A 72,089-nucleotide genomic window follows, 5' to 3' on the forward strand; every position below is an offset into this window, starting at 1 on the left:
GGGCCTGCTTTGATACCAATGCTGATGCAGGACGGAGCTAGGGAAGGAGAGGCAGAGGGGAAGAGGAGAAGAGGAGAAGAGAGAAGAGGAAGAAGAAATAAGATTAATATTTATTCATCGTTCATTAATTCTAAACAAATGCATGCCCTATATATATAGGGCCACAAAATAACAAATAGGTCCCTACGAAGAAAACAATTCGAAAAAAGGTCCTCAAATGACAATATGCAAATTAATCCTACCCACATAAAATAAAAAAATAACATAAATCAATCCAGCCACAACGAAAGTGGCTGGACCGTCCTCCTGCGACGACCGTGATCCCGCAAAATAATCAGTCCAGTACTCGTGTCCGCACCATGCAGTCACTGAATTTGGCTCGCCATATACTTATCAACCCTCTAGCGTGGGTCCTCAAGCTCGCCCTAATTACCTCACCAGACTATAGCCATCAACAGACATAATAGTCTCTAGTTGGGTTAACTGTTTGGTGAGCATCTTGGCGTCAAGATCGTTAGTTTAATCATTCTTTAACAAGAATAACACAATGTATCAATGTCCATTAGACCTAATGGAGTGAATCATGGTCTAGCCCATGGTTTGGAGTAGAGGTCAAAACGGCCGACCTAATGGTGTGGACCAGAGCACTAAATGATTGTCCTAGTGTCATTTTCACTGTTTTTTCCGCCCATAGTTTCGTTTTATTGTCCTTGGGATCATAACCATTGTTGCCATAACACCCAGCTGAAGCATAATTCGAGATTATTCAACTAATATGAACCTTTTCCACACACACACACACAAATATATAGTCAGTTTATGAAGATTTATCCTGCTCTATATTTCTTTTTAAATGTAGATAAGAACAATTATTTTGAGAAAAGGGCACAAAACAATTCATTTTTGCCTCTTTTTTTTCTCTTTTCATAGGGGCAATTAGTTTTTGTTTAAGGTTAAAAATTTGATAAATAAATCAGCTGAATCTCGAAGAGACTGGATCCAGAACGAACACAACATTGTTGATATGCCATGCATCCCATTTCAAATCTAACCCTATCAATTTTAATTATTCTACTAAGTAATTAGTGAGTGGAGCGCTAAACCTGCGCTAACTCCAACAACTACTAAATCACAAACAACAACATTTAGTTTTCTAGAGAAAAGGAAATCTTGTATTTGTATTTTCAATTGAAAACAAGTGTAACTCTCAAGATTTCAAATCTTGGGTGTTGCACAAAAGGAAAAAAAGTGTAACTCATTAAAGTAGTTAGTTTATGTTTTGCCATGTAACTATTTAGAATTTGTCATAAATTTCTAGCAACTACTTTAATTATTTGTTCTGAAATTCTGAAGTTATAAATACTAATTTTAAATTAATTAACTAATGATTTATTATTCTATGAAGTTTTTTTTTTTTTTTTTGAGATAGAGAAAAACTTGAAGAAAACAAAAGAACCCAACAATAGGTGAGGATTATATTTATTTTTGCATGGCGTGGTTGAGCCATTGACCTTGCTCAATTTTATGAATACCCTGACCACACCAATCACCAAAGGTTATAGACATTAAATTAAAAATTTGTAATAAATTCAAGTTAGATAAAAGCAAGAGTTTGTCAAACATCTTAGACCAACATGGGTTTGGGATTGATTTTGAATCGAAGTCCAACTCAAACCCAATTGAGACCAAATCTCTCCACCTCAACTGAAATCATTCGATCAAATTATTACCTCACCATTCAACAACGAGAATCAGAAAAACACCAAATATAAAGATGCTTGGGGTTGTATCTTTGACTCAAAAGAAGAATTCGTCTTCCTTCATGCAAATCCACTATTGGATCACCCACTAGTCAGCTCTGAGATCTATTTAAACAGATGAATGATAGTGTTTGGAGTGCTTTAATATTTGTGTGTTGAGTGATCTAATGGTGGATTCTCCTGAAGGAGGGTGAATTGTTTAAGATACAGCCCCTTGGAGAAGAACCAACATTGGCATAAAAAGAAAAACCGAATATTTTTCTACAGATTCCTTCTCGTTTCCACCGCTAATAGGGTGGTATCTTTAGCTTCACCCTCTGGTAAATCACACTTAAAAAAAGAAACTAACCGTTACCACCTCGGGCAAATAGCCAGATGCTAAAAATTCCAACCCCAAAGCTTAACGGAAACCAGTTGTTTGTTTTCCCAATCAGATTCAGCGGCGGAGTACGGAATCCTCGCCCCCCCACCCTATATAACCACTCCAAACTTGGCAAGATTCCCACACACCACAAGATCCTCCCAATTCTTGTTCCCACTTATTTCTGGAGCTCTCTCTTCTCTCCTCTCGTCTTACCACCCCAAAACCATCCAATTCCTTCTCCCCATGTTCCCCAAATTCATTTCAGTACTTAGCTCCCTTTCTTCTTCCTTCAATCTTGAGACAAATTTCAGATGGGTTTCATGAGATCCATCCTCCCTCGCCGGAACAAATCCAAGCCGCCACCGCCGATGCCAACATTGGCCGCCGAGACATCAACCAAGCAACTCGAGAGGGTCTTCAACAAATTCGACTCCAATGGCGATGGCAGGATATCTTCCTCCGAGCTCGCCGCCATCTTCCGATGCCTCGGCCACCCCGCCACCGACGAGGAGCTCGAGATCATGATGGGGGAGGCTGACTTCAACGGGGATGGCTACATTAGCCTCGAAGAGTTCTTGGAGCTCAACACCAAGACAGTCGATGCTAAGGCTGCTCTTGAGGACCTCCGGCATGCGTTCTCGGTGTTCGACATAGATCGCAATGGCTCGATATCGGTCGACGAGCTCGAGAAGGTGCTGCGGAGCATCGGCGAGGAGGAGACGCTTGCGCAGTGCAAGAAGATGATCGATGGAGTTGATCAGGATGGGGATGGGCTCATTAGTTTTGAGGAGTTCAAGGACATGATGATGGCTCCCTCCTTTGCCGTTGCTTCGACGGATAAGGTGGGGTGAATTGAAGCCTTCTAATTCTATGTGGACATGAACGATGTGTTATTTTTTGAATCTGCTTCTCTTGAAAACAATTAACTCATATTAGATTATGAATAGTTTGTACAAAAACTCACTGACTATAGTGGATTTGATAGACATAATTTTACAGTGTTAGTTTGTGTGTTCTTGTTCTTCCTCTTTCTGAATCAATTATCAAAGGATATAGCAACCATTCTGTTAGATTTTTGTGTTAAATGTATTAGATTTTCTGAGGTCTTTAACATGCATCATTTGTATTTGTTTTTTATAATTAATCCATAAGTGATATGCTCATCTTGTCATGATGGTTCACAATTTGGATTTTAAGACGGTGATCATCAGATTACATTGGCAATTTGGTTCACAATTTGGATTTCCACTTGATTCGAGCTGCGTTGCTTCCGGCTTCCAGTGTTTTCTGACTCAGAGCCAGTTTAAGTCCACTTTTGTTGGGTAACTCAGCCAATATGACATAATCCTTGAAATAAATCTTAGAGGAATCCAAGAATCAGCACCAATTATAATTATTCATAATGTACTGCCATCCCACGAACGAGTCTCACAGCCAAGGTGCAGTGAATTGGGTCCCTCCTGTGAACATATGACCACTTGCTTTTCTTTTCTTGGCTTCTTTTTTCTCTTCAATACAGTTAACAAGTAAATAATTTGTACATTGTTTGATCATCTCCTCTTCATGCTAATGAAACCATTTTCTTTCCATTACTTAATAATTATAAATTTATTCTTCTATGTTTCATGTTTCTCTTCAATCTCCAAGATCGAGAGATTGAGATCAGTACCTGGTCAGTTAACAGAGTAGCAACCTACCAATGACTACCAATGAAGTTTATCAAAATGGAATGATCATCATTACGAGAATGTTAAATTCCAAGATAAGTTTGTGTCCTGTTTGGTTAAAGGTTATTGAATTGCAATCCTCTCTAATTCATAGTTAAATTGGAGAGTTCCGGTCCTTAATCACCAGCTTTCCTTGCATCACATTGATTCAACAAGTCAGTCCCATCTAAGGGTGCAAATGGGTCGGGTAGGACTGGATCATAAGTGACCTTGACTCAACCAGATTTTTTGTTCGGATCCTAATGTTGGACCAAGACTCAACCTAATAGACGATCGGACCGGGTCAGGTTGGGTCCATGGCTACAATTTTTGACTCAACAGAGTATTCGGGTTGGGTCAGATTCATGCATAATCCGGTTCCAACCCAAAAAATTTGAGTTCAGGATAGTCCGGGTCAGGTCCAGATTTCTGCTCTCTCTTCAAACTGCTCCCTCTTCTCTAAGCTAATAGTAGAACCCCAAGATGACTTGCTACTGTTATTGTGCATCTTCCTCTTCCAAATTACAATTGATGCTTCAATCCAGTTTTTAAGGTCAAGGATCTTGTGCTCCGTCGGCAAGTCCATTGATGCCAGAAACTCTTTAGGGTCAAGCACTTCAATAGTAATGCTCTTGTAGAATGCATCTCTAAGGCTTGACCTCCCATTATTTCATAAGGAGAAAAAAGCCCAACTCAGGAAATAGATATTATTAACAGATAATCAGAGTGAGCGTGCTTCTTTTTCTTCTAATAGTAATGAGGATCAGAAAAACTAAATAATACTATCTCATAGGCAGGTTCAAAATTGAACACATACTATCAGAAAGGAAAAAAGATTGATTTTTTACTAGTTAGATGTTTGATTATCTGGTATGTTGACTGATGGATCTCTAGAAAACTTCACCGAAAAAGATAGGGGGCCAACCATAGCATTGAAAGATGTAATTTGCTATCGAAATAATTTGCAAATCATTGAGCATGATAAGCAGAATAGTCTTTTTCATTATTTATATATGATTAAAGTGATAATTGGACTGAAATGTCGGAGTCAAAAGAACAGGCACAAGGATCACTCAGGGAAGAAGCATGTATCTGTAACAACCTAGGATCTCACTCAAAATGGCTAGCCGGAAGGTATTGTTTGGGTTCCTTGATCCTGTATAAATACCTAAGATCTATCCAGCGAATAACTGATGTGGGACTAAATACACGCCCACACGGGTCCTCACATACTCCTTCATTCAAGCCCTGACGTCCTCGTCAGGCTAGGGGTTCAAATCCGTGCTGCAGTGTCCCCTAGTCCACATAAGTTATGGGCCAGGTCTGCTCTGACACCATTTGTAACAACCTAGGATCTCACCCAGAATGGCTAGCCGGAAGGTATTGTTTGGGTTCCTTGATCCTGTATAAGTACCCAAGATCTACTCAGCGAATAACCGATGTGGGACTAAATACACGCTCGCACGGGTCCTCATAGTATCAATATCAGTTGCCACCCTAAAAGGTTGGGAGGGGAAATATATAAAATTCTCACAAAAAAATTCTTGCACAAACAAAATAAAAGGTTGTATTCAAACTTATAGTATATAAAATTAACCAAGGTAGCAGAAGAAAAATATAATTTCATAGTAAATTTTAATTACACAAATGGTTCGTGGGTCCAAATGGTTTACCGAGTTCAGATCAGGTCAAGTCGAGTCGAATCATAGGGTTGGAAACCCAAAATTGCTCAAATTTAAAAGAGATCGGGTCGGGTCAAGTTAGAATGCAGAAAACCCAAACACGGTCCCGAAAATAAAACTGGTCGAATTTTAGAACCCGACTCGACCCCACAGATCCTTCAAAATAGGTCAAATCGGATCTAAGCAGGTCGGATCAGGTCGGGTCATGGGTCAACCCGACCCATTTGCAGCCTTAGTCCTATCCTGTATAGGTTGGATTATACATTGATGGCTGGTGGTTGTGAATCAAGCCAATATTGGATTGACTTTTGCAAGCATACTGTTGTCTGGTTAATTTATGACGCTTTTGAGAGATGGGTGTCAATTATGTGCCGAGACAGGCTAGGATCAGGCTCAATCTAAGGCAAGCATTCACTGTTGAAATCTAAAGATCAAATCTTGCATACTAGAAGCTAAAGATCAAGTATAGGCTTCTTGTTGGTGGAGACGAACTAAGAATTGGGTTTTTTGAATTCATTTGGACTTTAATTTTTCAAGCATTCACTATTGGATTCAACTCGGTGTTTAGGGCAGGGATCATACTACTTACTCAGTATTCATGCTAGAAGAGTGTTACGCTAGTTGACTCGAAGATTTCAGCCTTACCCTAGGAGCCTATTTTTACCTAAGAGGAAAGATCAAAACCTGAAAGACATCTAATTAGTGAGACAACAAACTAAAATTGTGATGCTTGGACACATGGAGGATGAAAAAGTTTGCATGCATGCAACTGGTAATTCTAATTTCCATTGGCAGGATGATGGAGTTAAAGACCTAATCTTGAGGGTGCTCTATGGGCCTTCTCCATGAAGATCTATAGACAATCCAGCTCTTCGAGCTAGTGATCAGGGAAATGCTTTTCTTACTGATGCTCAGCTCTTTTATGGATAATGAGCCTTCAGTGATCTACTTGTTCTAGAAATTCTTAGGGAGTGATGCATTGTTGTGGTTTCACAGCCTCCAAAGACTATAAGCTCCATAGACACTTCTCTATTGCATATGCTTTCAAGAAACATTACAGCCATCAAATCCTTTACCGACCGTCCATGTCTGTTCTAACAAATGAGAAGACCAGGGAAAATGAGGACTTTGTTACCTCCATCAATTGGTAGTATCTCATGGCGGCACGGTCACACCTAAAGATTGATGAGTATGACCCGATTAAAATGATCATCAACAACTCCTACTTAGTCGTAGCCTAGAGTTGTACGCCCTGGCCGTTGAGGTAAAGGCATACGTAAGAGAAGACTGCCTATTGAACCTTTTTGAGTACGTGTGTCCAAATTATAGAAAATATAGGATTGGTGGAACCTCTACTATTACAATTGAGGTTCCAGATACTATATAAAATTAAATAAAATTACAAATATAATTAGATATTTACTAATATCTATAAATATATATATATATATATAAAATTAGATATTTATCTATATATATATATATATATATTTACTAATATCGGTAGGGATGTTAGTCGAATGCTCAAATTTCTATGTATATTTTAATAGTTTCGAATACGAAAATAGATTCATACTAATTTATTTTTACTTCTATGGCAGCAGAAGTTCAGGACAGCGTCAAGCACCTAAGATCTCCAATATATTCGTTTCTCGTTAGGACCGAAAACGGGCTCGAGCTGGCTCAAGGCTGGTCAGGTAGGCCGCGGCCTGGCCGCCGCCGAGAGCCGAAAGCTAAGTCGTCCATATCCTCTTTTTTTTGGTAAATACAACAGTTTATATAGCTCTAACTTGAGTACATCCTGCCCAGTCACGAGAAAGTAAAGAGTACAAAGGAGAGGGAATCTCTCCTGCAAATGTCCATAAGAAGTCTCCGATGTGCCTAGCGATGTAGGAGGCGACCCAGTCTGCTGCCTTGTTCGCCTCCCGAAATACATGAACAGCCAACCCACCCATCTCTATAACTATTCTGCGAGTCTTTCTAATAAGAGGATGGTCATTCCTGTATCTATCCACATCTTGGATTCAGTCAACCACCACAGAAGATCCATATCCTTTTCTCCTCCATCGCTGACCCATACTTGTTTTTTTTTATTTTTTATTTTTTTCCCATTCTTCGGCGAGCGGCGGAGGCGCCGACGTTTTCAGTTATATTGCTGCCTCCTTTGTCCCATCCCCCGCGACTGACTTCCGATTACGTCGGATCCTACTCTCCCTTATCCCTTCCCCCTTTCTCGCTTATCCTCTCCTCTCTGTCTCTCTCTCTCTCTCTCTCTCTCTCTCTCTCTCCCACGATCCCCGGAGCCATCTCATCTCCTGCAATTATAGCAATTCCTCGATCCAAGATTGAAAACATTTTACCGAGCACAGAGAATATAAAGAAGCAGCTCCTTCCTCTTCCTAACAATCTATTCCAATTTCGGCAATGGATATCACCAATGAAGCGAGCGTGGACGCGTTCGCCATCGGTCCGTCGTCGATCGTCGGCCGGACGATCGCCTTCCGAATACTCTTCTGCAGCTCGATTTCCAGCCTCCGGAAGCAAATCTTGCTCTTCCTCCGCGCCGCCTTTCGCCGGCTGCGGGACGCCGTCCTCGCGGCGATCTCCTGGTTTCACCCAAAGAATCCGCAGGGGATTCTCGTGATGGTGACCGCGATGGCCTTCCTGTTGAGAAGGTGCACCAACGTGCGGTCGCGGGCGGAGTCGGCGTACCGCCGGAAGTTCTGGCGGAACATGATGCGCAGCGCGCTGACCTACGAGGAGTGGGCGCACGCGGCCAAGATGCTCGACAAGGAGACGCCGAGGATGAACGAGGCCGATCTGTACGACGAGGAGTTGGTGAGGAACAAGCTGCAGGAACTCCGGCACCGGCGGCAGGAGGGATCGTTGAGGGACATAGTGTTCTGTATGCGTGCAGATTTACTCAGGAATTTGGGCAACATGTGCAACCCTGCGCTCCATAAGGGCAGACTTCAGGTAGTAATCCTTTGAGTAACCACTTGATCTGCAAACGAATTGGAATTACTTTTATATCTTGCTTTCGATCTCCGATGGATATGACAAATTGATGTAACTTGTTGCGGAAATGCCTTGCCGGAAATCTGCTGTTGATCGCATGTCTTTGCTGGAAATTTGCTGCCAGCAGTAAATTTCAGAACCATCCACATTGACAGCTAGATCCATCGAGATGCTAGTCTATAGAATGTTAAACCCTAGAGTGGATATTTCGGTCCTTTCTGATCTTATTCATTGGTTGTCGTAACCAGAAATTATATCTGGCTATATATGTGTTTGGCTAAACTCTGCTCTCAGATCATCTACATCTCCCATCTCAACTTTGATACCTCTAATTCCTATCTTGATTGATACAACATGTTAAGAGGTCTGAAAACCATTAAAAGCCTTTTGATTTAGGGTGGCGTACTGATATTCTGTATGCCAAAAAAAAATCTATACCATACTGTACCAACACTAGGCTAGTGCAGCACCGGTACGAGTCCGGTACTGAGACGGCAAATCTTGGGTATAAGGCAAAAAATTTTCCCAGTTCCTTACTCTCCATGCTATGGTTTCAATTTTTGCACAATTTGTGAAGTGGTAGCATTTTAAATCACATTGATGGGAATTGTTGCCCTGTTCTCTCAGCATGTCGCTAATTTATAATATATAATATCGTTACTCATAGCTCTATTTTGATGCTCTCAAGAACCTTTCTTTCTCTTTTTCACCCTCTCAAAATTCCCTTGGCACCTCTTCCATAAAAAATCTTTAACATAGTCTTTTGGCATCCTCCCTTTAACTTCCCTCCCACATATTTGCTCCAAAAATAAAATCTCCGACATACGTCGTCTTTTCTCTTAGTTAGAATAAATTCACCCCCCCAATTCATCCCACTTTTGTCTTCTCCTTGAAAACATTATTTTTTTCAAGCAATATAGCGATAATGTGCCACCACCAAAGTTTGAACCATAGACCTGTGCCAAGAGCAAGCCCTCAGGAGAAATGAGCCAACCAGCTGAGATAGGACTGTTTGGCTCCTTGCTAATATAAGTAACCCCTTTTCTAAACCAACTCTTTTGTTCTGTTCTTCTATGACCAAACACCTTTTGTTCCATACTCTTCTTGTACCTTCGACGCCTTTTGCAAAAGCAAGGAGCTTTTTTAGACAAGGAGGCACAGTTCTGACTTCGGTAGCTCCTCACTGAACTGCTCAACATACTCCATTGATGGAGCTCCAAACATTCAATAATTGAATGAACTACTAAGTGATGACAACCCATCATATAAAGTAAAAACCATTTTATATTCTTACTAGAAAGTAAAAACCATTTTCAAGGTATACATAACATTTTTTTAGTGAAATAGAAGTAACAAAATGAATTTTGTGACATTTCATGTAGACTTAAATTTGGGACCTAGTGTGGTAAGATCAAGAATATAGGCTCTGGTGCCCTGGGTGTCCCATCTACCAGCCAGTGCAGCACATCCCATGCCATGACAGAAAAAAAGAATAAAAAGGGGTTTCCTTTTAATTAAATTATTAAAAAGAAGAGAATTAATAGGTCATGCAGATCATGCTGACATTGGCCTAGCATGGTACCTTCTAGCTGCCTTGGATCAACTTGGGCTGGCACTTGAAACCTTGAATAAGTTATGTATTTATGCTGTAACCATAAACATCTACACACCTTGGACTAGTGGAATATGTGAACTATATCTAATTTTATATACAAATCTAAGTACAATACCCGCATCGCTGTTTGTTTTCTTGATATCTTACATTTATCAACCTTCTAGAAAAGTAATGAGGCTTATCCTGTATTTCCAAAGGATCGTCCCTGCCCTTGTTGGCATCTGGATGCCTATGCCTTCTCTAAACATTATATTGCGTGAGTCTCTGCTTGCTTCCAAGTATTTGCAATTGTATCTGCATGTGTATTTCTGTGTCTCTTTGCCTTATGCATGCATGTGCATGTGTGCAAATGTGTGCATGCATGTGTATCTAAGTAGTGCCGTTCAAATTTTTTACTGCCTTATTTACATAGTTGGAAAATTTCCTAGCATCTGTCTGATTCTTTACTTTGTTGAATATGGTCATATCATCAGGTGCCAAAACTCATTAAGGAGTACATTGATGAGGTCTCAACTCAACTAAAAATGGTATGTGACTCTGATTCCGATGAGCTGCTCTTGGAAGAGAAGCTTGCATTCATGCATGAGACAAGGCATGCCTTTGGTAGGACAGCGCTACTCTTAAGTGGGGGTGCTTCATTAGGAGCTTTCCATGTGGGCATGGTGAAAACTTTAGTAGAACATAAGCTTCTTCCTCGGATAATTTCAGGATCTAGTGTAGGTTCCATCATGTGTGCAATTGTGGCAACACGATCATGGCCTGAGCTGGAGAGCTTCTTTGAGGATTCTTGGCATTCATTACAGTTTTTTGACCAGATGGGTGGGATCTTTGCAGTGGTTAAGAGGGTTATGATACATGGGGCAGTTCACGAGATTAGGCAATTGCAAAGGATGTTGAGGCATCTTACAAGCAATCTAACATTTCAAGAGGCTTACGACTTGACTGGTCGTATTCTTGGTATCACTGTTTGTTCTTCTAGAAAGCATGAGCCACCACGATGCCTTAACTATTTGACATCACCTCATGTTGTTATATGGAGTGCTGTGACTGCTTCCTGTGCATTTCCTGGCCTTTTTGAGGCTCAAGAGCTGATGGCAAAGGATAGATTTGGAGAAATTGTCCCTTTCCATGCACCCTTTTTACTGGGCCCAGAGCAGGTGCCAGGAGATTCAGCTCGCCGATGGAGAGATGGAAGCTTGGAGAGTGATTTGCCCATGATGCAACTGAAGGAGTTGTTTAATGTCAATCATTTCATTGTCAGCCAAGCCAATCCACACATTGTCCCACTGCTGAGGCTAAAGGAACTTGTGAGAGCTTCTGGGGGTAACTTTGCTGCCAAGGTAGTATCTCATGGACTTCAAGCCCTTTTCTAATTGTCCTTTCTACGTTTATCTTGACGATCACTTAGTGAAGCCTTGCTTCTTCTTTAAAATTCAGTTGTAATATGTTGTACATAAACTAGTAAATGTAATAATAGAAACCTTTCAAATAAGCTGCCCCTAATAAACCCTTTTTCACTTAATACTCTAAGGATGATGACCACATCTGATTACAACAAACACAAGATGTAAGCGAATTCTCATCCTGCATATTATGGGGTAACAACTTTGTTATAACTGCTGCATCTTCTTAAGCTCCTCCATCTATGCATCATACCTTCCAGACATGGGGATATTATTATTTTTTCCTTTTGTTGTTTTAATCATTGAACTAATTTGCTTTTTAATTCTAGCTCGCTCATCTTGCTGAGATGGAGGTTAAACATCGATGCAATCAAATCCTTGAACTTGGATTTCCGCTGGGAGGAATAGCTAAGTTATTTGCTCAAGATTGGGAGGGTGATGTCACTGTGGTTATGCCTGCCACACTTGCTCAGGTACCTATCATCTTCCATTTCCTATTGATGTTATGTTGAAGCTCCAAAATGCAGACTGTTATGTTAATGTTGACCCAATTTAGTTTTTTCTTCTTTGTTATCAGTATTCAAAAATTATTCAAAATCCATCTTATGTGGAACTCCAAAAGGCTGCCAACCAAGGTAGGAGATGCACCTGGGAAAAACTTTCTGCTATCAAGGCAAATTGTGCTATTGAACTTGCATTGGATGAGTGTGTTGCCCTTCTTAACCACATGCGTAGACTAAAGAGAAGTGCTGAGAGAGCAGCTGCTTCCCAAGGGCACACAAACACCTTCAGATTTAATGCTTCGAGGAGGATCCCTTCATGGAACTGCATTGCAAGAGAGAACTCAGCAGGGTCTCTTGAAGAAGATGGTCTTGTAGATGCCGCTGCTTCAGTCCACCAAGGAACTGGCCTCATAGGGGGACAACTGAACAGAGACAGTCGTGACCAACGAAGTGTGCATGATGGAAGTGATAGTGAATCAGATAATATGGACCTAAATTACCTAAATTCTTGGACGAGATGTGGTGGACCTCTGATGAGGACAGCCTCCGCAAACAAATTCATCAACTTTGTGCAAAGCCTTGAGCTTGAGGCAGAATTCAACAGGCCTTTGTCAAGGGAGGATGAGGCGGATGCTTTAACAGCCCACTCCAACTCCTTGGTGACTCAGATGGTTGGCAGGGATGCTTACCATGGCAACTCTAGAGTAACAACCCCTGATAGAAGCTCAGAGAACACAGACTCTGAGCTAGGTAGCAAAAGAGTTCCTGTGGCTGCTTCCACCAGCATTATGGTTTCTGAAGGAGATATGTTACAGGCAGAAAGGATTAATAATGGAATTATGTTTAATGTTGTGAAGAAGGAAGTTCTACTTGCGCAGTTGAGCAGCGACTCGGAACAGCACCGAGGGTCATCACCAGATGATGTTGATGTTGAAAATGTACATATGGAAAGTTGTGATGCCAGTTCTGATTCTGACAGTGTTGATGATGATGAAGTTCAATCGGTCAGGGAATCAGCTTCCTGCTGTGACCTGATTACTTCTGATCAACCCATAACTGAAGGTTGAAAGATGAGAATTTATATTTCTTTGTTAAACTTCACACTGACCTGTGCAAAATCAGGTTACATTTTACATTTGGTTGCAGCATCTCCTTTTAGAAGTGCTGACATTGGCTTATTAACAAGAAGGCATCCTGCAACATTGTATCTTCCAACCATTCTGCATTTTCTTTTGAATGTGAAGCTTCTGATGTTGTATATTGTTACCTTGCTTCCTTCATCAGAAGAATAATTACTTACAGCTGACGTATTGTTGAAAGTTCCACATTCTAGAACATAGAAACCTCATTTTGTGGACTACCACATTAGTGAAATTGAAGTCACTGTGTAGGGCATCAGGCTTTCTGGCTTTTGATTCAGTTGACTTTTCCTGTATGACAATGCGTTCCTGATTACAGGCAATGTGCTCCAATGCCAACGGAGGAGGCCGTGCCACTTTGAATCTTGAATCAAAGCTCACAGCTGCCACTCCAAGCTATGAAATTGATGCTTTTCGGGTTCCAGGACATAAAACAGATGGCTTGGTCTGAATGCCAAGGCAATTCTGCAGCAGTCAGACTTCAACACAAGAAATCGGCCATTCTTTCATGAAAAAAATGTTGTCCAGTAAACACTAAGGTGATGTTTGGTGACCCAAATGGGATCACCAAGGTGATCTTAGATCACTAATAAGTTTTATCCTAATGATCTAATCTTCGATTATTTAAGATTACTGCATTTGATATATTATGTTCCACTAATTAGATATCCTCGTCTATCTACAAGTACTTTGTTTGGTATTCCATGAGAGTATTCCATGAGAATTCAAGATCGCTAACTATATAATACCAAAACTACCCCCGATATATTTCATAAAAAAATATTTATTAATCATATAAAATATATTATGATAAATATTAATATATTTATTAATATATTTATTAATATATTGCATAAAAGTATATTCATTAATCCTATAAATTATTAATCAGATAAAGATATATTAATTTTTATTATAGAATTAATATTTTTGTTTATACTCATAATATATTATTTTTTATATTTTTTCTCAGAAAAATAAGGCAAATAGAAGTAATAAATTAAATGATTTCAGCATAATAATATATTTAATTATCATTTAAATTTATCTTTAAATAATAATATGACAATAATATGATTAGTAATATATTATAATATAATATATATCATAAATATTAATATAATATATAATATTGATATAGTATATTAATGTTATGTCAATATATCAATTTTTTCGCTAGATTGAAGGGCATTTTTGTTTTTAAATTTCAGCCCAAGATCATTGCTCTGGGGTGATGTTGGATACCCGGCCGCAAGAACAGGTATCCCATCATTGGGTTGAGCGAGAAGTGGGGGTGATTTGAGATCACTACCATATAGGATCACCGTGGAGCAACAATGCCAAAAATGATGATGAGCCTCCACCCCATCACCCTTGATCTTGGGATGATCATCCCATACCAAATGCCCCCTAAGGTGGTTATATGGTACCACAGGGCATTGAATCCAGTTATTCGCGCTTCCAGATGCATGGCAGAGAGGACCTTTGTTTGGCGCTGTGTTGATTAGGGTTCATACAGCTTTGAGTGACATTGGTGAAGCTAGTTTAGGCCCAAAAAGCAAACATGCTGTACGGCAAAATTATCTGGATATGTCCTTTAGGATGCTCATACAAGGAAATGTTATTCTTGTCTCTTGGAATGAAATTTTTTGGTTTAATCTTAAAGACGTTTAAGAGCATAGCGAAACTCTCACTTGTCCATCTTCTTCATGGATCATTTGGTTGAGATAGAGCAACATATTTCTTTATTGTTTCTTGTATCTAAACTCTTTAATTGCTCTGATAATTCATCTCGCAAAATAACTCCTTAAAACTCAAAACGAAGGAACACAATTACAATCTAGGGATACGTTTATCAATTTCCATGTATTGGATGTCATTTGAATTGACTTTTAACACCCGTTTGGGAAGGAAATCTATCTGTATTTGGTTCTCTTTGCCTTTGAGGTAAAACAGTCGTGGTTGTTTCTGCAATTCTGCTGCGGCAAGTGAAGTCAGAACTTCACTCTGAAGAGTCCATCTTTCTGGAAACTAAGCCACTAACTTGAGCTAAGATTTAAATAACAGTGTTATTCTAATAATCGATCCCCATTGAGACTGTTATGGACCACAGTAATGCATATCAAGGCTGGAACCGGCACGCCCCTTCCGGGGAAAAACAGGTACAAACTCTTTCGAAAGCAAGACACCTTCCTTCCTAAATTGCATCAGTCTTCAACAGCTAAAAGTTGGGTTCAGCCATTGATGTTTTCCAGGCCTGCGTCCCTAGGTTAAGTTACAATGGGTTTATGACTGCTGGAGAGTTTCAGGTGATTTCATATCTTTGCCTATGGATCCAAGGTCGTAACTTGGAAAGAATTCAAACCAGATGAAAAAGAGGCATCATAAAACTTATAACAGGAAGTCAGGAAGCTTTAATCATCAGGAAGCCATCGTCACAAAATGGAGATAAGACTCCCTTGATGGAATTTTACTTCAACATAAACTGGAAGGACTTTTGTAAGGTGATAGCTTCCCGGCATCACTCCATTCCCTACTGAGAGACTAGTGCAGCGAGGACTGGTCTCTTATGGGGGACAAGATGTCCCTCGGTAGCATCCCACCATCATGGGAATTGGAGGGATGGGAGTGGTGCAGTGAAGCATTTTTTTTAACAAAGACGATAGCATGAATGAGACAGACAACTTACACTAAAATTACCAGGTTCAAAACAAACCACATCATAAGAATGCAAAAAGGATTTAGATCAGAATCAAAAACCTTAATTAGCAAACAACCAGGTTAACCCTAAATATCTTAATTTCAAGAATCCAAAGAAAACCAACCCATTTAAAACAGTCAGGCCAGTTGAAGGTTAACGTTTGAGGCCATTACCCAGGTCAAAGCAACAGCCTGACTGATCTCAGCAACTGCCAGCAGCACCATTTCTCAAATAAGAACAGACCAACATTCTTTCTTGCAATGGATTTTAAGAACATAATGTAAATGGCTCATAAAATGTTTTGTCTGAATTTATTATATTATGCATCCACAGCAGGGCAATCAATCATTTATGCTATAGATGAAGCCTGCCACATTAAAGTGAAATGTCCGAAAGAGGAATGCACTACCCAACTATCCTCAATCAAATGGTTGAAGTGAGTGATTCACACAAGTAAACCCCCCATCAACCATTAGATTTCTTGCGTCGCATGCTGCAACTGTAAGCAACCAACTCAAGTTTCCCGAATTCTGGGAAAGCTTTTCAGGAATCCACAGCACAGTGACAGTAATATTCAAGAAATAAATAGATGAGCTTTCAAGTCCTCATCCGATCTGTGAAGATTGTCAATTAACTGTTCAAGTTCACCATTTGCATTCTCATTTGAACTTTCAGGCTAAATGGTATTTCGTAAGAATCGATGACTGCAAATTAACATTTAAGGAATAGAATGACATGATCTCAGCAACTGCCTGCAGCACCATTTCTCAAATAAGAACAGACCAACATTCTTTCTTGCAATGGATTTTAAGAACATAATGTAAATGGCTCATAAAATGTTTTGTCTGAATTTATTATATTATGCATCCACAGCAGGGCAATCAATCATTTATGCTATAGATGAAGCCTGCTACATTAAAGTGAAATGTCCGAAAGAGGAATGCACTACCCAACTATCCTCAATCAAATGGTTGAAGTGAGTGATTCACACAAGTAAACCCCCCATCAACCATTAGATTTCTTGCGTTGCATGCTGCAACTGTAAGCAACCAACTCAAGTTTCCCGAATTCTGGGAAAGCTTTTCAGGAATCCACAGCGCAGTGACAGTAATATTCAAGAAATAAATAGATGAGCTTTCAAGTCCTCATCCGATCTGTGAAGATTGTCAATTAACCGTTCAAGTTCACCATTTGCATTCTCATTTGAACTTTCAGGCTAAAAGGTATTTTGTAAGAATCGATGACTGCAAATTAACATTTAAGGAATAGAATGACATGATCTCAGCAACTGCCTGCAGCACCATTTCTCAAATAAGAACAGACCAACATTCTTTCTTGCAATGGATTTTAAGAACATAATGTAAATGGCTCATAAAATGTTTTGTCTGAATTTATTATATTATGCATCCACAGCAGGGCAATCAATCATTTATGCTATAGATGAAGCCTGCTACATTAAAGTGAAATGTCCGAAAGAGGAATGCACTACCCAACTATCCTCAATCAAATGGTTGAAGTGAGTGATTCACACAAGTAAACCCCCCATCAACCATTAGATTTCTTGCGTTGCATGCTGCAACTGTAAGCAACCAACTCAAGTTTCCCGAATTCTGGGAAAGCTTTTCAGGAATCCACAGCGCAGTGACAGTAATATTCAAGAAATAAATAGATGAGCTTTCAAGTCCTCATCCGATCTGTGAAGATTGTCAATTAACCGTTCAAGTTCACCATTTGCATTCTCATTTGAACTTTCAGGCTAAAAGGTATTTTGTAAGAATCGATGACTGCAAATTAACATTTAAGGAATAGAATGACATGATCTCAGCAACTGCCTGCAGCACCATTTCTCAAATAAGAACAGACCAACATTCTTTCTTGCAATGGATTTTAAGAACATAATGTAAATGGCTCATAAAATGTTTTGTCTGAATTTATTATATTATGCATCCACAGCAGGGCAATCAATCATTTATGCTATAGATGAAGCCTGCTACATTAAAGTGAAATGTCCGAAAGAGGAATGCACTACCCAACTATCATCCTCAATCAAATGGTTGAAGTGAGTGATTCACACAAGTAAACCCCCCATCAACCATTAGATTGAGTCCACTGATGTACTTGGCTTCGTCGCTTGCCAAGTAGAGCACAGCCTGTGCTACATCATCTACCATCAGTTCTGCGCCTTTCAAGTTGGCATGGCTACCAGCAAAGGACAGAAACCCCTTCAGTGCAGCCTCCCGCCTTTCATTCTCAGGCAAATGAGGCATAGAGAGGCTTGTGGGGGTCGCATATGGTGAGACACAATTCACACGTATCCCATGCCTCCCCAGTTCTGCTGCCACATTTCTAGTGAGCCCCAGCACAGCATGCTTGGATCCTGTGTATCCATGCGGACCCATCCCTCCAATTACACTTGCTACACTGGCCAGCGAAATAATGGAGCCCTTGCTTTTGGGAATCATGACACGGCTTGCATGCTTCATCCCAAGAAACACACCATTCACGTTCACATCAAACACCTTCTTGAATTCTTTAAGGTCAACATTGCGGATATCCACCACCTTGCTGCCAGTGATACCAGCATTATTGACCAAGATATCGATGGTACCATACTTACGAACTGTGAAGTCAACAGCACGGTGAACATCATCTTCGATGGTAACATCGCAGTGGAAGAAGACAACATACGGATCACCACCAAGTGACTTGCAGAGTTGCTGGCCAAGGTTGTCTTGGATATCAACAACACAAATCTTTGCACCATGCTCCCTGAAGAGCCTGACAATGCTTTCACCGATACCCATAGCTCCACCGGTTACAAGAGCTACCTTCCCTTCCAGTCTTCAAATTCAAATATTAAGACATTTCTTTGAGAATTGAAGGGGAATATTTCTCTATGATTCAGATAAAGATATTGGCTTTAAGAGAAAAACAATTAATATACAACTTAATAGACAACATAAGAGAGCAAGTACATGGAGAAATATATTATTAGAACTCTTTCAACCCCCTCGTAGTACAACAAAATCTAGGTACAAATAAACTTCCATACATAGGCTTGTAGAAAAGAAGTTGGTGCAAGATACATTCAATTTTGAGGAAGACTAAGAAGAGAGACAAGAAAGAAATAACATGATGCGCTAACTTTATCAGTTCTCATGGTTAGGACAGTTGGAAAAGAGAAGGGATGACAGCTTGGTTCTCTATAACATGGAGCAATGAAACAAATGAAGAAAGGAAATGAAAGCTTCAAGAGAGTCCCAAATTTCAGAGTTAAATAATTTTGTCCTTCCAGATGGAAAGGATAGCAATCTTTCATTTCCAATTCCATGTACATCTAGAAAGTAGCAAAACAAGCTTAACAAAATGTTTCATAGAGTAGGAAAGATAATTTTTTCAAAATTTCCTCTTATGGGGCATGTAATTCAAAAAGTTAATTTCAAATATAAGTCCACTCATCAACATAATTAGACAACACTCTAGATACGATGTGTTAAATGGTGAAATCTTGTATACCAAATATATAAATTCACAACAAAATATCTTTTTCTTTTTACTCTTTTTACAACAAACATAGTCCATAATACATCAAGCGAGGCCAACACGATCTTGCTTGCAGGAGTTTAAACAGTGACATTCCAAAAATTTTTCCTATATACAATATAAATGGGCACACATATAAGTACACATGCATAAACAAACATACTGCAATATTTTAAGAATTTCTTATTTCCCACTTCCATGTGTTCTGTGCTTTTAGCAAAGCTCTTAGTCACCGGAGAAGCCCACTATTTGTTGAGCACATTATGGGTCCTAGAGGATCCTTGTACAAGGCCAAAGTTCGTCGTCTCGGTACCAGACCCCGTACCGGTGCAACATTAGCACAGTGTCGGTACGGTACGGAGTTTTTTTGGCATACCGAGTGTCGGTACGCTATTCGTACTGGTACCAAACAGGTATGGTACGCCCTGTACTGCTCGATTCGGGCCAATACGGCGTACCTTGTACAAGGCAATTCAACAATCTATTCTACAAGGATAAGAACCCATTCCACTCATCCAATCATTCCATGTCTATTTGCAAGACATCTATGGATTCAAGGATTGCATCAAAGCCTTCAACATTTTTCTAATATATAGGGAAGATAATAAGCCAACTGACTGGCTAACTAATTACTCTAGCCGGCCAAAGGACCGCTAGTGCGGAAATCTCAATTCCCTTGAGACTTACTAGATCTACCCTTAGTGGATTCTTTCAGTCATATTTTTGAGATGCAATTCCAGGTTCCCCTTGTTGAATAAGTCTTGAGTTTACCGACCCTAGAAAGTCAAAAATGTACATTTTTCCTGGAGAAAGAGCAAGTGAAGTGAGTGGAGCGCAGCACAATGAGCAAAAATCAAATTTGCATTTTTTTTCTACAAATTCAATTTATCACCCATGAGCAAGATCAAATTAAAAACATAAGAGGAACCTCCAATAAGGCTTTTAGCCTTGTCTGTGTTGGTTTTGCCTTTAATTGATCAGTTTTGAATATAGGTGACTGAAACTATTGAAACTCTAAAAACTGCCGTCAGTCTGAAACCAAATCCAGACACAACCAAAACTTGAAAACTTTGTCCAAAACTTAAATTTTGGGCTGTATTTTGCTTAAGAACTATTTAGAAAATTTACCAGTTGAAAATTTCATTTTTCAAAAAAAAAATCAGGTAGCTATATTCCCATGAGCAGTAATTCTCTACTTTGCAGTTTAACAGCAATATTCATACTTAGGCTTTCGGTGTCTCTCTCTTTCCCCCTTTCTTCCCGCAGATGTGTTTGACGAGGTAGGGGGTTGTTCTACTTTTGAGATAAGATTTTTGCCTCATTATTGTTTCATACCATTCTAAAATGCTTCAAATTACTAACTCAAATAATTAGAAATTACATGTTTCCTGAGTACTTGTAAAATAGTGGAAGATACTGTGTGAAAAGTTCTGTAACTAGTTTGAAACAGAAGAAAATTATGGAGTCGCAGTCACTTGATTGTAGCAGGCTCCTTTTGAAACATTTAGTTGAATTTTAAAATGTAAGAGATGCTTTTCTTCTTAGTAATTTTCCCTTTACAAAAGTTGCATACTCTACTATATATAGTTACCAACTACAAAATCCACTCATAGATGACATCAACACTACAGGGATTTCCAATTCAAGGAAACAGTTGAATAGGACAATGGAAGGAAGTAAGCTGCACGAAATCCTAGAATGCAAGTCTCCAAAATTATCCAAAAAATTATCATTGAAACATTGGAAGTACTATTGTTAAACAGATTTTTTGCAAATTCTGAGTTGTTTATTAAATTTATTAGTCATTCCAGATTTCTATCTCATATATTATGAATTTGCCATTTCTGCATACATTTCTCATAAATATAACTTCTACCATGACTATCAAGCCTTATCCAGGTCATCTTTATGAATCCGTCATCTCCAGTTCTCGTTAATTTTTGTCAAGCTAATCAGTGTCTCTGCAACTTATTGCAAATCATTTCTCGCAACATGAACCATGTTATCTCTTGGTTTCTGCTCCTTTGGGAAACTTCCAGAGTCCCAGACACATATGAGTTAATCTTCTCACAAGAAACTGTTCAAAATTACTGAACATGTCCATATGATTTGTCAGCCCTGCTTCCGTTAACCAAATTATTCCCCACCTTAGCCTTCCTAGGTCTACCATGCTACACATCTTGTGTGCTTGGCTCTTTTTCTTATTCACCATTGCAAATCATTAAAAATTGTAAAGTATAAAGTGTGATGTTCATTCTAGGACTAGATAAAAATGGTAAAGAATTGATTCCAGGATGATAATTAGTTGCGCAAAAGAAGAGCTCTTCATAAGTTTGTCATATTCCTTTTTAATGCTTCTCTATTTATCCTTAAATTGTTGTGTATTTCCAATACCAGGTCAAAAGACAAAAACTAAAAGTAAAAAACATCAAACAAACCAGACTAAACCATGAAAGAGAAAGAAAAAGACAAATGAAGAAAGAGAAGAAAGCTAAAATTCAAATCTTCTCCCTAATATTTTCAAGTCCTGCTTAGTGGATTCTCTAGCATTAGAAAGACCACAAAATGGAATGGATGCTTAGCTGCACAAGAAGGAGATCTATCATCATCCAATCCACATTTTTTTCAAGAGGCCTCTCCATGCAACACAAGAATTATGTATGGAGAAATCAGTAACATATGAAGGAAAGAAAGAAAAGAAGAAAAGAAGATAAAGGAAGAACGGTGAAGGTGTCTAATACAATGGTCCTCTCTCAAATAGGATAATTCTTATGTGGCTTTTGAGTTACAATGGTTTGATTTTGGATAGAGGAAAAAGTTTCATCCATACATGATTGGTTAATAACTAATAGGCTCGGACTTTTCAGCAACAATAAAAGAATAAACTTCGAGGAACTAAATGATCAACTTTTCAGCTCATGTAATGAGGCATGGGAAAGGAAGCATGGCACGAAGCAAGAAAGGTTCAAGGAAAATTAGACCTGCCACTACACTCTCTGCAATGTAGGAGTATCTTCAATTAGCCAACAATGAGAGAGCCATGTTCGTGGGTTACTTCTTTCGGGTGTTTTCATCAAGAAAAGAACCATGCAACTTCCTCTCTTCTAGAAAGTCATAAATCTTAAGAATGTCAAAACACATGCTTCGAATAATGTTATCTCTATAATTAAAGTACATGATCATGGTATTCATAGTACATTTGAAACCCAAAGTTTTTACCGAGAAAAGATCTTTTACCAGGACAATTTATACGAGACAATATGTATAATATTGAATATTTGGCAATCAAATACAAAACAAATACCATGATTATACAGTTCCTCGAGAAAAATGAAACCGTTGTTGGGCGTACAAATATAGCACACATCTTGGAATGCTAGAACAGAATCTTTCCAGAATAAAATAAAAGTGGCAGTTTTTTCAATTGTTAAATATTTGTAGAACAAGAAAAAACAATAAGAGAAAAAGAGAAAAAAAGAAGTGATTTTATTTTTTTATTCCATCACATTCGATACATCTCAGGAGTTATATATACTTGTATATAGACTCCATATAAGAAAAATAATATAGGCCGATACATGATCACACTAATAAACGAAAATATTATGGGTGATATAAGTTGTTATGTGATCCATAAAATCACTCTAACAAGATCATGCTAACAAAGAAAAATAATATAGGTTAATACAGGATCACGCTAATAAAGAAAAATATTATGGGTGATGCAGCTTGTTACGTGATCCCAAAAATTATGCTAATATCTCTCCTCAAACTTAAGATGGTACTGTAGGTGCCAATTTAAATTTGAAAATTAGATCACAAATGTACCCAGAACCTGATGTATTACATCAATAGTTGAAGTAGCAGCTCAGAAGTTGATGTAATTGATTAAGAGCTGACATAGCAGCTCAGAGGTTGATGTGGTGGTAGATCAAGAGCTGACGCAGCAGCATAGAGCCCGATGTGGCCGAACACGAGTTGTTAAAGCAGCTCAGAAATCGATGTAGTAAATTAGAAGTTGATATAATAACTCAGAAGCCGATATGACAGACTGATGTATCAAACTGATGTGACAATACAGAATTTGATATGTCAAAATATAAACTAATATAGCAGCTTAGAAACTGATGTGGCAGATCAAGAAACTAACGCAGCAAACTAATATATTTGGCAATGCTGATGTAGTTAACTAACACGATAGACTAATGCGTCTACTGATATAACTAGCTAACATAGCAAACTGGTGTGTCTATTGATGGGTTCGACTAATGTGACAGATTGACAAGTCTGCCGTAATGACTGATTGACTTGTCTGATGATGTGGCAGCGAGAAGACACATAAAAGATGACAGTTTTAGCGAGGACAGAGCTTAGAGAGAAGGCAACTGAAGGTCAATGATCCTCGTAGATGAAGAACCATGAAAGAGGAACAAGAGACCTTGAACTAGATGGTAATGAAGTCGGAGGCATCAAATAAAACCAAAGATGGAGAGAAAGGAGCCGAGCAACGGTGAGAAGAGACGACCGAAGATCTGAAGCTGAGAAGAAAAGTAGGGGAGAGCAGCTGCAGATTCATTAAAAAATAAAGAATCTTCGAGTATTAATCCACCGAAAAATGGAAGATATGTAGATCTGCTAAGGAGTATGAGATCTTTGAATGTTAATTCACTAGAAAATAGAGGATCTGTGGAAAAATAGAAGATCTATAGATCCATCGAAAAATAGAGGATCTTCGAGTGTTAATTCACCCAAGAACAGAGATCAATAGATCGGCAATGGGGGTCTTCAAAACTTTTAGATATGGCAACGACGACCACAGCAAAGGCCGAAGAGATGGTGGCAGCATATTAGATGATCGGTGGCTCTGATATCATATTAAAATATTTGCAGAAGAAGAAAAAACAAAAAAAAAGAGAAAAATAATTTTATTTTTCTGTTCCGTCACATTCGATACATCTCAGGAGTTATATATACTCGTGTACAGACTCCATATAAAAAAAATAATATAGGTTAATATATGATCACGCTAACGAAGAAAAATATTATGTGTGATATAGGTTGTTATGTGATCCTTAAAATCACTCTAATAAGATAATGCTAACAAAAAAAAAATAATATAGGTTGATATAAGATCATGCTAATAAAAAAAAATATTATAGGTGATACAAGTTGTTACATGATCTCTAAAATTGTGCTAACATGTATAAATAAAAACATTCGTGAAGAGTTTCACAAAAACATTGCCTAAATTTGCTGGCATAGTGGATTTTAGACCCTCCTACAAAAAGTTGTGTGGCAAATGGCACCTAAAATAATCCTCCAACTATCGCTAACTCTAAGGATGTCAACAATCATTGCAACCATCGATTTTGTGACATTAGTGTCACAAGGTTGTTCTCCTTTGTAGCAGTTGTATTGCCTCATAAAGTTACTTGTTTTGTTGCATAAACAACAAGAACTCCTTTTCTTTCTGTTTTCCCTCTTTCCTTAAATCCTTGTTGGACTTAGACTAATCTCACCCATTGTAAAGATTAAGAGTTGGAAGATTGATGTTTCAACACTCTCAAAAAATTTTTGATTCTTAGGCAAAACTATATTGTGATCTTGATTTTTAATCTGGTTATCTTTCTAAACTTTTGGTAAACTTCTCAGTTTTCTATATAATGCCTGAAACTTGGAATCCTTTTATAAAAAAAAACTACACATGATAGGTTGAACCAAGATAGCCACCACATTTTTCCTTTTCTCTTTTTTTCTTTTTCTACTTTCTATTTCTCATAGTTTTCTCAACAACTATAGTTGGATGGATAGACAGACATATCTCTGATTTCCTGCCTGTGCATAAAAAGTTACAGTGATTCCTCCTTAAAATCATAAGCTGATACCAAATAATCGGCACAAGGCGTGATGGTTATTGTTATGGATTTCTCATTATAGATGTCAATAGGCTCCTAGAAAGTCTTATCTCTAAGATACAATACCTAATACTTTCATGAGACCCAAAAAGGCTATAATCCTCGGTGGTCTTGGAACTAAAAGACAGCCATCCCAACGTAATGAAGACAAGGAAAATGTTTTTCAATTAACAAACAAGATGGCTTTAGTTGAGAGATCTTGCTAAGCATCAGCTCTAAATGGGGTCCTCATTGTTAACAAACCACTAGATCTCAAAAGCTTAAGTTCTTAGGAAAGGGGTCAACAATGTATATCAAGCCTTAAAACCTCTTTCAAGGGGTCAACAATGTATATTAGGCCTTAAAACCTCTTTCATGTGCGACATGGATCATGCACATAAAGGCATAAACAAGTGATAAACTACTCAAGATAATGAGTTGGTACCAACTAGGAACAAGTCGGATAAGAAAAAAGACTCAAGATAATAAATGGGAGGTATGAAGAAAAATTGGCGTGACTGGAGATTTCAGCCCTAACTTACAATCGCTTTGATACCATGTTACCATGGAAGTAGTCAACAATGTACTTGTATATAGTAAGATTATTTGACATCCATTTGAGCTAAATAGTTGCACATCTTTACTTTTTGTTTATATTCTCTTACTGCAATTTCTAAGACATACAACTTAATGGCCATCAAGCCAAGAAGCTCAAGAAAAATGAACCAATGCGTACTTTGGCCTAAATCAGTTTATTGGAACATAAAATGCATAGAAAAAATAGAATTACTTCTAACAAGATTTTTGAGAAATTAGAAGTTGACAAACCATCTCTCATGGCTTCTTTTCACATAGAAAGGTCTCCTTTAAATAGGGAGGTCACAAGGTCCAATAACCTTGTGGACTAACCAACACATTTAGGGACCATCTCCCATAGTTTCACCTCACATGGAAAGGCTTCTTTATACAAGGAGGCCTTGTGTACCTATTATCTAGCCATGTGGACAAGACCTCCAACAAGACATGCAAGACCTATAAATTGAAGTTAAAATTGATGATAATTTTTGAGATCATAAACTAAGACGTGTAGGAAGAAACTATAGGTGGAATGATTTTGCAAAGATTTTGTCGAAAGACCTTCACCAATATTGTGTTGTAGCTATTGCTTGATAGCACTTAGCTATCAAAGTCGTGTATGATGACTAAAATTTTTTACAACAATGCTTGAACCTTGAAAAACTTTCCTCCTGATGACAAATTATATATTACAGGTGAGCCTGCATAATAAAGTTTAAACCTAATGGAGCCGTATAAGAAAATATAAGGTTAGTAGCCAAAGGTTACAATGAAGGTTTTATGTATTGAGGCATACTAGGGATAGATATTGTACTGGTAGAGAACTAGTATAGTACGGGAGATTAATACAATACAACACTACTTAGGGTTCACCAAACTAGTACCAGAGAACGTACCAGCCAGCGACCCGTTTGGCATGGTACATGTCTGTACCATGCCATTCCAGAATGTACGGAAACTGGGAGAGCCAGAGAGGGAGGAAAGAGATGAAAAGAGAGAGAGGGAGGGGAAGAGAGAGGTCGAGAGAGAGAAGGCCCAAAAGCCCTCGTCAATCATTGTCCAATGTGGGAGGGAATAGGGAGAGGCAGCGGGGGAGGGAGGGAGAGGGAGAGGGAGGAAGGGGTAGGCCCTCGGCCAACCCTAATCCTAGCGGAGAGAAAGAGAGGGAGAGGGAAGGGGCACTTGCCGGTCATGCCCGAAGGGGGGCGGTGTGGGGAGGGTATAATTGAAAGGCCAAGTTGGATCGGCTTTAAATCAAGCCATGAGGGTTTAATCAAAATAGAGTTAGTTTGACCTATTTACCAAGCCGACAAGGCGAACCGACTTGTTCCTCGTCGGTTTGGTTCAGTATGCTCCAAACTGGATGGTTCAAGATGACATGACCAACAATGGCACCAATACATGGTATACGTTGTTTCAACTTAAGATCTTTAGCATGAACTAGTATGGAGATGTACTATGCCATGTTGTGTCCCACCATGCTAGTAATGCACCATTACAATGCTCAGTATCGAGACATAAAACCTTAGTTACAATCAACAACGATGAATTTATCATCTTCAAACACTAACGTTTAACTAGATTTAATTCTACAAGAATCACGTATGCAATAAATTAAATAAATAAGACTCGGCATGTTGCTGAAAACTGCAATTTAAAGTTGACAATTCGAAGAAGAAATCTATATGTAACAATCAAATGACTATGTGCAAGAAGGTCAAAGGGTCCAAAAGAAATTGTTAAAAGGAATTCAAACAAGAGACTAAGGATATGTTTGGATGTAACGGAATTCCATGGTTTTCCATGGGATAAGCTTATTCCAAGGAAATCCTAAGCCTCATGGAAATCCAATCCTCAAACCTGTTTGGACAAGATTTTAAAGTTTGAAAATTTTATGGAAAATTGCAGTTTCCATGGGAAAAAACAAATCTACTCATCTTAGTTTTTATTTTTCCCACATCTTGCACAAGCAGTGGGACTCCATGCTTCTCAAAACAAAACAATGCCTTCTCTAAAAAACAAAAAACAACACCCCTTCTTCCTCTTCACTTCTCTAAGCCCATCCTTATCTAACCCATCTTATATCCCTTCTATACTCCAAGACCACCTTCCAGCTTCTGCCATCGAATCGCAGAGCCTACCATTATCATATTTATGGTTTCTATGGATAAGACTCTCTCTCTCTCTCTCTCTCTCTCTCTCACACACACACACACACACACACATGGAGTTCTTTCTTTGGTTGAGTTGGGATTAACATTAGGAACAGGATTTGAGAAGAAGGCAGATGAAAAAGAGAAATGGTTTGAAATAGTATTAAAGAATGGAGGCAGCAAGCTGTCCCTATGGAGTTTTTCCAGCATGGAGAAAAGCTGACTTTTTCCTTTCCTATCAAACAGTATCCAGAAGCTTATGGGATAGCTGATAATCTATGGTGGGTTTCCCCTATTCTGATCTTGGTTAGTATCTTGCAAGTATCTTACAGGTCAACGCATCTAGTTCTTGCTTGGTCGTTAGCAGTTTTGTAACTTTTGAGACTTTGTTTTGTTTCTAAATCCTCCATATTGTCCTGCTTGTTAAACAGTAAACATAGTTGAGTAATGTCAATGTCAATGTTGCTTAAAAAATGCAGAGCATATGTTATATAGCAATGGACATGGAAGTCTAAATGGTTTCCAATGCAAACTTTCTATGTATTCACTAGAAATGAAAATAATTTGTTAAAATGTCTTAGAAATGGCATGAAACAATTAAAATTGGTCTAGGTCATAAGAAAAAACAAAAAAATAGAGAATGAAAAATAGTATCTTGGTGTCAGCTACAAATTGTTTGACAGACTTGTGTACTTTTGCTATACTAGTGTGTGCCAACTGCAAAGTATTGATAGAGTATGCATGTTGGATCTATACAGCACAAGATGTATGAAATTCATCTCTGATGTGAAGTATTACAACTAGTATGGTTGGAAAAGTCATTGGGTTGTGGCACCGAATGGCCTAGGTTCGAATCCCGCCTACACCTAGTTGGCTGGGTGGGGGGTTACCCCCCTCCTTCTCTCAACAAAAATAAAAATGACTTAAAGTATCAAAAATTTATGTACTTTGTAATAATAATCTATTTCTCTGAGGATATTTTGATTGATGAGCAAGCTAACTTCAAACCAAGGATGATCTAGAAGATGCAATTATCTTTATGAACCAGTGAGTTACTAATTAAAGAGAGTATCCTTGGAAACGTCTTTAACAACAAAATATAGATAAATGAATGCATACTTGCATAGTGTTGGCATTCTCTATGATAAAATAAATGCTTATGGATAAGGAATATGTTTGTTCAGGTGGTTCAAAGGAAATCGTAAGTCAAAACATTTTATAGGTAAGTAAAAATAGGCTTTTGATCCTATCAATTAACAATAGCTTGCAAATGAACCACAACGACAAGTTTTGCTAAGGTTTGAGAAGGTTGATTAATCAAGGAAATATATATAAAAAAAATTTGGTATGCAATGATCCCAATATAAATGGTTGGATCGAGCATTTAGTACAGCTTAATAGGTCAAAATGAAGTTAAATTGATATATGAGAAAAATATGTTATGCAGCCTCCCTATACTTAATCATGCTTAATTAAGGTTGGAATTGGGCCCGGCCCAGCTCGACACCCATCGGGCCAGGCCAACTTCGGGTTGGGCTGCGGATTAGGCTTGAAAAATTTTGGACTAGGTTTGACGTTAAATATAGAGCCCATATGTTTTTCAGGCCGGGCTTGGATATATCACTGGCCCAGCCCGAGCCCAGACGAGGCGCCAAACATAGCCCGAACTCAGGCCCAAATCTAGCCCGAACTCCAGCCCAAAATGGAGCCCGAACTTACATGCTTGTTTATGAACTGCTTAGAACATAGGAATGCCATTTCCAATTGTGTTATTAATTAGTTTTTCTAGTAAACTTGTTTCTGACCATCAGATAGTTGCTAACGTGAAGCTATAGTATTTCACCAAAAAAATATGAGGCTACAGTATGAACGATAGAAAGATTAAGCTTCAATCGAGTTCGGACCAGCCGAATTTTTAGTCCTAATGGATAATTTGTGCTGGCCCAACTGGGTTTGGGCAGGGCTCAGGTCGGGATTTTTCAAATTTTTCGGGCCTAAGCCCGGCTTGAAGCCCAAAAAAAAATTTCAGGCCGGGCTTGGGTAGGGGAGTGGCCTGGCCCAACCCGGCCTGTTTCTAGCCCTATGCTTAATTATAGCATATTTATGGAATGATCGTGTGGGGGTGGAGTGATCTTGAACTTCCGATCCCAACGTTTTATTCCACTACAGTTCTCTTAGGGGCATGCTGCTTTTATCAAGGCCCTATCTTCTTTAATCTTTCCCAAATTACAAACAAAAGAAAAGAACCATATATATCTCAACAATCTAATTTCAAGTAAAAACCATGTATAATTCTTTGTTGATAAAAAGGTTAGAATTGAATGTGGAAACACTATGGATATTTATTTTTTTTGGAGCTTCAACTCATATTACAATACTAATTTTATCAACTCCTTTTCTAGATCCACGTACATGCAAGTCAATCTAGTGATACAACAACGGGTTACCAGATCCATCTGTCAACTTTCACGGACCAAGAAGCACAAATCAAAAGAAACATAAAAGAGAAAACAGACATCTCCGGACAATAGCAATCTTTTGTCGGAAATATCAAAGCAGGGCAGGCTCGAGATGGATCGAAAGGTTGGTGTTCGGTTCGCGTACCGTCGAGGGGAAAGAGGTGGAACGGAGCCGGCGCTGGTGGACATGGTGGCCTCCTGATCCCGCCCAGCTCACCTTAGCAAGCACTGATGGGCGGCACCGAGGAGCCCTTGGGTGCCTTAAAAGATTTTTTTTTTAGTTTTTTGAGTGCCTTTAATAAGGTCAATGGAGGGCGGTGAGTGCTTTAAGATCATCATCCTTCACAGAGCCTTCAATAATGTAAACAGTGGGTGGCGAGGGCTTCGAAAGGAACCCTAGGGAACAAAAGAGCCGGTGAGCGGTTGTGTGGTTCACGTGACCTGGTGGACCAGATTCATCCTAGACGTCACTAAATGAATTTATTAAAATTTATTTTATTTTAAAATTACACTAATAATTTTTTATTTATCGAGAGGGTTGGATTAGGCCACATTCCGTTTTCCAATTGAAGATATTTAGTTGGGTTACCAACTTTGATTGGATTCAATTTTGAACCCTTTGCAACTAATCAATAAGCTACTTTTTTTTTTCCAATTATTCTCACCATCATTTCAGTCTTTATTGTAAGTAACGAACCTCGCCAAAATATTTACTAACGATTATAGCATCTGTGAATAGATACTATCTAGAATAGCATTTCAAAATTTTACATTGAAATAGCTATTACTGTACTGGCTACTATAATGGTAGTGTAATGGGCAATAATGAAAAATTAGGATGAGAAAAATTTAATGAAAATTTAAATTTTATAAAATTAATGTTGTATTTAGAGAAAGTTACAAGCGATAATAGTATCTGTTATTTATATTATAAGTGACTGCTATCAAACTAAATAATGTAATGTAAATAACTTGTTATGATGGTTGTTAACTTTTTCTTCCATTAAATAAAAAAGAGAAGAGGGAAAGATTTTGGGAAAAAACCTAATTCATGAAGAGAGAAAATGGAGGGACTTTTATTTTATTTTCCAAAAATTATTATAATCTAAATGAAAAAGAAAAAATATTTTATGATTTGAAAAACTATATATTGTTTCGTTTAGAAGAATTTGTATAAAAAAATAAAGAATGGATCATAGTTCCTTCCCCTTTTGGGCTCACATCTAGCACCATCCTCTCTCCTCTTTTATGGTCTATGATTTTTTGTGAAATATGCGCTCCTTACAACTTGCTTTTATTCTATAATACTCGTATCAACCCCATCTTACATAAATTCACAAAAAGAGAGGAAAAATATATCAAATCTACAATTGTGGCTTCTTTCACTTTCTTTTGAAACTATTAATAGTGTGTGAAAAACTTGCCTCTAATGAGAGAGAGTATGCCTAGCTGTATAGAAGACAAGAAAAGAGGAAAACTTTGGGTGGGAAAGCTAGCAAGGAGTGTAGAAGAATATTAAGGGATGACGACATGTGTAGGAAAACCACTACCTCACTTGGTGAGATCACAAAATTAACCAAATATGGCCAACTAAGTGTAAGTTTATCAATACAAAATCTATGAAAGCTAGTCACCACAAATACTAATACTAGGCAAGTAAAATATATGGCATGAATTCTAAGTGGCAAAATATCAAACAAATCAAATGTATACACAAGAGATACAAGATTTAATGTAGTTCGACATAAAGCTTATATCCATAGGTCATGTTTCGATCAAACTTTCACTATCATAAACAAATTATAATGGTTTCTATTCAAGTATCAACATACATCACTTGAGCTAACACAACAAAAAGGAGAAAAACAAGGGTTACCTCATGAGCTTAAACAAGCCAACTCTAACACCAAATCTTTCAAACAACTTGTTGGAAGAAACTCCAATACACCCTTAAAAACATAAGCTTCAATGAGTATCAATGGACATTGAAGTAGGACAAACAAGCTCACACCAAACCCTAGCCCTTTTCTCTCACAAAGAGCTCTCTCTATCTTTTTTCTTTTCTGTTTTTGTGCTTCTCTTTCTTACTCAAAATTCCAGCACAAAGGCTCGTTTAAGTCCGCTAAAGTTGGGCTTTAAATGGCTTAAAAAGCCATCGTGGGCTTGGACCAAAAGAAAAAAGCCAAAACCACATAACAATCTCCCCCTCTAAGCCCATAAGGGAGGAGAACCAACCATTGACTACTCACCGAAAGCCCAAACCGGCCAACTTGGCACAAAGCTCAAACTTTTCTCCAGGAAGCACCTTGGTCATCATGTCGGAAGGATTCTTATTTGTGTGTATCTTTTCAAGCCGTACCTGCTGCTTTTCACTACATCACGTAGCCAATGATATCTCACATCTATATGCTTCATACGAGAGTGATAGGTAGCATTTTTACTTAAATATATAGCACTTTGACTATCGCAAAACACCGCAAACATGTCTTGTAATATCCTAAACTCAAGAAGAAATCTCTTTATCCATAGCATTTTCTTGGTGGCCTCTGTAGCAACAATATACTTTGCCTCTGTAGTGGACAATGCAACACATTTTTGAAGCTTTGACTGCCATGAAACAGCTCCCCAAGCAAATTTGAATAGATATCCTGAAGTGGACTTTCTATGGTCTAAATTTTCTACCATATCAGAATCTGTAAAGCCCTCTAATACTGGTTTGTAGCCACCAAATCTTAAGCACAACTCAGAAGTACCCTTTAAATACTTGAAAATCTATTTTACACCTTTCCAATAATCTCTGTCAGGATTTGAAAGAAATCTGCTAACTACACCAACTACTTGGGCCATATTTGGTCGTGTGCACACTATAGCATACATAAGACTCTCCACAGCTGATGAATATGGAATGGCCTCTATGGATTTTCTTTCATCTTTAGTAGATGGACATGAACTTTTAGAAAGCTTAAAATGACTAGCAAGAGGAGTGCTAACTGACTTAGCACTTGCCATGTTGAACCTTTCAAGCACCCGTTTAACATATTTCTTTTGTGACAACCACAACTTCTTTTCTTTCTGTCACGATAAATTTGCATGCTCAAAATTTGTTGTATTGCACCTAAATCTTTTATATCAAAAGACTTAAATAATTTTTTTTTTAACTTCTCAATCATTTTTACATCCAGACCCAAGATAAGCATATCATCCATGTAGAGCAAAAGGATAATAAAGTTTTCACCACTAAACTTCTTGAAGTAAACATAATGATCTACATCTGTTTTTTTGTACCCATTATCGATCATGAATGAGTCAAACTTCTCGTATCACTTTCTTAGTGCTTGCTTCACATAAAGACTTTTCTTCAACTTGCAAACCAAGTGCTCTTTGCCTTTCACCTCAAACCTCTCAGGTTGAGCCATGTAGATCTCTTCCTTTAAATCACCATGAAGAAATGCAGTTTTAACATCCAATTGCTCTAGCTAAAGGTCCAAGCTAGCTGTCAAACCTAAGAAAACTCTAATCGAACTCATCTTCACAACTGAGAAAAAAATCTCATCAAAGTCAATGCCTTTCTTCTGACCAAAGTCTTTAACAACCAATCGAGCTTTGTGCTTCACTAGCTTTCCATTGCCATCCTTTTTCAACTTGAACATCCATTTGTTCTACAATGCTTTTCTACTTTTAGGAAGCTGCACAAGCTGATAAGTGTCATTTTTTAGTAAAGAATCTATCTCTTTTTGCCTTTATGAGACTGTGCTTCTTGAAAGCTCTCCGGCTTTCATCCACAAGCTCTCATCCAACTAATCTTGTCTTTATGAGACTGTGCTTCATGAAAGCTCGCTCCTCACTAGTAAACATAATGACACTGAAGCAAGATACCTTGATGATGGTCTATGCTCTCTAGCAGATCTTCTGACCTGAGGTTCTGTACTTTCTTATTGAGTAGACTGCTCCCTCAGCTCACTAACCTTATCTGCAAGCATCTCATCATCATCCATACTCATTTCTAACATATCACTGCCCCTAATTTCTAGTATCTTATCTCTCCTAGATTTATCTTGTACCTCTTCCTCATCTATAGTATGTTGCAAAGGAGATGGAATAGGTGCAAAATTGGCTGCACCTTTTACCACATCCTTAGATTTCTCAAGTATTTCAGCATCTTCAAAGATTTGGCCTTCATTAAAGATCACATCTCTACTTCTAGTAATCTTTTTCTTCACTGGATCCCATAATTTGTATCCAAACTCTTCATTGCCATAATCAACAATGATACAAGGAAGTGCCTTATCATCAAGCTTCAACCTTTGCTCCCTAGGTACATATGCAAAGGCTTTGCACCCAAATATCTTCAAATATGAATAGAAAACATCATTTCCACCCCGTATTCTCTCTAGAATATAAAAAGTCTGAAAAAACTGAGGGAATTTATTTATTAAGTAACAAGTAGTGAGAACGACTTTACCCCAAAATGCCTTAGAAAACTTAACTATCTTTAGCATGCATCTAACTTTCTTTACATTGGTGCAGTTCATCCTCTCCGCTACCCCATTATGTTGTGATGTACTTGTAACAGTCTTTTCATGCCTAATACCATGCCCAAAGCAGTAACTTTCGAACACTTTTGATGTATACTCTCTACTGTTATCACTACAGAGATACTTCAATGGCTTTTCTGTCTCTCTTTCAACCATGACATGAAGCTGTTGAAATAACCAAAGCACTTGATCTTTTGTCTTCAACAAATATACCCACACCTTTCTTGATGCATCCTCAATAAATGTGACAAAATACCTATTGCCAACCAAGGACTCCACCTCAATGGGTCCACAAACATTAGAGTAAACCAACTCAAGAGGATTAGATTTCTTTCAAGAAGATTTAGAAAAAAAAACTATATGTTGCTTGCCAAAAAGACAATGATCACAAGGATTTAGAGTTTTACCTTTGGCAAAGGGAATGAGAGACATCTTTGCTAAAATTTGCAATCCCTTCTCACTCATGTGAGCCAACCTCTTGTGCCACAACCTTGGAGACGACTCATCTTCGGTGACATACGAGTCATCTCTACACACCTTCATATGTGGCTTGTAAAGAGTGCAATAACGCTTTGTTTTAGCTACCACAAGTGACCTTTTGGTATTCCATCTTTAATCACCAAAGCAATTCACATAATCTTGCCTATCCAAGGCATTCACAAAAATAAGATTAAGGCGCAAATCAGAAACATGGCGCACATCCTTCAAAGTCAAAGTACACCCGACATTGGTTTGAATGCAAACATCACCAATTTCCACAATCTTCGAATAACTCTTATTGCCCATCTTCACATTTCCAAGGTCTCCTTTCTTGTATGAAGTGAAGAACTCATTATTAGGAGTAGAATGGTAGGAAGCTCCCATGTCAACAACTTCTTCACCAGCATGTATACATTCATTCTCTTCATAAGAAAGAACCTCTACTTCTTCACTTGAGCAAGTAATTGTTGTACTCTTGTCATCTTCTTTCTTATGTGTATTAGTCTCCTTTTGTTGTGCCTTTCATACATAGCAATTTTTTTTCATATACCCCATCTTACACAATGAATACATTTGCCCTTTTCACCAAACATTTCTCTAGACTGAGATCTTTCCTTAGATTTACCGCAAGCTTTGTGTTCTCTACTCTTGCTTCTAAGAGCTTGTGCATTATCTATACCCGCTGACTTGCTTCTTGTTTCTTCATTGAACAAGCTACTAGTAACTTGACTCATTGACAATACACCACCCGGAACAGAGTTACTAACTATGACAACTAAGGTCTCCCAACTATCCGAAAAAAGAACTCAAAAGCAACAAAGCTTACAACTCATCTTTAAGCACCATTTTCATTGTACTTAATTGATTCACAACACTTTGAAATTCATTCAAGTGATCGGCAACGGGGCAACCCTCTTTAAACTTCATACTCACAAGCTTTTTAATCAAGAAAACTTTGTTCCCGATGATCTTTTGTTCATATCTAGCCTCTAGCTTCTTCCATAACTCATGAGCATCGGTTTCATTAGACACACGATGAAAAACACTATCATCCAACCATTGCCTAATTGTCCAATAGCCTTTCTATGCAACTTTTATCAACCTTTATCATCCAGGTCTTTAGGCATAGCCGTTTCACCCTCCACGAGCTCATACAAATTCTTGCAATAAAGTATATCTTCCATTTTTTGTTTCCAAATCAACCAATTTGTATTTGTGAGCTTAATCATGGTACTAGAACAGAAGTGGCTCAATAGATTTGGAGGCCTAAGGCGAACTCACTAATAATAATAATAATAAATACATTTGAAAATTATTTAGGAGCCTCAATGCATTTATAGCTAAGAGTCTTTTGGGAGGCCTCAATACATTTATAGCTAAAAGTCTTTAGGCTTGGAGGCCTTAATGTTACATTTATATCTAAGAGTGTTTAGGCTTGGGGGCTTCAATGCATTTATAGCTAAGAATCTTTAGGCCGGAGCCTTAGGCGACCGCCTCAGTCGCCTAAGGGTTGAGCCAACCCTGTGCTAGAACAACTTCCATCTCAAACCATACAAGTTAACCGCAAGCCATACAACCTGGCTCTGATACCACTTGTAGAAAAAACACTACCTCACTTGGTGAGATCATAAACTTAACCAAATATGGCCAACTAAGTGTAAGTTTATCAATACAAAGTATATGGAAGCTAATCACCACAAATACCAATTCTAGGCAAGCAAAATATATAGAATGAATTCTAAGTGGCAAAATATCAAACAGATCAAAGGTATACACAAGAGACACATGATTTAATGTGGTTCGGCGTAAAGCCTACATCCATGAGTCATGCTCAGATCAAACTTCCACTATAATAAACAAATTACAATGGTTTCTACTCAAGTATCAGCATACATCACTTGAGCTAACACAACAAAGAGGAGAAAAATAAGGATTACCTCATGAGTTTAAACAAGCCAACTTCAACACCAAATCTTTCAAACAACTTGTTGGAAGAACCCCAATACACTCTTGAAAACACAACCTTCAATGAGTATCAATAGACATTGAAGTAGGACAAACAAGCTCATACCAAAGAGCTCTCTCTCTCTCTTTTCTCTCTTATGTTTTTGTGCTTCTCTTTTTAAATCGAATTCCAGCATAAAGACTCACTTAAGTCTTCTAAACTTGGGCTTAAAATGGCTTAAAGAGCCCTTATGGGCTTGGACTAAAAGAAAAAAGCTCAAACCACATAACAACATGAAGATGGAGGTGAAAGGATTAAAGCAAAGTCGAGATCTACTTTCTTACACAATACTATTCCCAAAAAATGGAAATCCCAAAATAGATTTTGGAAATTACATCTGGAAGCTCTTTTATAGCTTGTACTAACATGTACTTACACTACTCTGATATGGAGGTTCTTTATGACTTTGCCAGCATTCTTGACATCCAAACAGAGTTGCCAACCTCACCGCCTCGTATTATACGGGAAGATTAGATGCTTATATATATATATATATATATATATATATATCTCATCCCCTAGGTTACAGAGGTTTATAACTGAGGGTGCTCGCAAATTTTATATCTTTGCCTCATTTGGTGGTAGATTCAGAGGATATTCCTGGACGTAAACCAATTGGAGAATTTTCAAAGATGATTAAAAATAGGCGTCCTCTCTTGCATCAAGAAAAAGATAGAAATGAGGCATCATAAAACTCATAGGAGGGATTGGAGAAGCTTTAATATTCAGGGAGCCGAGTCACAAATATAGAGATTGCATTTAGTAGAAAAGGAGCGGCTGATCCGGTCCTATGGTTGGAAAATAGGGTGCTGGTCCCTATGGTCTCCATGGCTGTCCCCACTCGAACCATAGTTTTCGAAGTAATGCTGGTAAAGAAGCAATGCTCAGTTCTAAAAGTAATATTTTCCAAACATACAGCGAGATGGTGCAACTTAGCAACTAATTACCAACGATTTAACTTGCAACAGATCAAGTACATGATATAAAAGACTCCTAATAGTCTTTTGTGATCTGAGTTTATTGTAGTAGGTATCCATCCGTAGCCGCGCAGTCAAGCAGAGCTTGTTCTAACAACCAAGACTGCTAATCGAACTTGCTTCACCAAGGGAGGAACCTGGAAGCCAGACTTCCAGATTTAAATACTGGAAAAGTGTTGTTCACACAGGTGAAACCCCCATCAACCATGAGGTTGAACCCGTTGACGTACTTGGCTTCATCGCTTGCCAGGTAGAGCACGGCGTCTGCTACATCATCTGCAAGCAGGTTCACGCCTTTCAAGTTTGCATGGCTTCCAATATAGGACAGAAATCCCTTCAACACAACCTTCCTCGTAACCCCAGGGAAGCGGGGTAGGGTGAGGCCTGATGGGACTGCGTATGGCGAGACACAGTTCACACGTATCCCGTGCTGCACCAGTTCTGGTGCCACGCTTCTGGTGAGCCCCAGCACTGCGTGCTTGGATCCCGTGTACCCGTGCGGACCCATCCCTCCAACCACGCTCGCATCGCTGGCCACCGAGACTATGGCGCCCTTCTTCTGAGGAACCATCACACGCGCCGCATGCTTCATTCCGAGGAGCACGCCATGCACGTTCACGTCGAACACCTTCTTGAATTCACCCAAATCCTGCTTGCGGATATCGGGCACGATTTCGCCGGTGATCCCAGCGTTGTTGACCATGACATCTATGCCGCCGTGCTTCTCGACGATGAGGTCGATGACACGGCGTACATCGTCCTCGGCGGTGACATCGCAGTGGAAGAAGCACGCCACGGGGTCGCCCCCTAGAGACTTGCAGAGATGATGGCCAGGGCCATCTTGGAGGTCGAGGACGCAAATCTTTGCTCCGTGCTTTCTGAAGAGCCTTGAGATGCTTTCGCCGATACCGGAAGCTCCACCTGTTACCACAGCGACCTTGCCTTCCAACCTTCAATTTTAAGCAGCAGTCAGAATCTTGGACAGGTGCAAGGGAGGGGAAGGTAATTATATAATTATTAGGATGGCAAACCAAAAATAAAAAATAACAAAACTTCCTAACAGTGCTTGTACCCTCAAGATCTTAATCAGAACTTGCAAAATAAAGTTAAAATCTACATTGCTTGCTATAAAATTTCAATTTCTTGAGTAGGGTGGAGATGGAACGTTTTGAATTAACTTGCTGCATGCGTATTTTCATTTACTGAGTTGCAAAACAAAACTAAACAAAAAGGACATCAGACAAAATAGCTTAAAGCATGAAAAGGAAAAGAGAAGAAAGAAAAAATAGCGATATCAACTGGATCGATTCCTTTTTCTGATTCAATATATATATATATATGAAAGTTGATTTAACCAGTTACACATGACTAATAACTAGAAATCAGGAGAAATTATAAAACATAGATATGATGGCTAAACTTTCTTCTCGTCTTCTCGACCAAGTGATCTTGGCTTGGTCTTGGTATCAACGCAATGGCAGGCTCAAGAAACAAAAGAAGATCGATCTGGTATTTTTTCAGTTAGTTCGAATACCTTTGAGGGGAGGAGGAGGGACGAGAGTTAGAGCTGGCGGACATGGCCTCCTAATTCTCACAAGAGTACCGTCTAATGTTTTAGTTCCACTTGCTCATCACTAAACCGGGAATCTGGACTCGCTTATATCCAAAAGAAGAGAACGAGCAGAGCGACTTGGATTTGTCGGCGCCTCACAGATATGACTGGTTGGATACGCATTAACGTTTAGATAAGATTGTGGCAAATGCTGATGGGTGACCCGCAATTAATTACCGTCACGAGGGTGAGTGTTGCTTTAATTTCCGGTCCCTATCCCATCCACCCCCACATGAAATGTCCCACCCTTGCACATGCTTCACAACAACAACAACAACAACAACAACAACAACAACAACAACAACAACAACAACAACAACAACAACAACAACAAAAAAAAAAAAAAAAAAAAAAAAAAAAAAACCTAACCAAGCTTTGTAGAAGACTTTTTTCAGATCAAGAGCATCTTGGATCAGAATAGACGCCAAATATTTAGAAGATAATCTGTCCAGATCCAGAGCATGTTGGATTAGAATAGACTGTCGATTAATGAGATCAACTACTAGTATGACTTCACGTTCTCCCGGTCTCCCACCCCGGCCAACGCCAAAGTTTAATAACGTACCCAATAACAGATCCTCAACAGGGTAGCTCCGGTAACGGCTTGGATGCTGATGATAAACGGTAGTATAGCTTTTTAGGCTAAGCATATTTTCAGTGAGACAAACAAAACCGCAAAATGGATAGTTTTGTATGCGGCTAGTCATTTTGAAAGCACCCTGTGGGTAGTAACGGAGAGTTGCCTAGCACACTCAGAGATTTATTATTTTTCTGATTTTATTGGATATATCCATACTAGAAATTTATGAATCATCCGTTTTCAGCAAAAAAAATAATAGATCCTCAAAACATGTCAAGTATTTACGCATGCATGTACTCATCTTTGAACTATTATCTGTCATTATAAGAAAAAAATTATTATTATTACACAATGTTAACTATTGTTTAACTTATTTGCATTGCTTGGTCCTTAAAAGATATGCTTTAAAATGGGAGGAAAAATGTTTGCGAGGGACCAATAATTAACCCACCGATTTTTAGTCGTCCAATTCTTATAGTGGTCTTATACTTATGACGCTTGCATAAAAAAATATTAACATAATATAATAATATTAATTTGTTGTAATTATTATGATAGCGGGCTAAACTAAGTGAAGCACTCTATCTTGATGCTTAGAGGACCATTAGTCCTTGTAAGATGAACCATTATTCATTTCTTGGAAAAGTATGTGCACAGAGCATCAAAAATTAAATAAATAGAGACTGCAGATTCTTCTCCATTCAAATGATGAATTGATAATATTTTGCAAAATTCATTGCCAATAACAACTATTTTTGGAATCTAGCATGGAGATTCAAATTAAAAATATTTTACTTAGAGGAATAAAAAAAAATGCAAGATGATGCCTAGTACAGCTCACAGAATATAATGCTTAATAAACGATCATTTAGATTTTGTTATGCATCATATCAGAATAGGACTACTATGAACGGCAGCACATTCCAACAATAGCTATTTGTTTCCATTGCACAGTAGATTTAAAGCATTCCCAACTTTCGGCTATGCTCGCTTAGCTCAACTCGTAGGCTTATTCTCTCAACCTCGCCCATGCCTGACCCTATCCATTGAACTTATAAACCCTGTATCCTCATGACAACTATTAGCACTGCCACTGTTCAATGGGCAATTACTTAGCTTGGTCCACGCCTACACCAGGGCCTTCACCATTGTAATGTTTCCTTGATTAAAGTCGGCAGTTTTCATTTGGAACCAGGCATGCATATATATGCATTGCTACCTTAATATCTATGGCTCAAACTTTCTAAGATACCAATCTCATGCTTAGTTAGGTTGGCTGAATCTTGTATGCTGCTCTTGAAATTAAAACTCTAAATCTTTGCCTCGGCGAGTCAGTGCTCACGGTTTCATCTAGCTAAATTTAGTGTAAACTGGCTTCTGATCTAGTATTAAATTTGGATCTGAACCATATTATCCGGTAGCGTTGTCTTTTTCAGTATTTTTGAAAGAAAGAGAGAGATACCTACCCACACTCAGATTTTACGTTAGAATCTTGCCGATGGGACCCGCCACAAAATTTATGACATGAATTCAGTCATCACCATGAATCTGCCGTAGTCATCCGAAATTTATTTGCCTGATAAGAAAATGACACGATGCTGCTCATACTTCTAAATAGGGATGGTAAAATATGATCCGACCCATCAATCCGATCCGTATTCGACCCATCATAAACAGATTTGGGTTTGGCCTAAACAGGTTCGGATCGTAAACAGGTCGACCCGTTTAACCTGTTTATTAATTGGGTCGGATACGGATTTTAGATGTCTGACCCGTTTAAACCATTTAACCCGTTTAACTGTTGGGCAGGTTAAACAGGTCTAAACATGTTAAACGGGTTAAACGGGTTAAACAGGTTAAACAGGTTAAACAGGTCTAAACAGGTCGGATTGGGCAGGTTAAACAGATTAGGTTGGGCAGGTTAAACAGGTCTAAACAGGTTAAACGGGTCAGGTTGGGCAAACAGATTAAACAGGTCGGATCGGGTTGGGTAAACAGGTTACCTGTTTATTAAACAGGTTAAACGGATCGGATCAGATTACCTGTTTAATAAACAGGTCAGATTCAGGTTGTAATTTCTGACCTGTTTAATAAACAGGTCGGGTTCAGATTTATGATTTTCTGACCCGACCTGCATGTGACCCGACCCGTTTATGATCCGATTCGACCCGATTGCCATCCCTACTTCTAAACGATAGAATTAGATATTTTATTTGCCTTATGAGGAAATGAAAATTGAAAGAAAGCAACACTAAGAATTTAAGAAATTCTCCAAATAATTAATATCCACGTGCACATAATTAAGATAGCATCCTCCTGGGTCCCGAACATAATTAATATCCACCTATATATAGTTAACATCTCCCTATATATAGTTATGGTCCCTGTGCGTTAAAATCTCTATGTATAGAGTTGTATCCCTTTGGATAGTTAATATCCTCTGCACATAAGGTCTCCCAGTTATGATCTTTCCATTAAGATCTCTATGCATATGGTTAATACATAATTAATATTCTTTTGCGTATAATTAAAGTCTCTCTGCACACATCCTGTGAGGGTATATATGTTCAAGAGTTTTAAATAGTGAAATCCAGGAATTATAAGGCACACATTCTGTGGACTGGAAATAGAAGTTTCGGTCAATAGGGTTCATTTGTTATATCGCGATCATTGGGAGAATAGAAAATTAATTACCTATAGATAATATCCCCCATACATAGTTAAGATCTTGTTGCACACAGTTAAAATCTTTGTGCACACAATTTAAAATCTCTCTGTACAATAATAATTCAAGAGATTTGCACAACAGTTAAAAGCTTAATAGCACCTGATACATTTTTTATCTATTGCATGGGCTTTATATTAGGTATCAAGTTAAAACAAAAAAAAAAGAAAAAAAATGAAGAATTACTATTTTATTATATAATTCAGTTGCTAAACTTATTAGTTGAATGTAGTCGAAAAAGAAAATAGTTAATCATGAGAAATTTCATCACTTAATTTCAACAATTCCTACAATCAGGATATATAAAATTAGATTTGGTCACCTTACAAGGACTTCATACACCACCAATTTTCCCACAACAAAAGGAATATTTCTAACACTCAACATGCACAAAACCCTCAAAGAACCCCAACACCCCTATTAAATTAACTCCCGGTCAGCTCTCTTTTTTACCCAATCCTTCCAAACTTCTTTTTGAGCTACTTTACTTTAGCATTATCAAAGAAGATAACCTTTTCCACCAATGCTGCCGGCAAATTGTTTGCAACAAGCATGTCCCATGTTACCTATACTCAGGATCTATCCAAAGGTTCAAGGGAAGGGAAGGAAAAAGGACCGAAGATTTGGGAGGTGGGGGAAGGGGGGAGAGAAAAATTCAACACATAATAAATTTTTTTTGTTGCTAAAACACATAGATAATTAAACATACAAAAGATAAAAAAAGTGTTTGAACTGCATGTGCGTTTTTGCATTGATTTTTTTTTTTCGAGTAGCAACATCCATACATATATTTCCATAATTACCATGACTAAGAGTATCCCTCATGATTTATACTATGACAAAAATTAACCACAACCACCATATCATATACTATCAGAAAATCAAAGGAATATTATCAATTAACTCGACCAGTATCTTCTATAAAAGAAAGACATACGTAGATAATTAAAAGCTAAGTTAATTAGCAAATTATGCAAAGAATGGTGTGAGAGAGCCAATTTACTAAAGCAATTGACCAAAAAGCTATCCAAGACTAGTAAAGTAGATGATAGAAAGGCATACTACATTCTATAATTTGTCATCACAACTAGTTATGAGGGTTTGGAATTGACAATTGCATTTTTCCAAATCCACATAGATTGCCATCATAATAGTGTCATTGGTTATGATAATTAGTAAATGCATGTAAATAGGAAAAAAAAAGGGGATAAAAATCTTATGTGGTTGCAACAAATCCCGGCAAGTATATAATTTCTTCAAATATACGAGGCATTTTGGGTACCTGATGTCTCTGAAGAGACTAGAAGGCATTTCATATAGACTGAATACTTTGTCAACATTGCCAAATTAACTGAGTCATTCATAATAACTAAATCGGACCACACTAGCTAGACTCAATAAATTTGAATGGTTTGCAAGACTAGAAAAGAAATAATCAACGGTAGTGTTGCCCAACATATAAACAGGGCCATGAGCCATAGGAATTGCACACTTCAACGTAAGAAATCTCTCTCAAATATAGTAGTAAAATGTGTTGTAAATAAAGAATTCTCCAACACCGTAATGCCAATGTGACACTCAAAAACTCGTAATAAGTAGCGATGCTCTCATGCTGTTAAATACTAGAACATATTGACGAAGAGGCTATAGAGACCACAATGAGTTCGGAGAGCTACAGATGGAGAGGTGGATGCCGTTGAGGCAGTAAGTCTAGCCGGGACAGGAAGGTTGGAGGAGACACAAAAGAAGGAGAGAAAATTAAGTAGAAAGGGGCATTGATTATTTTAGAAGTAGAGAAAGTGGGTAGGGATTGGGAGTTATAAAAACTATAACATTTGGACTGGGTGTTATAGTTTCTGTCACCAAGGATTAAAGATTATAGCATGGTCCATGGAAGAACTGGGTGGTATCTCCTCAAAGAAAAAAACTATTAGGTGAGTTGACTTATCAATCGGTATGAGAATCCCAAGATTGGTTTAAGCTCAATCAACGGGGTAAATCTTCAATTTAGATATATGTCACTATTGATATTAGGGTCCCGAGAATTAGTACACTCTCCTCTAGGGAGGAGCAAAATCCATCCCTATATATCATAGTGTCTTTAATGAATTTTTAAATTTGTATTTTATGATTACATGCAAGTCAGTTAGCTATCAAGCCGATCGATTAGACTTGAATTCTCTCAATTTCAAATTAGGCTTAAAGGTTCACTCCAATAGTAAACAAAGTAAACTTGATCTCAATATATTTATGTTTGAAAATAATTCTAACTCAAGTTTGACCAATGCAAGGCTCAATAAAGTTTGATTTATTTATACCTTTCAATGCCTAATTCACATGTTCTTCCTGTTTGAGACATTAAATACAATTAGAATATTGAAACCATTCTAACCATTGATCTGTCACAATTAATTCTTCCTCTTTTCTCTTTCATCTACTTTATTTCTAGTTTCCCAAAAGTTTTTCTACGTTCACCAAAAAAAAAAGTTCCATTGAAAAGAATTATTCTGCAACTAAGAAATATTGCATGTGGAAGTAGTGACCATGCCATAAATTTATCCCTATTCCCTCTCTATTGATGTATCACCTACCAAATCCTCATTTGAAAGCATCATGCAACAAACTAAAATACACAACGCCCCACCTATTTACTACAAGAAAAAAAAAAAAATCCTTTTATAGTGGGAAAATGTGGGGTATAACCGCATAAGATACAGACAACTTGCTATCAGCTAGCTAATAAAGTTTGCATTTTAAAACTCAACCAACTTGTTCTACTCTTTAAAACAGATTTTGAAGTCCCCCATTAATCAGACTAATAATATTCTCAGCCATGGGTTCAATAACGGTCTTAAATGACCTAATGTCATTAATGGTTGGTATGCCATTGTTCGGTAGCACTTAGATTTTATGGTTCCTTAACCAAATAAATTTCTATAATTACCTGACATAAACTTTTTTTTAATTTTGGTAAGCAAGAAGAACCAAGATCTTCTTGACAACCCACAAATGCTTGTAGCAAGTCTCTTAAGAAAAACTTTTTTCCCTTTCGAAAAAATCAGTTCAATTGCGCCACCATATCATTGAGGTATGAGAAATATGCAGAGGAGGAAATAAAAGAGAAAATAAAATAAAAGAACAGTAACAAGAGGAGGAAAAGTAGAGCCAGCCCCTGCAACCCCAAATAGGGTCCAAGCTAACAAGGTGATCCAATCGGAACTAAAGGAAGCCCCTGCAATATGAATGATCATGGTGTCAAAATTTGTGCCATGTCTTTCTCTCTTCTCCCCCTCAACCTGCCGTCTTTTTGTTGCAAAAAGATAAGTATTAAGCTCGATGCTATAGTTGTCAAATGCTCTTAAGGTTTTACAAATAATTCACAACCTAATAGAGTTTCATGATATATATTTGTTCAATCTAGGGGCTTAAGTTTCTGAAAGCATCAAGCTTCATAGACTACTTATTGGATACCAATGAGCTCCACAAAAATAAAATGTCCTCTATCTCATTAATAAGAAAAATTTAGATTTAGCAGCAAAGTGAAAAATTCTGGTGGTTGTTACTGAGTCTAAATATATAATCAGCTACAGAAGCTATTTTATTTGTTGACTAAAGGTTCAAATATGGTTGAATAATATCGTTGTTGATGTCCATTTTAGTGATTGCAATATGCACTATAATTTTCTTTTAATTCCTTCAACTTGAAATTTATGTCATCACTAATTTTCTTGCATACTTAGACTACTCCATCCTGACTTAAATGCATTCGGATAGATCTGGGTCTAGAAATGCAATCCAGCTCTATTAGCAAATAGGTTCGGTTCAAATCTAATCATTACTCCGAAAAAACTGATTCGAGTCTGGATCGTTCTTCTGCTAGTTCGGGATCGACTTGGTTGGAGGCCTAACTGCACATACAATTTGTTGAGTGTTGGTTGAGGCATAATTGGGAGGCATAAGGCTAAAGCATCTGAAAATGTTAAACCATATCTTTTCTGAAAATAAAAAAAAATAGAAGAATTCTCTAAAACAAAATAAAAGTGGAAGATTTTAAGAAAGTTTTATTTTTGACATTACAAAATGATTGCTGTTATAGCAGAAAATAACTCATAATAATGGTGAAATAGTGATGTTATTTGATTATGTGATTTTTCCTAGCATAAAATAATTTTGATTTCCAGCTAATATCAAAATATAAATGTGTTATTTTTATTAAATTGAGAATAAAAAGATCGAGCAATACTCGTTGATTTACTATAAACCAGCAATTTTAAAGGAATAATAGCTAAATAGTGCTGATCATTCAGATACCCATTATCCTTTTTCTTTTTCCTTTCCCCTTCTTTTTTTCTTTTTGTTAGTCTCCATCATCTTAATATACTAGATAATCTTTAAATAATTGTAACAACCGTCATAAAATTATAACAACTAGAATAGGTTTTACCTGCTGTTTTTTTCTATACCAGAGATCCAAACGGGGGTGAGAGGAAGTATATGTGTGAATGGCAGCTTGTGAGTTCAAATAATAAGCTAGATATCATAGTGAAGAAAGCTCGAATTCTTTTCATATTCTCAATAGCCCTGAGAGTTGGAGATCAATTGGTCATTAGATGAACTAGAGTTAGCACAGTGTCTTCCATTTCTCGCTCTCCAGTCTGCAACTTATCAAATACCTTGCTCCTAATAGTCAAATGCCAGGTTAAGGCCGAGCACCCGACTTGCTTGGCACACCCAATTCTCTGCTGATTTAATGCCAAACTTTGCTTGGAGTTAAGGGGCTAAAATGAATGTGTTCTTTCAAACAACTATTATACCACAAGAAAGTCCTTGGGACAGTATAAGAAACATATTCTATGCTGTGAACTCAAGGTTGCACAGCAGAATGAGAGCTTCAAAGTCCCTCTACAATTCCAAGACAAAATAAGCATTCCTGATTTGAGGATAAATTAGCAGTTTGATTGACTTCAGGCCCATACAATGTGTCACTAACATTTATCCTCTTTCCTCATATGTACTACCTTGGTCAGCAAAGAAAACTTCATATAGAAGTTTGAAATTGGATTCATCATCCATCTGAAGCAGGAATTGGTTGGATCCAACTGCGTTCAGCTCAGATGAACTAGTGTCGCATCTCCATGGATTGGCCCTTTTGGGATGAGTTTTAGAACCAGTGGTTGTAGCTCGGCTTGGTACATGTACTTGATCTGAGATTTGCCTTCTTAACTGGAGATTATGACAAAAAAAAGAAGGATGATTTATAATTATCTCTATGCTCTACAAGCTTTCGATAAGATTAATTTATGGGTCTGTCTCCAAACTCCGATCATTACGAAACGAGTCTAACCATGTTGTCAAGTTCGTGTGGTAACAAAATTACAAGAATGTTGTTTTCCCTTTAAGCTATGATTTGAGAACCAATTCTAGCATGGTTTACTGTCTCAATTTTCCATCTACCAGCCATCTCTCCGACGTGTCGAGTTGTATGGAAAGCCATGAAAGGTGCTGCGACCAAGCCGAGCAATGCTTAACTAACATAAGCCAGATAAATAACCTCTAAAGATCAGCATGGCCGTCCAAACTCCCACAAAAGCCAGACAAATGGCATGAAGCAATTCAAGGTTTGCCCATGCTAAACCTAGAAACCAGTTAATCCACTTTGTCATGCAAATGTTGGCTCCATTGTAAAGTTCGGTAAGCTCCACTCTGGACTTGGAGATCTGTGTATGGAGGTTGGTGTGCTCCACTCTGGACTTCAAGATTTGTGTTTGCGACATGGTAGAAACAAGAGATTCACTTGTGCACTGAATTATGATCAGAAATCAAACATGCATCTCAAATAAATCTTCAATTCATTCTTTTATTGCAACACGGCCCCAAACCATGCACTGCAAAGTGCAAACCCTTTGTTCAGTTTGTTGCTCGCGGTTCAGAGTAGTACTTGGCTACACCATCCCATCTCACTTCAGGGTATTTTTGGTTGCAAGGAAGTCTTGGAAAACAAAACTAAAAAATAATATTTATCAAAAAAGATTTCTAAAATATTGTGATAAAATTTTAAACTTATTATTTTCTTTTTAGGTTTCTATGAAATTTTTCTTGCAAGAAAACATACCCTACGGTCACTTCCAAAGTCAACTGACAACCTATGCGCACAGAAAAAAGTGGAGGAGGTCTTGGGGTTAAGAGTCTCTTCCCTACGAATCAATCCTTGCTTGCCAAATGGGGTTGGAGTGTTAGTCATAAATAATAACATGCTAAGATTTAGAATCATGCCACCAAGGTGGTAGCCTAGTGGTACTGGGCAGCAATTCTAACCATAAGGTTCCAAGTTCGAATCGCTGCGGCGACGATTAAATTGTGGACCGAAGCTCATTACTTTGGCCACTACTTGGACTTGTGGTGTAGGACCGCTCTTGAACCGCTAGTAGCCGGGGTGGTGCCGGGTGTGACGTACTCATACGTGGGACTCGAGCCAGAGCTCAGAGGAGTAGCTGAGCCGGGCCTACGGGTGGGGAGGGTATGAGTAAAACCGGTCGGGGTGCCCAACACACGGCCATTTCTGCCCGCATCGAATATTCTCCCGGTGGGGCGGAGGGCCAGTGGGGGCTGCTACGCGGGTGTGGACTTGTCCCTTCCTCCCCCCTACCCCTTTTTTTAAGCAAAAAAAAAAAAAAAAAAAAAAGATTTAGAATCACAACAATAGTGTATTCAAGTTGGAGAGATATACCTGCGGAAGGCATATTGAATACGATTCTTCAATCACCTAAAATAATAGCAGCTGAATCTTCCCTTCTTTGCTCCTCACAAAAGATAGCCGTCAATGGGGCAAGCTATCAACTATATGGAGAGAAGAGGGGGACCTAGCCTTTATATAGGAAACATAAAGAAGCCTTCCCATTAAAGGTTCCAAAATCCTAATTGGGTCTCCTGGCCTACATACCCAAATTACCACAATAAATAGGACTCAATCCTATACATCCAAGGTGCACCAAAGCCCATAAAATAAAATAATCATACATCATATTGGGCTTAATTATAGTATCATTCTGAGCCATACGTCTAATCCGTTTTATAAAACAAAAATACGCAATCAGTATAAGCCCATATTTTGAAATTATTCTAACATGGAGATCCCTTAAAGATGATCCTAGTCCATGAATAAGGAAAGTGTAGTGGAATTATCGCAGAAAACTTGAGGTTGTCACCATGCTGAAAACCTAAAAGAAGGTGCTCTAATCTATGGTGTGATGTTGTAAATTCCTTACAACCATTTTGGAATAGAGTTTAGTATAAGTTTGGAAATGGCTGTGGGAAGGATAATTGGCTTTGTAACCTACCTTTGAAGTCATTATTCCCCACTCTTTATAGCCAAAATCAAGAAAAATCAGGATAAGTTGCCACCTTTCTGAAGCTTGGATCGTAACATGTTCATGCTTAAAGATCACTTCCTCTTACATGAAGCATCAGGCTCTAATCCACATGATCATCGCCGCTGTTTTATGGGCTTTCAGGCTCTTTCTCAATAAGTTGGCCACTTCTGCTACCAGTGTTTCTATTGGCATGAATTCTCTTAATGACAGGTCAATCCTTTGCCACAATAAACACCCCGCTGCCTTCACTTCTGTTTGGATAAATCTCAAAAGAGCAACCGCATTACAGGCAGGAGATTGACAGCAGAAATTGGTCTTCAAACAAGAGGAATTGGTTATCTGTTTTTTGTTCAATTTTTGCAGGTCTCTATCTAAGTTATCCACAGCCTGTTAGCAGAGGACATCAGCAGAAGGCTTGCTGCTAACTGCAGAACTCTGCAACCTGAACTCACTCACCCTCAAAAGGGGCATCTCCATTGATGCTAGCGTTTGATTGCCCTCTAGGCCCTGCAGCAGCCTGTTCTGTATTGGTCCCAAGCTCTGAAGCTGTCTGCTTTCTCCTCTGTTCTTCAAGTTGTGTTCTCCTCTGTAGTAGGCTGTTCTTCAGATAGCCATGGCCTTTTGTTGACACTGTCTTTCACTTTTAACTTCACAACTTAGCCCACAGTCACCAGGTTTCCTTCTCTAAGTTAGCAAACGTATTGAATGAAATATAAGTTAGCAATGACATATAAGTTAGCAAGAATCATAAATTTAGTGGGAAGCATAGGCATAGTTTATTAATCTATGCTCGCTATGCAACACTAATTTAAACCTAGAAAGCATGCAACCACTAGGAACGAATTCTCATCGAGATATAACAGATGATTAAGACTCTGGCTGGAATTGCTGTATATAGTAGAGTTTTTTGATATTTTAGAAGTAGAGCTTTCGAAAAGTAGAGCTTGTAAAAACTTTTTGTTGTTTGATAACTACATTTCTGAAATATTGTGAAACATTAACATGTATTTAGTAAAAAAATAATATATATATATATATATATTGATTAATGAATATAAATAGAAAATATGTGGTATACCCTAATATTTGTGGTTTTTCACTAAAAAAAATAATTGGTTCTTAAGAAAGAAAAATTAATTAGGCTATACAACGAGGATATTTGCCATTACTAAACATGCTTAATCCAATAGCCATGCCGGAGATTATTGTTATTGAGTCATCTATAATTTGAGCATCTTGATTCCAAACCTGCACATGCACAATAATAATAATCTTAAATACTATAAAAATAGTAATAATTGCTGTGAAGAGGCCATTGTGGCTTTTATATGTTGCATGACTTATCCCAACCGTTCAAATTAAACCCAATTTAGATTGAATTATCTCAACCATTCAAATTAAACCCAAGTTTTTACTTCATCCAAATTTGACGCTCCTAATTTATCTGGGATTCCTTGTTCATCTCTTCTTTCCTTATAGCACGCCTCCTTAAGCCTACAGCTACTTGCTTCCTTTTTTTGGTTTAGCCCAAATATCTCAATTACACTAAAGCCCAAGTTTTTTTCCTATTACCCGAGCTCTTGGTTCTCTCAATTTTCGTTGAATTTCATATTCAAGTTTCTTTTTCCAGCAGTATTAGTCCCTTTAAAATCGTGCGGAGGTCGGATCATGAGCAAAAACCAATCAAAATATTCAACATTTAAAATAAGAATAAATAAATCCATCACTTTCTAAAGAAAATCTGTCAGTTGCTTAGGAAAAGGGGAAATAAGAATCCATTACTTTGCTGATACACGGTGGTAGGGGTGCAAATGGGTCGGGTCGGAGTGGGTCATAAGTGATCCTGACCCAACCCGAATTCTTGTTCGAGTCCTAATGCTAGACCCAGACCCAAGTCAATAGAAGATCGGGTCGAGTTGGACCGGGTCCACAACTAAAATTTCTGACCCAACAGGTCATTTGGGTCAGGTCGAGTTCATTATAACCCGGTCCCAACCCAAAAACTTCGGGTCAGGAATGAATCTGGGCCGGATTCAGATATATGTACTTGTCATTCTTTATACTTAACTTTTTTTATCCTGTTCCAAGGTTAACTAGCCTTGATTTTGGGTGATCGCGGACAGTGGAGTGAGAAAGAAACATAAAAGGAAAGACTATGAGGTGAAGAAAAGGGGTAGGGAGTTGCATTTTAGAGGGTCGAGTAGAATGTATCTCGGGTCGTCCTTCCAAAATTTTAGCTTTGCAATCACATTTGATCACTGCATGGGTGTAACTATTGGCCCGCGGGGCATTGTGGTCCCAAACCCCACGCCAAGGATCTATGGAGGGAGTTGAGATGGTTGTCGTGGGACCGTCTTCGGATGGGTAATGCGACTATCTCTTGCTACTTTGGAATCCTTACCTATGCTTGAAGATCCTATCTAAGAGCCCGACAAGAAGAATCATACGATATAGGGAAGAAAACAATGGATTCAATTCCAAAAAAACAACGCAACAAAGAACTCTAGTAAGGACGGGAAGGGTCCATACTAATCTAATACAATCTATAGGGGATTAATTTACCCACCCCTAGCCCAAGCCTTACAGTTGACCTTCTCCTAAGAGAAACTAAAACACTCACAATGATCTTATTCTTCGACTCCCTTCCAAAGGCCCTAATGGCTCCCTTATATAGACCTACAGGCTCAATGAAAAAGAAAAATATTCAAATTACATGACTCCTATGGGCGGGCTGAGCTTCTAAGCCAGGCGTCTTTGAATTTAAAATAAGTAATTGCATATCCCTCAAACTTGGCCAAGTGGTTGACCGGGACGCGCGGCCTGGTTGGCCGAGGCGCATGTCCCGTTCGGCCACTGCCACTTGTCCTGCTAGTTCCGAACTTGGTAAGCCATTGCACGCCCTTGGCTGGTCGGGACGCGGATTCTGGCTGGCCATGACGCGAATCCTGCTACTGACACTCTCGCGGATTGCTGACTTGTCCTTTGCGGATCCACTAATCTTTTGGCCTAATGCATCTAGGCTGGTGTTGCTCCCTGATCGCTCTCTATGAAAGAGCCCTTGGACTCCTTCATGGATTACACTTGAGTACTTTCCCGCAATGCAGGCCTTACTTATTTTGCCCCTATGTTTGCGGCCCTCGAATGGCTGCCACTTAGTTCGGCTTGTTGTTGACTTGGTCCTATATTGTGCTGGTCGAGAGCTACAAAGTGTGCTATTCGGGTGCGCATGGGTCCTTGGTTGTGCCTGCTGGTGCGCAGCCCCTTTGATCGAGCTCTTCTGGATGCAAGCTAATGTGAGTCGGCTTAGCCTGTTGTGGACTAATATGGATAGGCTTAGCCCGAGCGTTCCCTTTGGCTAGCCTAGTTGCGCTCTGTTGGGCGAGGTCGCATGAGGCTGGGCACATGCACATGTTGAGCTCTGTGCAGTCGGGTGCTGGTCTGGTCGAGCATCAACCTTAGTTCACTTGACCGGGTGCATGGTGCTCCTGGACGTTGGTGCGGCGCTATGCATGCGTGCTCACTATGTTGTGAATCTGGCCACAGTGCAGCCATCTGGCCGAACACCGACCTTGGTCCACTTGACCGGGCGGGTGTTGCTTCCGGGCGCTGGTACAGTGCTGCGCATGCGTGCTTACAGTGTTGTGCTTCTGGGCGCAATGCGGCCTTTCCTCTATGAACACGCGCACGGGCTGATGCCCCTTGTCGCCATCGGATACTGTTGTGCCCGCCCAAGACGCGCATGCAACGTACTGCAATCGCTGCACGCCTGTTGAGCGTTGGTGCGGCGCAGGCTGGCGACCTGGCTGAGCATCAGCCTCTCCAGTCCATGGTGAGGTTGCGGATGTGCGTGCCGAGGGGCGCGTAGGTGTGCGGCTGTCCGCCAGGGGTTGGCCGTGCGTGGGCGACGCTGGGCATGGTGTTGGCTTGCAGGGTGTTGCGGTCCCAAACCCCATGCCAAGATTCTGCAAAGGGAGATGAAGTTGGTTGGTTGTTATGGGACTGTTTTTGGGTGGGTAACGCGACTATCTCTTGCTACCTTAGAATCCTTGCCTATGCTTGAAAATCCTATTTAAGGGCCTGGCAAGAAGAATCACACGATATGGGAAAGAAAACAATGGATTCAATTCCAAAAGACAACGCAAACAAGAACTCTAGTAAGGACGGAAAGGGTCTATACTAGCCTAATACAATCTAGAGAGGATTGATTTATCTTACTCTAGCCCAAGTCCAAGGCCTAACCCCTAAACCGAAAATAGGCACAAGTGTCTCCCAAGCCTTGCAGCCAACTCCCTAAGGGACTTACAACTCAAATGAGCAAATACAATTATCAAAGATATCCTCATAAAAGGCCTAAGACCCTCTTATATAGACCTAAGACTCATGTGCCATACATGGCTTATTGGCGGGACAATAAAATAAGTTCCTAATCAGCCGCATGGGAAGAAATTTGAATTCAAATTCAAAACTCTCCCCATGTGGGTCACATGCTAAAAATCAAATAGGAAAGGTGTGCTCCCGGGATGCGCATCCTGGTTGGCCTGAATGCTGATCCCGTGCATCCAGGATGTGGGATTCATCTCAGCCATGACAAGTGGCTGGCTGGTGATACTTTTGGTCGCAAATCGCTAATGTATTGTACCTAGGAGAAGTTCTTCAGTTGCACTTGGGTGCATGGAGATTTTTTTCCTTGTTTGGCACATGCTCTTGGTTGGCATCCCGTGGATCCTTCCTTGTTTGAAATCTTCCATGTGCTGCATATGGGGCGTTGATCTTTCGCCCGTTGAATCTGGTCCCTTGCTCTCCTAGATCGAATGGCCATGGAAGAGTCTTAAGGCTCCTCCACAGATTGTTGATTTTGGCATTTCCGGAATAGGGGCTTTATACTGAAAAAATCCTACTAAGTCTGCTTTCCTCCCAGGATGCAGATCTTGGTCGCCTAGAATGCGGATCCTGGATGACCAGGACACGTGTCCAGCTGTTGATTCTCTCGTGCTTGGTCGTTGCCTATGATAGATCTTTGAGCGCTTGGATTGCTGAGGTGTCATGCCCAAGGAGTCCTTCTTTGGCTGCATTGCTGCCTCTTGGCCCCCTTTTATCGCTGAAGTGGCGTGTGCATGGGTTGTTGATCGATGGCCTGATGCATCTAGGCCCTTGCTTTCCTGGGGCCAAGTAAACATAGAAGAATACTTGCTTGGTAGGGACTCCTCCATGATTTAATTGCTGGACAGGTGTCAAGTCCTTCTTTGGTAAGGACTTCGCTGTCTTGTTGGCGCCTCCTAGCCGAGCTCCCTTGATGCTTTCCATGTGGCATATGGATGGGCTGATGTCTTCTAATTCCGTGGGAACTCTAGGGCCATTGAATGGTTGCCACTTGTCTTGGCCTTTGGGCATATTTGCTGACCGTGTGCTGGATGTGAATGCATGCATTCGGGTGGGCACCAGCTGATGGACTTAGCCCCGTTGGTTGGGTCCCTCTACTCGCACCCAAGTGTAAATAGGCTTCATTGGATGTGTTTGAGTGTGAATAGGCTTGGTCGGGTGCGCTCGAGCATGAATGGGCTCGGGCACAGGACCAGGCTGGCTGCCGAGCACGGGCGCGGGTGCTAGGCGTTGAGCATAGCCTGCGTGGGGCCGAAATTCCTAATGAGGTACTTGGCCGATGGCTTGGCGCAACTCCAAGCAATGGATTTGTCCTAGATCAAGCCTGTAGTCGGTGTCAAGCTTGGCAGTCGTCGGGCATGCCATGAATTTGGCTCGGCAGAGCGAGGTCCTCATCACATGGCCCTCGCACGATCGATTGCTCCTGGGCATGGCCGACCTTGTCCGTGGGGGCCGGGGCACGCTTGGTCACTGGGCGTTGACGTGCGCGAGAGCAGGGCGTTGTGTGCGCGCTAGTGCGCGGTGCATTGGGTCAGCCTGGCACTTGGGCGTTGGCCAGCTTGACTGCAACGCAGGCGCATAGTTGGCCACGCGCTGGTGATACTGTGGCTGAGGGCCTTGCGCACAGGCACGCTGCTGGGCGCCGCATGCGGGCTTGTGGCTGGCCTGCGATCGGTGGCCTCGCACGCGGGCACTTTGCCGAGCGCCGCGCGTAGGCCCTTTGCTTGCGGTCTAGGGGCGCTGGGCGCGGCCTGTGGCCGAGCGCACAGGCCTCTCGGTCTGCTATGTGCAGTGGCCAGGCGCGTGGCCGTTGGACTGGGTGCCGCGCGCTAGCTTATGGCGATGGCCCCGAACCTCGCGCAGGCATTGTGCGTGGCCTGTGCAAGGTTGAGCCTGTTGCTGCCAAGCTTGATCGAGGTTCGGCCAAGCCTCCAAACAGTGGAGTTGACCCGAGTCCTAGCCTTGGCCAAGGTTGGCTCGAGTCCTAGCCTTAGCCAAGGTTGGCCTCGGTCGAGCCATCATGGATTTGGCTTGGCCGGGCTGGTTTGCGGTGGCATTTTCTGGGGTCCGCAACAGTAACCTCTATGTTGGGCTACCATCGTCCCAATAACAATCAATATAGTAACTTAGCGAGCCTACATGGTTGCAGCTAAATAGGCCCATTATACTCAAATACCAGAACTCAGGTAGTGCGGGCTACAACATCAAAATTGGGCCTAGTAAGTTCCAAACCTTCCGAGACCAATATTTTACTAGGTTTAGGTCGAGTAAGGTCACAAAGTAGGAAACCCAAAATTGTCGCAAAAATTAAATAGGTAGAGCCGAGTTAAAATTTAGTAAACCCAGATCTGATCTGGAAAATGAAATGGGCCTAATTTTAGAATCCGACCCAACCTCATGAATTCTTTAAATTAGGTCTAACCAAGTCAAGCCAGATTAGATCATAGGTCAATCCGGCTCATTTGCAGTATTAAACTATAGGCAAGTTCTGTTCTGGCTACAGATGGCAAAAGGTTTTTGATTCAATGGAGGGAATCCTTGGTGCTGTCCCTCGAACTTTCTCAACAAATTTGTTCAATGCAAAAGTCGCTTCCATGTTTACATCACGGCGCCCAACGGTCTTCGTTTCAAGACAAAAGACGTTTGATTCCCATTCATTGGTTCGATGTCTCTGCCAATCAAATCAAGTCCACTGTATACAAGGCTCCAATCAAAAAGGACTACCGTATACAAAGGCTAATTTCCTTGAAGCTAGCGGGTGACACATCAGCCCCAAAACCAACGGCGGACCAATATATTGTGGGAATTGATAGGCACACATATTGATGGTGACATTAACCTTGTTCGCTTTTTTTTTGCCAGAAATGATATCCTTATCATTGTTCCCAATATGTAATTGTGATAGCAATTAAGAAATACTTGGAATAGCAATTGAGGATGATTCGGCCATAATAATTAGTTGGATATAGAAGGATCCGAGCGGTGGTGGTATGGATCATCCCTACATCGAGACATCTGAATAATGGTGAGGAATGGGATGACTTTTCAGACTAAGCATGTATTTAGAGAGACTAATGAGGATGCAAATTGGATGGCTACCTATGTAGTGATCTCCGCGAAGCTAACATAATACAGACTACCATAGATGGGAATGCTAGGATATTTTGCTTGTATACTATTAAATTGTTTTTTTTAGAGTACTATGATTACATATTTCTTGATCTTGTCATCATAGACTTATGCATCCGATTTTAATCAGTCATACGCTATATCCACTTAGTGTGCACCAATATTATTGGTTAATGTGAAAGTTGTATAATAGGTGCGTTTGCACCATGATAGGAATCATAAACTACTTAATTCAGTTTATTTGCTGTAAGTAGGAGTGGCAATCGGGTCGGGTCGGTTCATAAATGGGTCGGTCACATGCAGGTCAGGTCAGAAAATCATAAACCTGAACCCGACCTGTTTATTAAACAGGTTAGAAATTACAACCTGAACCTGACTTGTTTATTAAACAGGTAACCCGACCCGACCCGTTTAACCTGTTTAATAAACAGGTAAACTGTTTACCTAGCCCGACCCGACTTGTTTAACCTGTTTGCCCAACCTGACCCGTTTAACCTGTTTAGACCTGTTTAACCTGTTTAACTCGTTTAACTTGTTTAACCTGCCCAACAGTTAAACGGGTTAAACGGTTTAAACGGGTCAGACATCTAAAACCCATATCTGACCCAATTAATAAATAGGTTAAACTGGTCGACCTGTTTACGATCCGAACCTGTTTAGGCCAAACCCAAACCTGTTTATGGCGGATCGAATACGGATCGGATTGGCGGGTCGGGTCATATTTTGCCACCCCTAGCTGTAAGGATAATTATGATGCTTTTCACATTAGTTTGCTTTATCAATTTCTTTGTCCCTAAATTCTCCGAAGGCTGAATTAGGACGAAAAGAAACTTTCTCAATTTAATTCTTTATATATAGCCATGGTATATGGTAAAGATTTACAATGTATATTTAGGACAAAGAGCATACATCCTAGTGCACTAAAATTATGTCTTTATTCCATTTTCATACCATTTGATTGCAATTTGGCCATCACGCTTCTTTTGTGTTAGTGCATTGCTTTGCATCTTCAATAATGTCTATTCCTCCGGAGAAGGCCATATATGTTTCCAATGATGGGCATAATAAATGTTAGCTCTTTAAAGATGTATCTCGCTATGATTTGTTTGATCCCCTTGAGACAGATTCCTTTGAAACCATGTTGTTTGGCATCCATATGACGCCCATTCATGGACGATAAGCCTTAGAGCCTACTGGTTGCAAACATCTTTTATCGGTGCGTGTTGGTACTTTTTCCATCCCATCCAGACAAGCACTAGAAAACCAAGAGTTTTAGGAAACTCGATTGACCAGTTGAAAAAGGCGTCAAGTTTTCATGTCACCAGCATTTGAAGAGCTGAAAAGATGACGATAAAGATCGAGAGAAAGATAAAGAGTAACGTAAGTTTATTATATTACCATTTGAAGATGGATAAGGGATATAACGCTAGGCTACGGTAAAGATATAGTACTAAGCTATAGTAGGGGGTAGTGCTAGACTATAGTAAAAATCTTAGAAATCTAAATTATACTTAATCAATGGTAGAAATCTAAATTATATCCGGATTATGGTAGAAATCTAAGTAACGCTTACTCTTAAAATAAAGATAAAGTAAAATTAAGATAAGATAAAAATGTACTGGATTGATTGTTGAAGGACTTTAATTCCAATAGTTATACTAAAATAAAATAACTACCTACTATGATTGTTGCCCATGTCTGCTTCCACTTCTTGTGGTTTATGGAAACTAACGCTGTGCCTATAGATCCTATACTACCTGCCATTCGGCCTATTTTTATCGGCATACCGTCATTCCATGTATTCGGCCTTTTGGGGAATGTTCTCGATTCGGCCTCTATCCGAATGCTATTTAGACGGCTCTTATATAATGTCTATTCAGTATTAGCTCTTGGGATGCCCATTATATCTATTCTCACTTCATTATGCGGCCAACCTGGGTTCACATCAACCAAAGTAAGGACATGGAGAGGGTATTTCCACACCAAATCTTAAAAGTGCTTCTCTAAATATTAGGCATGAACAATTTCACAAATTCCCATAAAATGGCCGTCCACATTTCTCAAAAATCAAAAAATAAGAATTAAAATTTGTGAATGAGCAATAGGGAAATGGTTTTCAAATTTGAGACTTGGGTTTCTGTTTCTAGCCTGACCCATCAAAGGGAAGAGAAGCTGTGGGATTCCGTGACCGTAAGTGGTAAAAATTTCCTCCCAATACCTCCAATCGTGGAATATTCATAGAATTCGGCTTCGCCGTGTACGACTTTTTCCCACCTTCGTAGCTGTCCCAAAGCGACTGAAAACGACCATCACATTCTATTCGTCCACGTTCGAGGCTTACCGGCTATCAGAAAACACGAATATTGAGGCAAAGGATTAGCATCATTAGATTGATCGATTTTAATCTGATCCAAAGATACATGACCGATGAAGGCGACTGATTTGACCTTTTTTTAAAAATTACAAGACGAAGAAAGAAAAGAAAACGAAACCGTTCATCACCACCGTCCATTTTTGTTAGATTAGATCCTGAGATTAGTGCACTCGTCTATCTCTGGCCGTGCATCATGCGAACGAAATCCTCGAAGCAGACGAAGCCATCGCAGTCCGAATCGACGACGCCGATCATACGGCGGCAATCCTCCAGCGTACACCGCTCGTCGCCGAGGGTGACGAACATCGCGAGCAGCTCCTCAGCGGAGATCTTACCGTCGCCGTCGACGTCGAAGACGGCGAACGTCTCCCGGAGCTCCGGCGCGACGGGGGGCCCGAAGGCCGAGCCCAGCGCCACGATCTCCTGCAGCCGGATGCTCCCGTCGCCGCCGCGGTCCGCCTCGGCGAGCATCGCCGCCACTTCCTCCTCCGTCGGCGGGTCCGGCCCCAGCCGCCGGAGAACGACCTCCAGCTCCCGCCGCGTGACCCTGTCCTCCCCCTCCCTCTCTGCCGGAGAGTGGTCCGTCGACGACGAGGACCAGCACTCTTCGCCGCCGCCGATGGAGGCCGATTTGGCCACGCGGCGGCGTGGAGACGGGGGGAGGACGGATTTGGGGGTGGACTGGGTTTCGTCGGAGGAGGAAGCGGCGTTGGATCCGAAGGAGGAAGCCTTGGATCGGGTGATGGAGCGGGATTTCTTCTTCGACGAGACGAAGAAGGGCGGCTGAAGGCAAATGATCTTCATGGCTTTTAGCTTCCCCGCGCGCGCCCGCGAGAGAGAGAAAGACACGGGGAAGGGAGGGAGGGAGGGAGGGAGGGGTTATTAAAGAAGCGAAGGTGGGGAAGTGGGCTTCGAGGAAGCTTCGCGGGAAAGTACGGCAATTTGTTCTCCGAGGGGAGTATAACGGCTTTTTTTTTTCGTTTAATTTATTTGAAAAGATTTGACGTTATTTTGCTTAAGAAAGTTGTAACAAATTGGAACATCTGATATTGTTTTGGATGAATTCGGATCAAATTGGAACAAAATTCAAATTGATTTTGCAATTGACTTTCCCAAGGTAGATTCACTCATTTGCTCAACCCAATTGATTGGATTAGTTTAATGGGATCCGAAACCATAGATTGTCAGCTTGAAATTCTAGACTATGCTTTTTTAAGGGATTTCGCTATGTTTTGATGGATATGATATGATTAGTCTGAGTTCTAGAGAATCTATTCCTAACCTAGGGTTTATTTAGTTTCCATTTTGGACTAACACGTTCGGTCAGTTTTGGCTGCATGCATATGTACGAGTTGAATTTATGCTTTAACACACAAATTCATTTGAATTGTATGAAGGGGGAATTAATAATATGTTATTTAGTGCAGGACATCTTATTAATTAGCTTTTTTAAGGAGTTCATATAGTTAGGGTTTTGAAATATGATGCTGCTAGCCCATTTGAGTTTACAACCAGAAAAAATGGTTCTGACTATGATTCTCGGACTTCCTTAGCTTACATACGCGTAACCAATTCCAATTATAAGACAACATTATAGCACTACTTTAATTGATTATCAACTTTTTAGAAAAAAAAATGGCTACATAATAACGAGGGTTACAAATTCAATCTTGAGTGTTCTGCGATTTGTAAAGCTTCTGCTTATATCTCTACTGATATATATAACACAAAGAGCCTAGAGTCCAACACATTGTCATGGATATCTACCATGCTCTAATTAGTCATGTCACATGCAATACACACACCAATTTTAACAAATATAATGACAACTTTCATCTAAGCATTTTGGGAATGCTTCACTTTAGCAACATCCTATCATCATGATGATACTTATTAGAACCTACGGATAATATAGCATCTATCAATATTTATGTGATTATCTCGAACTTAAAATTTTGTACAAATTTAGCTTAGGAACTACTTTGAGTGCATGATGGTCTCTAATATTTCATTTAATTAAGTTTCATTCACCATTTTTATAGTTTTCAACAATTAAATATGGTGTAATAGATTAATTTCAATTGAAATATAAATTGTTGAATAAATGATATAACCTATCTATCGAGCCAAATATACTCTATGTAACGAGTAAAGGTCTAAATTACATCATTGTTTTCAAATAATGCCTATAGTATGAGACAGCATCCATCCCACCAGATAATGGTGAAACAAAAAGTTAAATAACATTACAGGCAATTTAAACGACATGTAACTGCTTTAGACAATTGTATACTATAGTTGCAAGAGCATGGTTTTAAATTAGATATTAGTTATGATGAAGTCACACCTAAATTTATTATAAAGGGTCGACGATAATATTGAAAATAATAATGCCGCCACTGCAACAATCATATTATTTATGTGATTATGGTCATTATCTATAATTATGGACGATGAAGGCAGCCAGGCCGGCTTGGAGGCCAAAAGATGGATGTTAGGCACGGTCCGGGTCCTCGTTTTTTTATAAAGAGACAGTCTTATTCATCTTTTATATGTACTTAACTCTTGAAACTCAGGTTTAATTTCCCCAAATCTACCACTAATTTTTATACCCTCCTGTCCCCATAAAGGACATAGACAACCAAACGGCAATTCCTTTTCAGTACCCGATTTTAAGGGGGTCAGAAGGGAACCTTCTCAGCTACTTCCCAGCCCTCTTTCCCATGACACCATGAAGACTACCCGTCGCCCCCCAGTCCCAGTACAAGAGAACGGAAGAAAAGACCCCTGCCTTGGTCTCCAACAGTCCTCATTTTTCTCCACCAATAAATAACCTTAAAAACGCCCCTCAAGGCCATATTTTCCTCCCCTCTCTCGAGGCGAGGGCTTTCTACGACACAGTGCCATTCGCCGGGCTGAGAGCTGTACGGAAAAAATATAACATATATTTTTTTTCTGGATGATAATTTTAGTACAAATATATTTAGAATATTAAAAAATAATAAATTTTGAAGTATTTTAGGCAGCTCTTTTTTTCATAGAGCATTTTCAAAGTGATTAGTCACATACGAGACCACTTAGTCTACAGCTTTGTTGGTTTTTCTAAATGTATTTGATCTGAAATTTCACATCGTAACCAACTATGATCCAAATATTTTGAAGCAGGGGATGGCTTCCACAAACACCAACGGTGCCTCTCTCCTGAAGGCAACTTCAGAATTGGATTAGGGCAGGAATGTAGCATTAAGATATAGCCGAGTGGATGGTATTTATCGTATCATGGTGGAGTGATCGATCGGCGTGTCCATCCAAGAGCCGTGCAAGCAGGCGCTTTGAGTAAAAATAAGAAAGAAGCGAAGCTGCATCGGATGCTGCTTTTCTTTGGCTTTGCCGGTGTCAGAAGCGTATATCTCGAGGACGCAGCGTGGAACTCACCGAGCTGACACATTTTGGCAACTGTCGCCATCGTGAATAGTGCGGAACAGCTGTGCCAACACTTGCTCTAAGTGGTCGTCACGGCACTGGAGGAGACTGGCTTGGAAGGCTTCAACTTTTTAAGGCTGGATTTTTGGGTGGGCTTGGCATGCCATGGGTGAAGCAAACTTTTTAAGACTCTAGATCAGCATTGCCTAGAAGGGTTGATTAAATGCACCATATAGGAGCTGTTGGGGGGAATAAAATTTTTTCCCAAATGACATAAATGCCCCTAAGAAGCCGTACAACTTCCGACCCCGGACGGCCGAAGTCGACGTCCGACTTCGGAACGCCCGACCTCGAGACCTCCGACCTAAGAAAAACCCCGATGTTCGAGGTCTACTCTTGTCAGCCACCTACTACGGCCGTGCGCCTCAGAGGTCTGGCCGAGGACCATACCCTGACGCCCCTCTGGCATTTATTGCGCATGGTCGCTGTAACCCTCCGGCTTACTCCACAATAAATGCGGATCTCCGGCTTACTCCACAATAAATGCGGATCTCCGGCTTACTCCACAATAAATGCGGATCTCCGGCTTACTCTACAATAAATGCGGATCTCCGGCTTACTCCACAATAAATGCGGATCTCCGGCTTACTCCACAATAAATGCGGATCTCCAGCTTACTCCACCATAAATGCGCATGGCTCCTGTCATCTACGGACTCTCAGCTCTCCACGGCAAATCAGCCCAGCAGAGTCTAGTCAACTATGATAAGTCTCCGATCTCGGCCATACCTCCGACACCAATGCAATAATTCGTCTGACAGCGTGCTAGTTCGGGTTATACGACGCCCTCATCGCCGACATCAGAGCAATGATTCGCCTGACCATGCGCCGACCTGAACAACATGCCGAGCCGTACTACGGCCTCGCCCTGTTACATCGCAGGTAAACCGACCCCCGCCTATAAAAGGGAGCCTTGGCCTCTCAGGAGGGGGTTGGAAGATTGATACACTCTACAGACATTATTTATCTCCATTTCTACACTATTTGCCCCCTCCCTGACTTGAGCGTCGGAGGGCCGACGCCGGAAAACCCGGCCACCGGTTCGTGTGCAGGCACCCGGACGGAGGACGCCGCCAACTGACGGATCGCCGCTTCGCCACGAGGACCTGCCGCCCCTTCTCTCCGACCGCCCCAGACGGAGGACGCCGCTCGCCGACGGACCGCCGCCCCGCCGTGAGAACTCATCGCCGCTCCCTCTCCTCGACCGAAGACTGCCCCCGGGTCCAATTTCCAGCAACAGTTGGCACTAGAGGAAGGGCCCGAGTAGCAGTCATGAAGTTGAGAAGTAAGGGAGCCTCTAACATCTCCCGGCGTCCCCCGCAAAGCCCTGGACACTCTGTCCAGAATTCTCCAACTCCGGCTGACCCAGTTCCTCTGGTCCAGCCGGAACAGTTCGATGCCTTGGTACAGCAAGTCCAGGCCCTGGCCGCCGCCGTTCAGAGTTTGCGGCGCGAGGAAGCCTTACCTACGCTCCCCCCACGGGCTCAGGCCCCGCCGGAGTGTCTCCCCAACGGCCCGGTTTTCCCAAGCCAAAACTTGCATGGCTCTTCTAGAGCCAACAACGGAGAACGAGCTTCTCCCCGGAGGGAGTTACCGGGAGAAGGCTTCGATCGGAGACCCCAACTTTCTGAGGCGGAGTCAGCCCCAGATCACCGTGAGCCGGCGCAAACCACAGCGACAATCCCACGGGTGGGGGAGCTCGACCGGAAAGTTGAGCATCTGGAGCGTCAGATTGCGGCGCTCCACAGCAAGAAGGCAAGACAAGAGGGAGACTTTGAGTTCACCACCAAGTCCCCCTTCTCCCGCCAGATCGAGAATGAGCCGGTTCCCGCGAGGTTCAAAATGCCTCAGGTGGAACCCTACAACGGGACGACCGACCCTCTCGACCACCTGGAGAGCTATCGGGCCCTCATGGCCCTACAAGGGTCCTCGGAGGCCATACTCTGCAAGGCCTTTCCAGCGACCCTCCGAGGGACCGCTCGGCTTTGGTTTTCTGGGCTGAAGCCGAATACGGTGTCCTCTTTTGAGCAGCTCAGCAGGCAGTTCGCCACCAACTTCGCTGCCAGCCGGCGCCAGCGACGGACGTCGGACTCCCTCCTCGACATCAAACAGAAAGAGGGGGAGTCCCTCAAGGAGTACCTGGACCGCTTCACCGCCGCCACTTGGGAGGTTCGCGAGCTAGACCAGTCGATAGCTATGTCGGCTCTGAAGACTGGGGTTCGCTCCTACCGATTCCTCTTCTCCGTTGAGAAGAGCTTCCCGGCCGACTTCCCTGAAATGTTGGCCCGAGCCCGGAAGTATGCCAAGGCCGAAGAGGCAGTTGCATCCAGGCGGGGGGCAATTGAGCCCGCCTCGAAGAAGCAGAAGAGACGCCGCGAGGAGCGCGGCCGACAAAGGAGCCGATCCCCCCGCCGAGAGAAGAACCTGTTGGGAATTGTGTCCCAAAGTCAATTTTTTAATTGTAAGAAATTGAATTATGTATATGTTTTATTAAAATGAATAAAAATTTATTCTGGCAATTTTCTATTCATCACAAGTGTTGCATCTTCAAATTGAACTCTTGTGTATTGTGATGAAGTCCTTAGGACTAATTTAGTGGATAAAAGAGGTTTTATCATTTAGTCCTTGAACCAGTTCGCGACCAAATGACGAGCTGTCAATTGGACGATAGCTATGTCAAGTATAGGTCGTTGTGTGCCATTTAGTTGGTTGTCCTCTTAAACCAAGGAGTGTGGAGACACTGTATGGCATACAGGTGAGATGTAGGAGTACATCGTCACTGAATAGTGACTCACCTGAGTAGCACTCCACTGTCGGGAGTTAGCTCGTAAAACGTATGGGCATAAGTACCCCTTAGACCTGAGACTGTCACGGTGACTTGCAAGCAACTCACTGTACTTAGGCACTGGATGACCTGAATTTCTAATTCAGGGATCGGAAGGATGCTGGGTGCAGTCAAGTACCCGCGAAGTCTGTGTATGAGTCAAGATGGGATTGACCGCTCCAGATTTTAGGAGTTGATGTCTCACTGTATTTCAATTCAGTAAAACCTTGGCCAGGGTAAACCAAGTGATAGGTCACTTGATTTGATTATTTGAAATACACTATGGATGACCGGACCCAAAGGTCGACAGTCCACTCTGAGGTCATCTTGAGCATCGAAGGTCATAGGGATGAATTATGCAACAACCATACGTCTAGGTTCTTGAATGTTGCTTTGCATATTCGACCTATCCGGACGTCGGGTATCATTGCTAGATGGTCACCTCGATTAGTGCATGGAGTAGTCCATGTACTACCGGCTTAGTGTTCGAACCTATCGGAGTCACGCACATAAGTCAAGTTAAGTAGGAAGGACTTGATCCAATTTAATTGAGAATTAAATTGTGGGTCATTTGAGATTTGATTTTGTCTATGTTCAGCTAGCACTGAACATGAGGTACATACTGAATTTCATGGATGTGTATTTAATTATGTCTGTATTCTGGCTTAATCAAGTTTCAATTAATGTAATTGAAATTGATTTGGACTCATTTGTTGAGTTTGTTTTTGAATTGGATTCAAATGAATGTAATTGGGCTTCATGATGATTTTATTAGAATTTATTCCATATTTATTCTAGTCCAAGTGTGACTTGGATTGATCCGAAAATTGAACTAATTGGAGTTCACATGAATCAGATTCATGTGGAATTTTTCCGGATCCAAAACCTTTCAAATTGGTCTTCAATTTGGTTTAGAACCAATGATGGACCCAAGCCCATTTGATTCAGCCCATTTGAATTTACCCATTTAAGTCAAGTCTGGAAATTTACGTGTTTGCCCTTCAAATTGAATGACACGGTTTAGTTCTGGTTTCTTCCTCGGTCCATGGACCAATTTCTCTGCAAATATTCTCCCGTGGACCGCGTTCTTCTTCTTCTTCCGAACACATCGAAGGCCGCTTGATCTTCCCTCTTTCGGCTACCATTTGAAGATCCGAAGAGACGTGTCTCTTCGGTTTTGAAACCTCTTTAACATAGACTGATTTAATTGAAATCAAACGGTTAAAAAAATTCAATAAAATCATGAATCGTTTGGCGTTCACTCTTCCCTTTTGGCGTTTTCTCTTCCCTGGTTCAGTCTTGTCTTTGCCTATAAATAGGCTAGCTTTCTCTTCATTCTGTGCTAGAGATTTTATCTGGGGAGAGGGGAGATTCGTGATCTTTTGAGTAGCTTGAAAAGAGAGGAAAAGGAAACGGGAAGAAAGAGGAAAAGAAAGAAAAGAAAAAAAAAGGGGAAGAAAGAATTTTTGAAATTCTTTTCTTCCAGGGGTTTATTTGCAAAAAGGGTTTTTGCACTATACAGACATCATCCTACCTTCCTGCATTTCTTGGCGTGCGTGTGAAGTAGAGGGTCCGTACATCCGGGCCTCGCATAGCACCAGATCCATCAGTACCAGATCCGGCACCAGATCCAGTTCCAGATCCAGTTCCCGATCCAGTACCAGATCTAGCATCTGATCCAGTATCTGATCCAGCACTTGGCCCTGTACCAGATTCTGTTCCTGAGTACCTTGACCATCTTCCGCTGCGGGATCGAGGTATGGTAAACATAATATAGTTATGTTATTTATTTATACCTGTTATAAATAAATAGATAAAATTTTAAAACTGATTTTCTGACCTGGCATCCGATTTTATCGGATTTTGCGGGATATTTTTCCTTCAACTGGTATCAGAGCCAGGTTGGCCGATGGAATTGGCCTATAATATCTAGAATTATGCATGATTTAATTTTTAAATTTAGATTAGATCTAGATTTATTGATAAAATATCAATCTTGTGCTGAATTATAAGGTTGTCCTGCTATAAGGTTAACCCCTTATAGTGAAAAGGTTGTCCTAGCACAAAATTGAGATTAATTTGTATCATAAAATAAATAGTTTATTTTTGTGAAATTATGCATAATTGATGTTTATGAAATTTCAGTTTTAAATTTATTATGACCACAAAGTTTAAATATAAATTGTTTATATTTGGAATAAATTGACATCTTGAATCCATGATCATAATACATTTAATAAAGAATTAAATGTTGAATTTAAAATTTAAAATTTGAATTTCAAATAAAGATTTAAAATTCAAAATTTGAAATTCGAATTAAAATTTAAATTTGAACATGGGTTTTGGGGCATGGGTTAGCACAATCAGATTAGTTGATTAGGTTAGACCTAATGTTAGAATTGAATTGGAATCAATAGTTGTATTAGACTAAATTCATTTTTCTAATTTGATCAAACTCAATAGTTTAGTTGATCATGTCCAAACACTTCAATTGGATCTGATTGTGGCTCAGCGGTCGAGCCTGAGTTCTCAATGACTATCTAAATCAACTTGACATACCATTTGGTGTCTAAGGCAAGTTGGATCTACGGTTATTAATTGGGGCTACCTCTTTCCTGGCCAACTCGGTTGGTGTCTAGGAAAGACGGTTAATGGCGGAACCCTCCCGTGATCTCTCTTACCTGGCCAATGTGGTCGTTCAAGCCTTGATTTAGATATCTTGAGACTTGGTACTCACCCATGTCAATAAGGAAATCAGTATGACTGATTTAGATGTCCATAGACCAATGAAATTCTATGTTCTTGATGGGGACATCAGAGCCCTTCATCCAGATGATCCTGAGCCCCCGGATTGAGCCAGACTCGTTTATTTGCATATTTATTTTATTATTTTATTTTTGGGCTTATTTGCATTCCAGGGTTTATTTGTGGTTTATTTTATTTCTGGGCTTATTTACATTTTAGGGCTTATTTGTGTTATTTGTGGGTTCATTAGGATTTATTTCTGTGTAAGGGGGGTTTATGCAAATTGTGTATTTGGGCCCTATATATAGGGAACTATTTTCATGATTAGAATTTAATGAATGATTAAGAATTTCTTTTCCCCCAGATCTTATTCTTCCTCCTCCTCCTCCCCTTCTCTTCTTCCTGTGTCTCTAGAACCTCTTCTTCCTTCTTCCTCTCTTGTTCTTCCTTCTTCTCCTTTTTTTCCGCATTTGTGCGGCATCAACTTGGTATCAGAGCAACCGGTTTTGCTTCTATTGCCAAAGCCCCGATCCGTCAACAGTTTTTCTTTCCCTCGGTTACCATCAACAACAAGAACAGACCCCTTCCCTCTGTCAGTCCGCTCACCAAAGAAAAAAAAAAAAGGGGTCACTGCCGAGTCTGTGAAGACCCAGATCGACAGCCACCCGCATCCGACCCTTCCTCTCTCTCGGTCTGTGTTTTCACCAGAGCAAAAAAAAAAAAGGGGAAAACCTCTGCGGCGGGATCCTCCACCGCCCGTCACAGCCGCGACCACCATCACTCCCGCTCGCCGCCGCAGGCCACCTGCGGCCACCACCTCGAAGTGAGGTCAGGTCCCCATCCTCCCTCTCAGTTGTCACAGAGAACAAACAAAGGGCCCCGCCGGAAGATTTCCCCTTTCTGCCTGTAGCCGAATTCCGCCGACGAACAGACCGCCTGCAGCGCCACCCCGCTTCCGCCTGCACCGCCGGAAGCCGCCTTCGGCTGCCACCGTGACCGGCCATCCCTCTCCGGCCGCCGTCCGGCGCCGCAGAGCTTCGCTTCAGCCCACGAAGTCGTGGCCGTGATCTCGCCGCCGCCGCAGGTCACGGAGCAGCCATCGTGTTACCTGCCCCGAGCCCGCAGCCGCCGCCTCGAAGATCGGCGTCCTCCCGAACCGTCGAGAGGTTGAAGAAGGTTGAGGCAACGAGTAAGTATCAGACCCGTTAGCCCGCCCCATTAGCCCGGATCCGTTCCGGAGAAAAAAAAAAAAAAAAAACACGTGATTTCACGTGACAAATCCATAACGGGTATAGGGTCGGGTCAAACCCGATAACCCGGATCCTAACGGATCCGAGTTAAAAAAAAAAAAGAGGAGTACGCACGTGACCGCACGTGCCCAAAAAAAAAAAAAGAAAAAAAAAGAGAGAAAAAAAAAAAACCCTACCTCTGTTCATCTTCTCCCTCGGGTCGTCCGCCGTCGCCGCCGCCCGTGACGCGCCGCTCCACCCAAGTCGCCGCAGCGATCGCCCCTCCGGCCTCGCCACCCGAGTCCGGCCGCCGTGCCGCCAGAGCCCGAGCCGCCGTCCGCCTTCTGTCGCCGCCGAGGCCTCCGCCGCGTCCGCCGGTGCCGCCCCGCCCCGAACTCCCCGCCGAGCTGCACCGTCTGCGCCTCCGCGACCGCCTACGCCGACGTTCCAGTCGACGCCACCATCCCGTCGGGGCCCGAGCCGACGCCGCCGGCCTCCTCGTACATCCCCTCCCATTTCCCTCACCACCGGTCGACTCCACAGGCCGCACGCCGCCCTCCTTCCGCCGCCCTCTGTTCCTCACGGCCCGACTGTCCACCTTCTCCACCGCTCACCACCGCACCCCTCCACCGCTCACCACCGCCTCCGCACCCACAGCTCGCCGCTCTCCCTTTCCCCTCATCTTTTTTTTTTTTATTTGGCCACTGCAACTCACCCGAGCACCTCTCCATCGACCCCCAGACAGGCTCCTTTTGGGCCGGGGCACCCACTGCCTCCTCACAGGCCCAAACCAGCAGGCCATCACTACAGAGGCCTGGTCCCATCTCACAAACTCAGCAGGTCTACTCTCCTCCATTTTACAAGCCCAGCAGACTAGCCAAGGTGCTGTGATCAGATCCAAATAGAAGCCAATTTAAGCCAATTGAAAAGGTCCATCAGCTGCAACCAAGCAACGATCGTCGCCCCAACCCACGAGCACACATTCTGGTCGCCTACTTCGCGACAGGTAATAAGGTTTCCGCTTTTCTTGGGCTTGTTCATTTAATTATGTTCTAGTTCTCTTGCATGATAGCCATATACTTGAAAATTTATATTGTTGTCAAAATTCAGAACATAGAACCCCTAC

General features: G+C 40.4%; 4 protein-coding genes and 1 pseudogene across 6 annotated transcripts; 2 read left to right on the plus strand and 3 right to left on the minus strand.

Moving 5' to 3' along the window:
* The first annotated feature begins 1,892 nt into the window (after window positions 1-1,892).
* LOC103720727 (putative calcium-binding protein CML10) lies at window positions 1,893-3,802 on the plus strand. Its single transcript, XM_008810567.5, has one exon. It carries the CDS (start codon window positions 2,436-2,438, stop codon window positions 2,973-2,975), a length of 540 nt encoding a protein of 179 aa, XP_008808789.2. The 5' UTR covers window positions 1,893-2,435; the 3' UTR covers window positions 2,976-3,802.
* A 3,807-nt stretch (window positions 3,803-7,609) lies between these two features.
* Window positions 7,610-28,075, plus strand: LOC103720714 (triacylglycerol lipase SDP1-like). Of its 3 annotated transcripts, XR_015968180.2 has the most exons (6): window positions 7,610-8,488; window positions 10,619-11,485; window positions 11,878-12,021; window positions 12,105-13,113; window positions 13,510-13,729; window positions 14,402-28,075. XR_015968180.2 is itself a non-coding variant. In XM_088703142.2 (5 exons), exons 1-5 carry the CDS (start codon window positions 7,937-7,939, stop codon window positions 13,557-13,559), a joined length of 2,622 nt encoding a protein of 873 aa, XP_088559268.1. In that variant the 5' UTR covers window positions 7,610-7,936; the 3' UTR covers window positions 13,560-13,858. The 3 variants fall into 3 exon arrangements, 2 of the variants coding, with proteins under 2 accessions (XP_088559268.1, XP_088559269.1); XM_088703142.2 differs by lacking the exon at window positions 14,402-28,075 and having other exon boundaries at window positions 13,510-13,858; XM_088703143.2 differs by lacking the exon at window positions 14,402-28,075 and having other exon boundaries at window positions 7,613-8,488; window positions 12,126-13,113; window positions 13,510-13,858.
* LOC103720715 (zerumbone synthase) lies at window positions 17,797-30,888 on the minus strand. Its single transcript, XM_008810554.5, has 2 exons — window positions 30,662-30,888; window positions 17,797-18,732 (listed from the first exon to the last, which is right to left on the minus strand). Exons 1-2 carry the CDS (start codon window positions 30,703-30,705, stop codon window positions 17,934-17,936), a joined length of 843 nt encoding a protein of 280 aa, XP_008808776.1. The 5' UTR covers window positions 30,706-30,888; the 3' UTR covers window positions 17,797-17,933.
* Window positions 30,889-38,400: 7,512 nt separating this feature from the next.
* Window positions 38,401-40,205, minus strand: LOC103720728 (zerumbone synthase-like). The gene is made up of 2 exons (XM_039124685.3): window positions 40,048-40,205; window positions 38,401-39,463 (listed from the first exon to the last, which is right to left on the minus strand). The coding sequence occupies exons 1-2, from the start codon at window positions 40,089-40,091 to the stop codon at window positions 38,635-38,637; spliced, it is 873 nt and encodes a 290-aa protein (XP_038980613.1). The 5' UTR covers window positions 40,092-40,205; the 3' UTR covers window positions 38,401-38,634.
* A 20,474-nt stretch (window positions 40,206-60,679) lies between these two features.
* On the minus strand, window positions 60,680-61,548 carry LOC103707038 (putative calcium-binding protein CML36 pseudogene; annotated as a pseudogene).
* Window positions 61,549-72,089: the final 10,541 nt, after the last annotated feature.

Source organism: Phoenix dactylifera, chromosome 8, assembly GCF_051530095.1.
Source record: "Phoenix dactylifera cultivar Ajwa chromosome 8, Ajwa_hap1_PhDact_Kaust_v1.1, whole genome shotgun sequence".
Classification (NCBI taxonomy): Eukaryota; Viridiplantae; Streptophyta; class Magnoliopsida; order Arecales; family Arecaceae; genus Phoenix; species Phoenix dactylifera.

Excerpts from the sequence above, each read along its gene's own strand:
- LOC103720714 (XM_088703142.2), top strand. The coding sequence starts at position 7,937 with ATGGATATCACCAATGAAGCGAGCGTGGACGCGTTCGCCATCGGTCCG. Across the intron at positions 11,486-11,877 it reads GGGGTAACTTTGCTGCCAAG|CTCGCTCATCTTGCTGAGAT; the intron begins GTAGTATCTCAT and ends TTTTAATTCTAG. Across the intron at positions 12,022-12,104 it reads TGCCTGCCACACTTGCTCAG|TTTTTTCTTCTTTGTTATCA; the intron begins GTACCTATCATC and ends GACCCAATTTAG.
- LOC103720715 (XM_008810554.5), bottom strand. The coding sequence starts at position 30,705 with ATGTCCACCAGCGCCGGCTCCGTTCCACCTCTTTCCCCTCGACG. Across the intron at positions 18,733-30,661 it reads CCACCTCTTTCCCCTCGACG|ACTGGAAGGGAAGGTAGCTC; the intron begins GTACGCGAACCG and ends TTGAATTTGAAG.
- LOC103720728 (XM_039124685.3), bottom strand. The coding sequence starts at position 40,091 with ATGTCCGCCAGCTCTAACTCTCGTCCCTCCTCCTCCCCTCAAAG. Across the intron at positions 39,464-40,047 it reads CCCTCCTCCTCCCCTCAAAG|GTTGGAAGGCAAGGTCGCTG; the intron begins GTATTCGAACTA and ends TTAAAATTGAAG.
- LOC103720727 (XM_008810567.5), top strand. The coding sequence starts at position 2,436 with ATGGGTTTCATGAGATCCATCCTCCCTCGCCGGAACAAATCCAAGCCG.